The following is a 72,089-nucleotide window of genomic DNA, read 5'->3' on the forward strand; positions in this document are numbered from 1 at the left end:
TATACTGTAAATAAACTATCAAAATCTTCAGTAATTATATTTAATATACTGTACATAAAATATCAAAAATTACACCAAATGTATATTATACACTCTAAATAGAATATCAAAAACGACAGTAAATATATATTACACTCTATGTAAAATATCAAAACTACACCAAATATATATTATATAATTTTCATAAAATATCAAAAGTACACCAAATATATATTATATACTCTACATAAAATATCAAAAAGTACAGTAAATATATTTCATATGTTGTACATGTAATATTAACTAAAAGTACACCAAATACATTTTACATACTGTAAATAAAATACCAAAAATTTCAGTAAGTTTATATTATCTACTGTACATAAAATATCAAAAAGTACACCAAATATGTGTTATATATACTGTAAATAAACTATCAAAATCTTCAGTAATTATATTTAATATACTGTACATAAAATATCAAAAATTACACCAAATGTATATTATACACTCTAAATAGAATATCAAAAAGGACAGTAAATATATACTACACTCTACGTAAAATATCAAAACTACACCAAATATATATTATATAATTTATATAAAATATCAAAAGTACACCAAATATATATTATATACTCTACATAAAATATCAAAAAGTACAGTAAATATATTTCATATGTTGTACATATAATATTAACTAAAAGTACACCAAATACATTTTACATACTGTAAATAAAATACCAAAAATTACAGTAAGCATATATTATCTACTGTACATAAAATATCAAAAAGTACACCAAATATGTGTTATATATACTGTAAATAAACTATCAAAATCTTCAGTAATTATATTTAATATACTGTACATAAAATATCAAAAATTACACCAAATGTATATTATACACTCTAAATAAAATATCAAAAAGGACAGTAAATATATATTACACTCTATTTAAAATATCAAAAACTACACCAAATATATATTATATAATTTACATAAAATATCAAAAGTACACCAAATATATATTATATACTGTACATAAAATATCAAAAAGTACAGTAAATATATTTCATATGTTGTACATATAATATTAACTAAAAGTACACCAAATACATTATACATACTGTAAATAAAATATCAAAAATTACAGTAAGTATATATTATCTACTGTACATAAAATATCAAAAAGTACACCAAATATGTGTTATATATACTGTAAATAAACTATCAAAATCTTCAGTAATTATATTTAATATACTGTACATAAAATATCAAAAATTACACCAAATGTATATTATACACTCTAAATAGAATATCAAAAAGGACAGTAAATATATATTACACTCTATGTAAAATATCAAAACTACACCAAATATATATTATATAATTTACATAAAATATCAAAAGTACACCAAATATATATTATATACTCTACATAAAATATCAAAAAGTACAGTAAATATATTTCATATGTTGTACATATAATATTAACTAAAAGTACACCAAATACATTTTACATACTGTAAATAAAATACCAAAAATTACAGTAAGTATATATTATCTACTGTACATAAAATATCAAAAAGTACACCAAATATGTGTTATATATACTGTAAATAAACTATCAAAATCTTCAGTAATTATATTTAATATACTGTACATAAAATATCAAAAATTACACCAAATGTATATTATACACTCTAAATAGAATATCAAAAAGGACAGTAAATATATATTACACTCTATGTAAAATATCAAAAACTACACCAAATATATATTATATAATTTACATAAAATATCAAAAGTACACCAAATATATATTATATACTGTACATAAAATATCAAAAAGTACAGTAAATATATTTCATATATTGTACATATAATATTAACTAAAAGTACACCAAATACATTTTACATACTGTAAATAAAGTATCAAAAATTACAGTAAGTATATATTATCTACTGTACATAAAATATCAAAAAGTACACCAAATATGTGTTATATATACTGTAAATAAACTATCAAAATCTTCAGTAATTATATTTAATATACTGTACATAAAATATCAAAAATTACACCAAATGTATATTATACACTCTAAATAGAATATCAAAAAGGACAGTAAATATATATTACACTCTATGTAAAATATCAAAAACTACACCAAATATATATTATATAATTTACATAAAATATCAAAAGTACACCAAATATATATTATATACTGTACATAAAATATCAAAAAGTACAGTAAATATATTTCATATGTTGTACATATAATATTAACTAAAATACACCAAATACATTTTACATACTGTAAATAAAATATCAAAAATTACAGTAAGTATATATTATCTACTGTACATAAAATATCAAAAAGTACACCAAATATGTGTTATATATACTGTAAATAAACTATGAAAACCTTCAGTAATTATATTTAATATACTGTACACAAAATATCAAAAATTACACCAAATGTATATTATACACTCTGAATAGAATACCAAAAAGGACAGTAAATATATATTACACTCTATGTAAAATATCAAAACTACACCAAATATATATTATATAATTTAAATAAAATATCAAAAGTACACCAAATATATATTATATACTCTACATAAAATATCAAAAAGTACAGTAAATATATTTCATATTTTGCACATATAATATTAACTAAAAGTACACCAAATACATTTTACATACTGTAAATAAAATACCAAAAATTCCAGTAAGTATATATTATCTACTGTACATAAAATATCAAAAAGTACACCAAATATGTGTTATATATACTGTAAATAAACTATCAAAATCTTCAGTAATTATATTTAATATACTGTACATAAAATATCAAAAATTACACCAAATGTATATTATACACTCTAAATAGAATATCAAAAAGACAGTAAATATATACTACACTCTATGGAAAATAACAAAACTACACCAAATATATATTATATAATTTATATAAAATATCAAAAGTACACCAAATATATATTATATACTCTACATAAAATATCAAAAAGTACAGTAAATATATTTCATATGTTGTACATATAATATTAACTAAAAGTACACCAAATACATTTTACATACTGTAAATAAAATATCAAAAATTACAGTAAGTATATATTATCTACTGTACATAAAATATCAAAAAGTACACCAAATATGTTTTATATATACTGTAAATAAACTATCAAAATCTTCAGTAATTATATTTAATATACTGTACATAAAATATCAAAAATTACACCAAATGTATATTATACACTCTAAATAGAATATCAAAAACGACAGTAAATATATATTACACTCTATGTAAAATATCAAAACTACACCAAATATATATTATATAATTTACATAAAATATCAAAAGTACACCAAATATATATTATATACTCTACATAAAATATCAAAAAGTACAGTAAATATATTTCATATGTTGTACATGTAATATTAACTAAAAGTACACCAAATACATTTTACATACTGTAAATAAAATACCAAAAATTTCAGTAAGTATATATTATCTACTGTACATAAAATATCAAAAAGTACACCAAATATGTGTTATATATACTGTAAATAAACTATCAAAATCTTCAGTAATTATATTTAATATACTGTACATAAAATATCAAAAATTACACCAAATGTATATTATACACTCTAAATAGAATATCAAAAAGGACAGTAAATATATACTACACTCTATGTAAAATATCAAAACTACACCAAATATATATTATATAATTTACATAAAATATAAAAAGTACACCAAATATATATTATATACTCTACATAAAATATCAAAAAGTACAGTAAATATATTTCATATGTTGTACATATAATATTAACTAAAAGAACACCAAATACATTTTACATACTGTAAATAAAATACCAAAAATTACAGTAAGCATATATTATCTACTGTACATAAAATATCAAAAAGTACACCAAATATGTGTTATATATACTGTAAATAAACTATCAAAATCTTCAGTAATTATATTTAATATACTGTACATAAAATATCAAAAATTACACCAAATGTATATTATACACTCTAAATAAAATATCAAAAAGGACAGTAAATATATATTACACTCTATTTAAAATATCAAAAACTACACCAAATATATATTATATAATTTACATAAAATATCAAAAGTACACCAAATATATATTATATACTGTACATAAAATATCAAAAAGTACAGTAAATATATTTCATATGTTGTACATATAATATTAACTAAAAGTACACCAAATACATTATACATACTGTAAATAAAATATCAAAAATTACAGTAAGTATATATTATCTACTGTACATAAAATATGAAAAAGTACACCAAATATGTGTTATATATACTGTAAATAAACTATCAAAATCTTCAGTAATTATATTAAATATACTGTACATAAAATATCAAAAATTACACCAAATGTACATTATACACTCTAAATAAAATATCAAAAAGGACAGTAAATATATATTACACTCTATGTAAAATATCAAAACTACAACAAATATATATTATATAATTTAAATAAAATATCAAAAGTACACCAAATATATATTATATACTCTACATAAAATATCAAAAAGTACAGTAAATATATTTCATATGTTGTACATATAATATTAACTAAAAGTACACCAAATACATTTTACATACTGTATATAAAATACCAAAAATTACAGTAAGTATATATTATCTACTGTACATAAAATATCAAAAAGTACACCAAATATGTGTTATATATACTGTAAATAAACTATCAAAATCTTCAGTAATTATATTTAATATACTGTACATAAAATATCAAAAATTACACCAAATGTATATTATACACTCTAAATAGAATATCAAAAAGGACAGTAAATATATACTACACTCTATGTAAAACATCAAAACTACACCAAATATATATTATATAATTTACATAAAATATCAAAAGTACACCAAATATATATTATATACTCTACATAAAATATCAAAAAGTACAGTAAATATATTTCATATGTTGTACATATAATATTAACTAAAAGTACACCAAATACATTTTACATACTGTAAATAAAATATCAAAAATTACAGTAAGTATATATTATCTACTGTACATAAAATATCAAAAAGTACACCAAATATGTGTTATATATACTGTAAATAAACTATCAAAACCTTCAGTAATTATATTTAATATACTGTACATAAAACATCAAAAATTACACCAAATGTATATTATACACTCTAAATAGAATATCAAAAAGGACAGTAAATATATATTACACTCTATGTAAAATATCAAAAACTACACCAAATATATATTATATAATTTACATAAAATATCAAAAGTACACCAAATATATATTATATACTGTACATAAAATATCAAAAAGTACAGTAAATATATTTCATATATTGTACATATAATATTAACTAAAAGTACACCAAATACATTTTACATACTGTAAATAAAATATCAAAAATTACAGTAAGTATATATTATCTACTGCACATAAAATATCAAAAAGTACACCAAATATGTGTTATATATACTGTAAATAAACTATCAAAATCTTCAGTAATTATATTTAATATACTGTACATAAAACATCAAAAATTACACCAAATGTACATTATACACTCTAAATAGAATATCAAAAAGGACAGTAAATATATATTACACTCTATGTAAAATATCAAAACTACACCAAATATATATTATATAATTTACCTAAAATATCAAAAGTACACCAAATATATATTATATACTGTACATAAAATATCAAAAAGTACAGTAAATATATTTCATATGTTGTACATATAATACTAACTAAAGGTACACCATATACATTTTACATACTGTAAATAAAATACCAAAAATTACAGTAAGTATATATTATCTAATGTACATAAAATATCAAAAAGTACACCAAATATGTGTTATATATACTGTAAATAAACTATCAAAATCTTCAGTAATTATATTTAATATACTGTACATAAAATATCAAAAATTACACCAAATGTATATTATACACTCTAAATAGAATATCAAAAACGACAGTAAATATATATTACACTCTATGTAAAATATCAAAACTACACCAAATATATATTATATAATTTACATAAAATATCAAAAGTACACCAAATATATATTATATACTCTACATAAAATATCAAAAAGTACAGTAAATATATTTCATATGTTGTACATGTAATATTAACTAAAAGTACACCAAATACATTTTACATACTGTAAATAAAATACCAAAAATTTCAGTAAGTTTATATTATCTACTGTACATAAAATATCAAAAAGTACACCAAATATGTGTTATATATACTGTAAATAAACTATCAAAATCTTCAGTAATTATATTTAATATACTGTACATAAAATATCAAAAATTACACCAAATGTATATTATACACTCTAAATAGAATATCAAAAAGGACAGTAAATATATACTACACTCTACGTAAAATATCAAAACTACACCAAATATATATTATATAATTTATATAAAATATCAAAAGTACACCAAATATATATTATATACTCTACATAAAATATCAAAAAGTACAGTAAATATATTTCATATGTTGTACATATAATATTAACTAAAAGTACACCAAATACATTTTACATACTGTAAATAAAATACCAAAAATTACAGTAAGCATATATTATCTACTGTACATAAAATATCAAAAAGTACACCAAATATGTGTTATATATACTGTAAATAAACTATCAAAATCTTCAGTAATTATATTTAATATACTGTACATAAAATATCAAAAATTACACCAAATGTATATTATACACTCTAAATAAAATATCAAAAAGGACAGTAAATATATATTACACTCTATTTAAAATATCAAAAACTACACCAAATATATATTATATAATTTACATAAAATATCAAAAGTACACCAAATATATATTATATACTGTACATAAAATATCAAAAAGTACAGTAAATATATTTCATATGTTGTACATATAATATTAACTAAAAGTACACCAAATACATTATACATACTGTAAATAAAATATCAAAAATTACAGTAAGTATATATTATCTACTGTACATAAAATATCAAAAAGTACACCAAATATGTGTTATATATACTGTAAATAAACTATCAAAATCTTCAGTAATTATATTTAATATACTGTACATAAAATATCAAAAATTACACCAAATGTATATTATACACTCTAAATAGAATATCAAAAAGGACAGTAAATATATATTACACTCTATGTAAAATATCAAAACTACACCAAATATATATTATATAATTTACATAAAATATCAAAAGTACACCAAATATATATTATATACTCTACATAAAATATGAAAAAGTACAGTAAATATATTTCATATGTTGTACATATAATATTAACTAAAAGTACACCAAATACATTTTACATACTGTAAATAAAATACCAAAAATTACAGTAAGTATATATTATCTACTGTACATAAAATATCAAAAAGTACACCAAATATGTGTTATATATACTGTAAATAAACTATCAAAATCTTCAGTAATTATATTTAATATACTGTACATAAAATATCAAAAATTACACCAAATGTATATTATACACTCTAAATAGAATATCAAAAAGGACAGTAAATATATATTACACTCTATGTAAAATATCAAAAACTACACCAAATATATATTATATAATTTACATAAAATATCAAAAGTACACCAAATATATATTATATACTGTACATAAAATATCAAAAAGTACAGTAAATATATTTCATATATTGTACATATAATATTAACTAAAAGTACACCAAATACATTTTACATACTGTAAATAAAGTATCAAAAATTACAGTAAGTATATATTATCTACTGTACATAAAATATCAAAAAGTACACCAAATATGTGTTATATATACTGTAAATAAACTATCAAAATCTTCAGTAATTATATTTAATATACTGTACATAAAATATCAAAAATTACACCAAATGTATATTATACACTCTAAATAGAATATCAAAAAGGACAGTAAATATATATTACACTCTATGTAAAATATCAAAAACTACACCAAATATATATTATATAATTTACATAAAATATCAAAAGTACACCAAATATATATTATATACTGTACATAAAATATCAAAAAGTACAGTAAATATATTTCATATGTTGTACATATAATATTAACTAAAATACACCAAATACATTTTACATACTGTAAATAAAATATCAAAAATTACAGTAAGTATATATTATCTACTGTACATAAAATATCAAAAAGTACACCAAATATGTGTTATATATACTGTAAATAAACTATGAAAACCTTCAGTAATTATATTTAATATACTGTACACAAAATATCAAAAATTACACCAAATGTATATTATACACTCTGAATAGAATACCAAAAAGGACAGTAAATATATATTACACTCTATGTAAAATATCAAAACTACACCAAATATATATTATATAATTTAAATAAAATATCAAAAGTACACCAAATATATATTATATACTCTACATAAAATATCAAAAAGTACAGTAAATATATTTCATATTTTGCACATATAATATTAACTAAAAGTACACCAAATACATTTTACATACTGTAAATAAAATACCAAAAATTCCAGTAAGTATATATTATCTACTGTACATAAAATATCAAAAAGTACACCAAATATGTGTTATATATACTGTAAATAAACTATCAAAATCTTCAGTAATTATATTTAATATACTGTACATAAAATATCAAAAATTACACCAAATGTATATTATACACTCTAAATAGAATATCAAAAAGACAGTAAATATATACTACACTCTATGGAAAATAACAAAACTACACCAAATATATATTATATAATTTATATAAAATATCAAAAGTACACCAAATATATATTATATACTCTACATAAAATATCAAAAAGTACAGTAAATATATTTCATATGTTGTACATATAATATTAACTAAAAGTACACCAAATACATTTTACATACTGTAAATAAAATATCAAAAATTACAGTAAGTATATATTATCTACTGTACATAAAATATCAAAAAGTACACCAAATATGTTTTATATATACTGTAAATAAACTATCAAAATCTTCAGTAATTATATTTAATATACTGTACATAAAATATCAAAAATTACACCAAATGTATATTATACACTCTAAATAGAATATCAAAAACGACAGTAAATATATATTACACTCTATGTAAAATATCAAAACTACACCAAATATATATTATATAATTTACATAAAATATCAAAAGTACACCAAATATATATTATATACTCTACATAAAATATCAAAAAGTACAGTAAATATATTTCATATGTTGTACATGTAATATTAACTAAAAGAACACCAAATACATTTTACATACTGTAAATAAAATACCAAAAATTACAGTAAGCATATATTATCTACTGTACATAAAATATCAAAAAGTACACCAAATATGTGTTATATATACTGTAAATAAACTATCAAAATCTTCAGTAATTATATTTAATATACTGTACATAAAATATCAAAAATTACACCAAATGTATATTATACACTCTAAATAAAATATCAAAAAGGACAGTAAATATATATTACACTCTATTTAAAATATCAAAAACTACACCAAATATATATTATATAATTTACATAAAATATCAAAAGTACACCAAATATATATTATATACTGTACATAAAATATCAAAAAGTACAGTAAATATATTTCATATGTTGTACATATAATATTAACTAAAAGTACACCAAATACATTATACATACTGTAAATAAAATATCAAAAATTACAGTAAGTATATATTATCTACTGTACATAAAATATGAAAAAGTACACCAAATATGTGTTATATATACTGTAAATAAACTATCAAAATCTTCAGTAATTATATTAAATATACTGTACATAAAATATCAAAAATTACACCAAATGTACATTATACACTCTAAATAAAATATCAAAAAGGACAGTAAATATATATTACACTCTATGTAAAATATCAAAACTACAACAAATATATATTATATAATTTAAATAAAATATCAAAAGTACACCAAATATATATTATATACTCTACATAAAATATCAAAAAGTACAGTAAATATATGTCATATGTTGTACATATAATATTAACTAAAAGTACACCAAATACATTTTACATACTGTAAATAAAATACCAAAAATTACAGTAAGTATATATTATCTACTGTACATAAAATATCAAAAAGTACACCAAATATGTGTTATATATACTGTAAATAAACTATCAAAATCTTCAGTAATTATATTTAATATACTGTACATAAAATATCAAAAATTACACCAAATGTATATTATACACTCTAAATAGAATATCAAAAAGGACAGTAAATATATACTACACTCTATGTAAAACATCAAAACTACACCAAATATATATTATATAATTTACATAAAATATCAAAAGTACACCAAATATATATTATATACTCTACATAAAATATCAAAAAGTACAGTAAATATATTTCATATGTTGTACATATAATATTAACTAAAAGTACACCAAATACATTTTACATACTGTAAATAAAATATCAAAAATTACAGTAAGTATATATTATCTACTGTACATAAAATATCAAAAAGTACACCAAATATGTGTTATATATACTGTAAATAAACTATCAAAACCTTCAGTAATTATATTTAATATACTGTACATAAAACATCAAAAATTACACCAAATGTATATTATACACTCTAAATAGAATATCAAAAAGGACAGTAAATATATATTACACTCTATGTAAAATATCAAAAACTACACCAAATATATATTATATAATTTACATAAAATATCAAAAGTACACCAAATATATATTATATACTGTACATAAAATATCAAAAAGTACAGTAAATATATTTCATATATTGTACATATAATATTAACTAAAAGTACACCAAATACATTTTACATACTGTAAATAAAATATCAAAAATTACAGTAAGTATATATTATCTACTGCACATAAAATATCAAAAAGTACACCAAATATGTGTTATATATACTGTAAATAAACTATCAAAATCTTCAGTAATTATATTTAATATACTGTACATAAAACATCAAAAATTACACCAAATGTACATTATACACTCTAAATAGAATATCAAAAAGGACAGTAAATATATATTACACTCTATGTAAAATATCAAAACTACACCAAATATATATTATATAATTTACCTAAAATATCAAAAGTACACCAAATATATATTATATACTGTACATAAAATATCAAAAAGTACAGTAAATATATTTCATATGTTGTACATATAATATTAACTAAAGGTACACCATATACATTTTACATACTGTAAATAAAATACCAAAAATTACAGTAAGTATATATTATCTAATGTACATAAAATATCAAAAAGTACACCAAATATGTGTTATATATACTGTAAATAAACTATCAAAATCTTCAGTAATTATATTTAATATACTGTACATAAAATATCAAAAATTACACCAAATGAATATTATACACTCTAAATAAAATATCAAAAAGACAGTAAATATATATTACACTCTATTTAAAATATCAAAAACTACACCAAATATATATTATATAATTTACATAAAATATCAAAAGTACACCAAATATATATCATATACTGTACATAAAATATCAAAAAGTACAGTAAATATATTTCATATGTTGTACATATAATATTAACTAAAAGTACACCAAATACATTTTACATACTGTAAATAAAATATCAAAAATTACAGTAAGTATATATTATCTACTGTACATAAAATATCAAAAAGTACACAAAATATGTGCTATATATACTGTAAATAAACTATCAAAATCTTCAGTAATTATATTTAATATACTGTACATAAAATATCAAAAATTTCACCAAATGTATATTATACACTCTAAATAGAATATCAAATAGGACAGTAAATATATATTACACTCTATGTAAAATATCAAACCTACACCAAATATATATTATATAATTTACATAAAATATCAAAAGTACACCAAATATATATTATATACTCTACATAAAATATCAAAAAGTACAGTAAATATGTTTCATATGTTGTACATATAATATTAACTAAAAGTACACCAAATACATTTTACATACTGTAAATAAAATACCAAAAATTACAGTAAGCATATATTATCTACTGTACATAAAATATCAAAAAGTACACCAAATATGTGTTATATATACTGTAAATAAACTATCAAAAACTTCAGTAATTATATTTAATATACTGTACATAAAATATCAAAAATTACACCAAATGTATATTATACACTCTGAATAGAATATCAAAAAGGACAGTAAATATATATTACACTCTATGTAAAATATCAAAACTACACCAAATATATATTATATAATTTACATAAAATATCAAAAGTACACCAAATATATATTATATACTCTACATAAAATATCAAAAAGTACAGTAAATATATTTGACATGTTGCACATATAATATTAACTAAAAGTACACCAAATACATTTTACATACTGTAAATAAAATACCAAATATTACAGTAAGTATATATTATCTACTGTACATAAAATATCAAAAAGTACACCAAATATGTGTTATATATACTGTAAATAAACTATCAAAATCTGCAGTAATTATATTTAATATACTGTACATAAAATATCAAAAAATACACCAAATGTATATTATACACACTAAATAAAATATCAAAAAGGACAGTAAATATATATTACACTCTATTTAAAATATCAAAAACTACACCAAATATATATTATATAATTTACATAAAATATAAAAAGTACACCAAATATATATTATATACTCTACATAAAATATCAAAAAGTACAGTATATATATTTCACATGTTGTACATATAATATTAACTAAAAGTACACCAAATACATTTTACATACTGTAAATAAAATACCAAAAATTACAGTAAGTATATATTATCTACTGTACATAAAATATCAAAAAGTACACCAAATATGTGTTATATATACTGTAAATAAACTATCAAAATCTTCAGTAATTATATTTAATATACTGTACATAAAATATCAAAAATTACACCAAATGTATATTATACACTCTAAATAGAATATCAAAAAGGACAGTAAATATATACTACACTCTATGTAAAATATCAAAAACTACACCAAATATATATTACATAATTTACATAAAATATCAAAAGTACACCAAATATATATTATATACTGTACATAAAATATCAAAAAGTACAGTAAATATATTTCATATGTTGTAGATATAATATTAACTAAAAGTACACCAAATACATTTTACATACTGTAAAGAAAATATCAAAAATTACAGTAAGTATATATTATCTACTGTACATAAAATATCAAAAAGTACACCAAATATGTGTTATATATACTGTAAATAAACTATCAAAATCTTCAGTAATTATATTTAATATACTGTAAATAAAATATCAAAAATTACACCAAATGTATATTATACACTCTAAATAGAATATCAAAAAGGACAGTAAATATATATTACACTCTATGTAAAATATCAAAACTACACCAAATATATATTATATAACTTACATAAAATATCAAAAGTACACCAAATATATATTATATACTCTACATAAAATATCAAAAAGTACAGTAAATATATTTCATATGTTGTACATATAATATTAACTAAAAGTACACCAAATACATTTTACATACTGTAAATAAAATACCAAAAATTACAGTAAGTATATATTATCTACTGTACATAAAATATCAAAAAGTACACCAAATATGTGTTATATATACTGTAAATAAACTATCAAAATCTTCAGTAATTATATTTAATATACTGTACATAAAATATCAAAAATTACACCAAATGTATATTATACACTCTAAATAGAATATCAAAAAGGACAATAAATATATACTACACTCTATGTAAAATATCAAAAGTACACCAAATATATATTATATAATTTATATAAAATATCAAAAGTACACCAAATATATATTATATACTCTACATAAAATATGAAAAAGTACAGTAAATATATTTCATATGTTGTACATATAATATTAACTAAAAGTACACCAAATACATTTTACATACTGTAAATAAAATATCAAAAATTACAGTATGTATATATCTACTGTACATAAAATATCAAAAAGTACACCAAATATGTGTTATATATACTGTAAATAAACTATCAAAATCTTCAGTAATTATATTTAATATACTGTACATAAAATATCAAAAATTACACCAAATGTATATTATACACTCTAAATAGAATATCAAAAAGGACAGTAAATATATATTACACTCTATGTAAAATATCAAAACTACACCAAATATATATTATATAATTTACATAAAATATCAAAAGTACACCAAATATATATTATATACTCTACATAAAATATCAAAAAGTACAGTAAATATATTTCATATGTTGTACATATAATATTAACTAAAAGTACACCAAATACATTTTACATACTGTAAATAAAATACCAAAAATTGCAGTAAGTATATATTATCTACTGTACATAAAATATGAAAAAGTGCACCAAATATGTGTTATATATACTGTAAATAAACTATCAAAATCTTCAGTAATTATATTTAATATACTGTACATAAGATATCAAAAATTACACCAAATGTATATTATACACTCTAAATAGAATATCAAAAAGGACAGTAAATATATATTACACTCTATGTAAAATATCAAAACTACACCAAATATATATTATATAATTTACATAAAATATCAAAAGTACACCAAATATATATTATATACTCTACATAAAATATGAAAAAGTACAGTAAATATATTTCATATGTTGTACATATAATATTAACTAAAAGTATACCAAATACATTTTACATACTGTAAATAAAATACCAAAATTACAGTAAGTATATATTATCTACTGTACATAAAATATCAAAAAGTACACCAAATATGTGTTATATATAATGTAAATAAACTATCAAAATCTTCAGTAATTATATTTAATATACTGTACATTAAATATCAAAAATTACACCAAATGTATATTATACACTCTAAATAGAATATCAAAAAGGACAGTAAATATATACTACACTCTATGTAAAATATCAAAACTACACCAAATATATATTATATAATTTACATAAAATATCAAAAGTACACCAAATATATATTATATACTCTACATAAAATATCAAAAAGTACAGTAAATATATTTCATATGTTGTACATATAATATTAACTAAAAGTACACCAAATACATTTTACATACTGTAAATAAAATATCAAAAGTTACAGTAAGTATATATTATCTACTGTACATAAAATATCAAAAAGTACACCAAATATGTGTTATATATACTGTAAATAAACTATCAAAATCTTCAGTAATTATATTTAATATACTGTACATAAAATATCAAAAATTACACCAAATGTATATTATACACTCTAAATAGAATATCAAAAAGGACAGTAAATATATATTACACTCTATGTAAAATATCAAAACTACACCAAATATATATTATATAATTTACATAAAATATCAAAAGTACACCAAATATATATTATATACTCTACATAAAATATCAAAAAGTACAGTAAATATATTTCATATGTTGTACATATAATATTAACTAAAAGTACACCAAATACATTTTACATACTGTAAATAAAATACCAAAAATTACAGTAAGTATATATTATCTACTGTACATAAAATATCAAAAAGTACACCAAATATGTGTTATATATACTGTAAATAAACTATCAATATATTCAGTAATTATATTTAATATACTGTTCATAAAATATCAAAAATTACACCAAATGTATATTATACACTCTAAATAGAATATCAAAAAGGACAGTAAATATATATTACACTCTATTTAAAATATCAAAAACTACACCAAATATATATTATATAATTTACATAAAATATCAAAAGTACAACAAATATATATTATATACTCTACATAATATATCAAAAAGTACAGTAAATATATTTCACATGTTGTACATATAATATTAACTAAAAGTACACCAAATACATTTTACATACTGTAAATAAAATACCAAAACTTACAGTAAGTATATATTATCTACTGTACATAAAATATCAAAAAGTACACCAAATATGTGTTATATATACTGTAAATAAACTATCAAAATCTTCAGTAATTATATTTAATATACTGTACATAAAATATCAAAAATTACACCAAATGTATATTATACACTCTAAATAGAATATCAAAAAGGACAGTAAATATATATTACACTCTATTTAAAATATCAAAAACTACACCAAATATATATTATGTAATTTACATAAAATATCAAAAGTACACCAAATATATATTATATACTCTACATAAAATATGAAAAAGTACAGTAAATATATTTCATATGTTGTACATATAATATTAACTAAAAGTACACCAAATATATTTTACATACTGTAAATAAAATATCAAAAATTACAGTAAGTATATTTTATCTACTGTACATAAAATATCAAAAAGTACACCAAATATGAGTTATATATACTGTAAATAAACTATCAAAATCTTCAGTAATTATATTTAATATACTGTACATAAAATATCAAAAATTACACCAAATGTATATTATACACTCTAAATAGAATATCAAAAAGGACAGTAAATATATATTACACTCTATGTAAAATATCAAAACTACACCAAATATATATTATATAATTTAGATAAAATATCAAAAGTACACCAAATATATATTATATACTCTACATAAAATATCAAAAACTACAGGAAATATATTTCATATGTTGTACATATAATATTAACTAAAAGTACACCAAATACATTTTACATACTGTAAATAAAATACCAAAAATTACAGTAAGTATATATTATCTACTGTACATAAAATATCAAAAAGTACACCAAATATGTGTTATATATACTGTAAATAAACTATCAAAATCTTCAATAATTATATTTAATATACTGTACATAAAATATCAAAAATTACACCAAATGTATATTATACACTCTAAATAGAATATCAAAAAGGACAGTAAATATATACTACACTCTATGTAAAATATCAAAACTACACCAAATATATATTATATAATTTACATAAAATATCAAAAGTACACCAAATATATATTATATACTGTACATAAAATATCAAAAAGTACAGTAAATATATTTCATATGTTGTACATATAATATTAACTAAAAGTACACCAAATACATTTTACATACTGTAAATAAAATATCAAAAATTACAGTAAGTATATATTATCTACTGTACATAAAATATCAAAAAGTACACCAAATATGTGTTATATATACTGTAAATAAACTATCAAAATCTTCAGTAATTATATTTAATATACTGTACATAAAATATCAAAAATTACACCAAATGTATATTATACACTCTAAATAGAATATCAAAAAGGACAGTAAATATATATTACACTCTATGTAAAATATCAAAACTACACCAAATATATATTATATAATTTACATAAAATATCAAAAGTACACCAAATATATATTATATACTCTACATAAAATATCAAAAAGTACAGTAAATATATTTCATATGTTGTACATATAATATTAACTAAAAGTACACCAAATACATTTTACATACTGTAAATAAAATACCAAAAATTGCAGTAAGTATATATTATCCACTGTACATAAAATATGAAAAAGTGCACCAAATATGTGTTATATATACTGTAAATAAACTATCAAAATCTTCAGTAATTATATTTAATATACTGTACATAAGATATCAAAAATTACACCAAATGTATATTATACACTCTAAATAGAATATCAAAAAGGACAGTAAATATATATTACACTCTATGTAAAATATCAAAACTACACCAAATATATATTATATAATTTACATAAAATATCAAAAGTACACCAAATATATATTATATACTCTACATAAAATATGAAAAAGTACAGTAAATATATTTCATATGTTGTACATATAATATTAACTAAAAGTATACCAAATACATTTTACATACTGTAAATAAAATACCAAAATTACAGTAAGTATATATTATCTACTGTACATAAAATATCAAAAAGTACACCAAATATGTGTTATATATAATGTAAATAAACTATCAAAAACTTCAGTAATTATATTTAATATACTGTACATTAAATATCAAAAATTACACCAAATGTATATTATACACTCTAAATAGAATATCAAAAAGGACAGTAAATATATACTACACTCTATGTAAAATATCAAAACTACACCAAATATATATTATATAATTTACATAAAATATCAAAAGTACACCAAATATATATTATATACTCTACATAAAATATGAAAAAGTACAGTAAATATATTTCATATGTTGTACATATAATATTAACTAAAAGTACACCAAATACATTTTACATACTGTAAATAAAATATCAAAAATTACAGTATGTATATATCTACTGTACATAAAATATCAAAAAGTACACCAAATATGTGTTATATATACTGTAAATAAACTATCAAAATCTTCAGTAATTATATTTAATATACTGTACATAAAATATCAAAAATTACACCAAATGTATATTATACACTCTAAATAGAATATCAAAAAGGACAGTAAATATATATTACACTCTATGTAAAATATCAAAACTACACCAAATATATATTATATAATTTACATAAAATATCAAAAGTACACCAAATATATATTATATACTCTACATAAAATATCAAAAAGTACAGTAAATATATTTCATATGTTGTACATATAATATTATCTAAAAGTACACCAAATACATTTTACATACTGTAAATAAAATACCAAAAATTGCAGTAAGTATATATTATCTACTGTACATAAAATATGAAAAAGTGCACCAAATATGTGTTATATATACTGTAAATAAACTATCAAAATCTTCAGTAATTATATTTAATATACTGTACATAAGATATCAAAAATTACACCAAATGTATATTATACACTCTAAATAGAATATCAAAAAGGACAGTAAATATATATTACACTCTATGTAAAATATCAAAACTACACCAAATATATATTATATAATTTACATAAAATATCAAAAGTACACCAAATATATATTATATACTCTACATAAAATATGAAAAAGTACAGTAAATATATTTCATATGTTGTACATATAATATTAACTAAAAGTATACCAAATACATTTTACATACTGTAAATAAAATACCAAAATTACAGTAAGTATATATTATCTACTGTACATAAAATATCAAAAAGTACACCAAATATGTGTTATATATAATGTAAATAAACTATCAAAATCTTCAGTAATTATATTTAATATACTGTACATTAAATATCAAAAATTACACCAAATGTATATTATAGACTCTAAATAGAATATCAAAAAGGACAGTAAATATATACTACACTCTATGTAAAATATCAAAACTACACCAAATATATATTATATAATTTACATAAAATATCAAAAGTACACCAAATATATATTATATACTCTACATAAAATATCAAAAAGTACAGTAAATATATTTCATATGTTGTACATATAATATTAACTAAAAGTACACCAAATACATTTTACATACTGTAAATAAAATATCAAAAGTTACAGTAAGTATATATTATCTACTGTACATAAAATATCAAAAAGTACACCAAATATGTGTTATATATACTGTAAATAAACTATCAAAATCTTCAGTAATTATATTTAATATACTGTACATAAAATATCAAAAATTACACCAAATGTATATTATACACTCTAAATAGAATATCAAAAAGGACAGTAAATATATATTACACTCTATGTAAAATATCAAAACTACACCAAATATATATTATATAATTTACATAAAATATCAAAAGTACACCAAATATATATTATATACTCTACATAAAATATCAAAAAGTACAGTAAATATATTTCATATGTTGTACATATAATATTAACTAAAAGTACACCAAATACATTTTACATACTGTAAATAAAATACCAAAAATTACAGTAAGTATATATTATCTACTGTACATAAAATATCAAAAAGTACACCAAATATGTGTTATATATACTGTAAATAAACTATCAATATATTCAGTAATTATATTTAATATACTGTTCATAAAATATCAAAAATTACACCAAATGTATATTATACACTCTAAATAGAATATCAAAAAGGACAGTAAATATATATTACACTCTATTTAAAATATCAAAAACTACACCAAATATATATTATATAATTTACATAAAATATCAAAAGTACAACAAATATATATTATATACTCTACATAATATATCAAAAAGTACAGTAAATATATTTCACATGTTGTACATATAATATTAACTAAAAGTACACCAAATACATTTTACATACTGTAAATAAAATACCAAAACTTACAGTAAGTATATATTATCTACTGTACATAAAATATCAAAAAGTACACCAAATATGTGTTATATATACTGTAAATAAACTATCAAAATCTTCAGTAATTATATTTAATATACTGTACATAAAATATCAAAAATTACACCAAATGTATATTATACACTCTAAATAGAATATCAAAAAGGACAGTAAATATATATTACACTCTATTTAAAATATCAAAAACTACACCAAATATATATTATGTAATTTACATAAAATATCAAAAGTACACCAAATATATATTATATACTCTACATAAAATATCAAAAAGTACAGTAAATATATTTCATATGTTGTACATATAATATTAACTAAAAGTACACCAAATATATTTTACATACTGTAAATAAAATATCAAAAATTACAGTAAGTATATTTTATCTACTGTACATAAAATATCAAAAAGTACACCAAATATGTGTTATATATACTGTAAATAAACTATCAAAATCTTCAGTAATTATATTTAATATACTGTACATAAAATATCAAAAATTACACCAAATGTATATTATACACTCTAAGTAGAATATCAAAAAGGACAGTAAATATATATTACACTCTATGTAAAATATCAAAACTACACCAAATATATATTATATAATTTAGATAAAATATCAAAAGTACACCAAATATATATTATATACTCTACATAAAATATCAAAAACTACAGGAAATATGTTTCATATGTTGTACATATAATATTAACTAAAAGTACACCAAATACATTTTACATACTGTAAATAAAATACCAAAAATTACAGTAAGTATATATTATCTACTGTACATAAAATATCAAAAAGTACACCAAATATGTGTTATATATACTGTAAATAAACTATCAAAATCTTCAATAATTATATTTAATATACTGTACATAAAATATCAAAAATTACACCAAATGTATATTATACACTCTAAATAGAATATCAAAAAGGACAGTAAATATATACTACACTCTATGTAAAATATCAAAACTACACCAAATATATATTATATAATTTACATAAAATATCAAAAGTACACCAAATATATATTATATACTGTACATAAAATATCAAAAAGTACAGTAAATATATTTCATATGTTGTACATATAATATTAACTAAAAGTACACCACATACATTTTACATACTGTAAATAAAATATCAAAAATTACAGTAAGTATATATTATCTACTGTACATAAAATATCAAAAAGTACACCAAATATGTGTTATATATACTGTAAATAAACTATCAAAATCTTCAGTAATTATATTTAATATACTGTACATAAAATATCAAAAATTACACCAAATGTATATTATACACTCTAAATAGAATATCAAAAAGGACAGTAAATATATATTACACTCTATGTAAAATATCAAAACTACACCAAATATATATTATATAATTTACATAAAATATCAAAAGTACACCAAATATATATTATATACTCTACATAAAATATCAAAAAGTACAGTAAATATATTTCATATGTTGTACATATAATATTAACTAAAAGTACACCAAATACATTTTACATACTGTAAATAAAATACCAAAAATTGCAGTAAGTATATATTATCTACTGTACATAAAATATGAAAAAGTGCACCAAATATGTGTTATATATACTGTAAATAAACTATCAAAATCTTCAGTAATTATATTTAATATACTGTACATAAGATATCAAAAATTACACCAAATGTATATTATACACTCTAAATAGAATATCAAAAAGGACAGTAAATATATATTACACTCTATGTAAAATATCAAAACTACACCAAATATATATTATATAATTTACATAAAATATCAAAAGTACACCAAATATATATTATATACTCTACATAAAATATCAAAAAGTACAGTAAATATATTTCATATGTTGTACATATAATATTAACTAAAAGTATACCAAATACATTTTACATACTGTAAATAAAATACCAAAATTACAGTAAGTATATATTATCTACTGTACATAAAATATCAAAAAGTACACCAAATATGTGTTATATATAATGTAAATAAACTATCAAAACCTTCAGTAATTATATTTAATATACTGTACATTAAATATCAAAAATTACACCAAATGTATATTATACACTCTAAATAGAATATCAAAAAGGACAGTAAATATATACTACACTCTATGTAAAATATCAAAACTACACCAAATATATATTATATAATTTACATAAAATATCAAAAGTACACCAAATATATATTATATACTCTACATAAAATATCAAAAAGTACAGTAAATATATTTCATATGTTGTACATATAATATTAACTAAAAGTACACCAAATACATTTTACATACTGTAAATAAAATACCAAAAATTACAGTAAGTATATATTATCTACTGTACATAAAATATCAAAAAGTACACCAAATATGTGTTATATATACTGTAAATAAACTATCAAAATCTTCAATAATTATATTTAATATACTGTACATAAAATATCAAAAATTACACCAAATGTATATTATACACTCTAAATAGAATATCAAAAAGGACAGTAAATATATACTACACTCTATGTAAAATATCAAAACTACACCAAATATATATTATATAATTTACATAAAATATCAAAAGTACACCAAATATATATTATATACTGTACATAAAATATCAAAAAGTACAGTAAATATATTTCATATGTTGTACATATAATATTAACTAAAAGTACACCAAATACATTTTACATACTGTAAATAAAATATCAAAAATTACAGTAAGTATATATTATCTACTGTACATAAAATATCAAAAAGTACACCAAATATGTGTTATATATACTGTAAATAAACTATCAAAATCTTCAGTAATTATATTTAATATACTGTACATAAAATATCAAAAATTACACCAAATGTATATTATACACTCTAAATAGAATATCAAAAAGGACAGTAAATATATATTACACTCTATGTAAGATATCAAAACTACACCAAATATAGATTATATAATTTAAATAAAATATCAAAAGTACACCAAATATATATTATATACTGTACATAAAATATCAAAAAGTACAGTAAATATATTTCATATGTTGCACATATAATATTAACTAAAAGTACACCAAATACATTTTTCATACTGTAAATAAAATACCAAAAATTACAGTAAGTATATATTATCTACTGTACATAAAATATCAAAAAGTACACCAAATATGTGTTATATATACTGTAAATAAACTATCAAAATCTTCAGTAATTATATTTAATATACTGTACATAAAATATCAAAAATTACACCAAATGTATATTATACACTCTAAATAGAATATCAAAAAGACAGTAAATATATACTACACTCTATGGAAAATAACAAAACTACACCAAATATATATTATATAATTTATATAAAATATCAAAAGTACACCAAATATATATTATATACTCTACATAAAATATCAAAAAGTACAGTAAATATATTTCATATGTTGTACATATAATATTAACTAAAAGTACACCAAATACATTTTACATACTGTAAATAAAATATCAAAAATTACAGTAAGTATATATTATCTACTGTACATAAAATATCAAAAAGTACACCAAATATGTGTTATATATACTGTAAATAAACTATCAAAACCTTCAGTAATTATATTTAATATACTGTACATAAAATATCAAAAATTACACCAAATGTATATTATACACTCTAAATAGAATATCAAAAAGGACAGTAAATATATATTACACTCTATGTAAAATATCAAAACTACACCAAATATATATTATATAATTTACATAAAATATCAAAAGTACACCAAATATATATTATATACTCTACATAAAATATCAAAAAGTACAGTAAATATATTTCATATGTTGTACATATAATATTAACTAAAAGTACACCAAATACATTTTACATACTGTAAATAAAATACCAAAAATTTCAGTAAGTATATATTATCTACTGTACATAAAATATCAAAAAGTACACCAAATATGTGTTATATATACTGTAAATAAACTATCAAAATCTTCAGTAATTATATTTAATATACTGTACATAAAATATCAAAAATTACACCAAATGTATATTATACATTCTAATTAGAATATCAAAAAGGACAGTAAATATATACTACACTCTATGTAAAACATCAAAACTACACCAAATATATATTATATAATTTACATAAAATATAAAAAGTACACCATATATATTATATACTCTACATAAAATATCAAAAAGTACAGTAAATATATTTCATATGTTGTACATATAATATTAACTAAAAGTACAGCAAATACATTTAAATTACTGTAAATAAAATACCAAAAATTACTGTAAGCATATATTATCTACTGTACATAAAATATCAAAAAGTACACCAAATATGTGTTATATATACTGTAAATAAACTATCAAAATCTTCAGTAATTATATTTAATATACTGTACATAAAACATCAAAAATTACACCAAATGTACATTATACACTCTAAATAGAATATCAAAAAGGACAGTAAATATATATTACACTCTATGTAAAATATCAAAACTACACCAAATATATATTATATAATTTACCTAAAATATCAAAAGTACACCAAATATATATTATATACTGTACATAAAATATCAAACAGTACAGTAAATATATTTCATATGTTGTACATATAATATTAACTAAAGGTACACCAAATACATTTTACATACTGTAATAAAATACCAAAAATTACAGTCAGTATATATTATCTACTGTACATAAAATATCAAAAAGTACACCAAATATGTGTTATATATACTGTAAATAAACTATCAAAATCTTCAGTAATTATATTTAATATACTGTACATAAAATATCAAAAATTACACCAAATGAATATTATACACTCTAAATAAAATATCAAAAAGGACAGTAAATATATATTACACACTATTTAAAATATCAAAAACTACACCAAATATATATTATATAATTTACATAAAATATCAAAAGTACACCAAATATATATCATATACTGTACATAAAATATCAAAAAGTACAGTAAATATATTTCATATGTTGTACATATAATATTAACTAAAAGTACACCAAATACATTTTACATACTGTAAATAAAATATCAAAAATTACAGTAAGTATATATTATCTACTGTACATAAAATATCAAAAAGTACACAAAATATGTGTTATATATACTGTAAATAAACTACCAAAATCTTCAGTAATTATATTTAATATACTGTACATAAAATATCAAAAATTACACCAAATGTATATTATACACTCTAAATAGAATATCAAAAAGGACAGTAAATATATATTACACTCTATGTAAAATATCAAAACTACACCAAATATATATTATATAATTTACATAAAATATCAAAAGTACACCAAATATATATTATATACTCTACATAAAATATCAAAAAGTACAGTAAATATATTTCATATGTTGTACATATAATATTAACTAAAAGTACACCAAATACATTTTACATACTGTAAATAAAATACCAAAAATTACAGTAAGCATATATTATCTACTGTACATAAAATATCAAAAAGTACACCAAATATGTGTTATATATACTGTAAATAAACTATCAATATCTTCAGTAATTATATTTAATATACTGTACATAAAATATCAAAAATTACACCAAATGTATATTATACACTCTAAATAGAATATCAAAAAGGACAGTAAATATATATTACACTCTATTTAAAATATCAAAAACTACACCAAATATATATTATATAATTTACATAAAATATCAAAAGTACACCAAATATATATTATATACTCTACATAAAATATCAAAAAGTACAGTAAATATATTTGACATGTTGCACATATAATATTAACTAAAAGTACACCAAATACATTTTACATACTGTAAATAAAATATCAAAAATTACAGTAAGTATATATTATCTACTGTACATAAAATATCAAAAAGTACACCAAATATGTGTTATATATACTGTAAATAAACTATCAAAATTTGCAGTAATTATATTTAATATACTGTACATAAAATATCAAAAATTACACCAAATGTATATTATACACACTAAATAAAATATCAAAAAGGACAGTAAATATATATTACACTCTATTTAAAATATCAAAAACTACACCAAATATATATTATATAATTTACATAAAATATAAAAAATACACCAACTATATATTATATAATCTACATAAAATATCAAAAAGTACAGTAAATATATTTCATATGTTGTACATATAATATTAACTAAAAGTACACCAAATACATTTTACATACTGTAAATAAAATACCAAAAATTACAGTAAGCATATATTATCTACTGTACATAAAATATCAAAAAGTACACCAAATAAGTGTTATATATACTGTAAATAAACTATCAAAATCTTCAGTAATTATATTTAATATACTGTACATAAAATATCAAAAATTACACCAAATGTATATTATACACTCTAAATAGAATATCAAAAAGAACAGTAAATATATATTACACTCTATGTAAAATATCAAAACTACACCAAATATATATTATATAATTTACATAAAATATCAAAAGTACACCAAATATATATTATATACTCTACATAAAATATCAAAAAGTACAGTAAATATATTTCATATGTTGTACATATAATATTAACTGAAAGTACACCAAATACATTTTACATACTGTAAATAAAATACCAAAAATTTCAGTAAGTATATATTATCTACTGTACATAAAATATCAAAAAGTACACCAAATATGTGTTATATATACTGTAAATAAACTATCAAAATCTTCAGTAATTATATTTAATATACTGTACATAAAATATCAAAAATTACACCAAATGTATATTATACATTCTAATTAGAATATCAAAAAGGACAGTAAATATATACTACACTCTATGTAAAACATCAAAACTACACCAAATATATATTATATAATTTACATAAAATATAAAATGTACACCATATATATTATATACTCTACATAAAATATCAAAAAGTACAGTAAATATATTTCATATGTTGTACATATAATATTAACTAAAAGTACAGCAAATACATTTTACATACTGTAAATAAAATACCAAAAATTACTGTAAGCATATATTATCTACTGTACATAAAATATCAAAAAGTACACCAAATATGTGTTATATATACTGTAAATAAACTATCAAAATCTTCAGTAATTATATTTAATATACTGTACATAAAACATCAAAAATTACACCAAATGTACATTATACACTCTAAATAGAATATCAAAAAGGACAGTAAATATATATTACACTCTATGTAAAATATCAAAACTACACCAAATATATATTATATAATTTACCTAAAATATCAAAAGTACACCAAATATATATTATATACTGTACATAAAATATCAAACAGTACAGTAAATATATTTCATATGTTGTACATATAATATTAACTAAAGGTACACCAAATACATTTTACATACTGTAAATAAAATACCAAAAATTACAGTCAGTATATATTATCTACTGTACATAAAATATCAAAAAGTACACCAAATATGTGTTATATATACTGTAAATAAACTATCAAAATCTTCAGTAATTATATTTAATATACTGTACATAAAATATCAAAAATTACACCAAATGAATATTATACACTCTAAATAAAATATCAAAAAGGACAGTAAATATATATTACACACTATTTAAAATATCAAAAACTACACCAAATATATATTATATAATTTACATAAAATATCAAAAGTACACCAAATATATATCATATACTGTACATAAAATATCAAAAAGTACAGTAAATATATTTCATATGTTGTACATATAATATTAACTAAAAGTACACCAAATACATTTTACATACTGTAAATAAAATATCAAAAATTACAGTAAGTATATATTATCTACTGTACATAAAATATCAAAAAGTACACAAAATATGTGTTATATATACTGTAAATAAACTACCAAAATCTTCAGTAATTATATTTAATATACTGTACATAAAATATTAAAAATTACACCAAATGTATATTATACACTCTAAATAGAATATCAAAAAGGACAGTAAATATATATTACACTCTATGTAAAATATCAAAACTACACCAAATATATATTATATAATTTACATAAAATATCAAAAGTACACCAAATATATATTATATACTCTACATAAAATATCAAAAAGTACAGTAAATATATTTCATATGTTGTACATATAATATTAACTAAAAGTACACCAAATACATTTTACATACTGTAAATAAAATACCAAAAATTACAGTAAGCATATATTATCTACTGTACATAAAATATCAAAAAGTACACCAAATATGTGTTATATATACTGTAAATAAACTATCAATATCTTCAGTAATTATATTTAATATACTGTACATAAAATATCAAAAATTACACCAAATGTATATTATACACTCTAAATAGAATATCAAAAAGGACAGTAAATATATATTACACTCTATTTAAAATATCAAAAACTACACCAAATATATATTATATAATTTACATAAAATATCAAAAGTACACCAAATATATATTATATACTCTACATAAAATATCAAAAAGTACAGTAAATATATTTGACATGTTGCACATATAATATTAACTAAAAGTACACCAAATACATTTTACATACTGTAAATAAAATATCAAAAATTACAGTAAGTATATATTATCTACTGTACATAAAATATCAAAAAGTACACCAAATATGTGTTATATATACTGTAAATAAACTATCAAAATTTGCAGTAATTATATTTAATATACTGTACATAAAATATCAAAAATTACACCAAATGTATATTATACACACTAAATAAAATATCAAAAAGGACAGTAAATATATATTACACTCTATTTAAAATATCAAAAACTACACCAAATATATATTATATAATTTACATAAAATATAAAAAATACACCAACTATATATTATATAATCTACATAAAATATCAAAAAGTACAGTAAATATATTTCATATGTTGTACATATAATATTAACTAAAAGTACACCAAATACATTTTACATACTGTAAATAAAATACCAAAAATTACAGTAAGCATATATTATCTACTGTACATAAAATATCAAAAAGTACACCAAATAAGTGTTATATATACTGTAAATAAACTATCAAAATCTTCAGTAATTATATTTAATATACTGTACATAAAATATCAAAAATTACACCAAATGTATATTATACACTCTAAATAGAATATCAAAAAGGACAGTAAATATATATTACACTCTATGTAAAATATCAAAACTACACCAAATATATATTATATAATTTACATAAAATATCAAAAGTACACCAAATATATATTATATACTCTACATAAAATATCAAAAAGTACAGTAAATATATTTCATATGTTGTACATATAATATTAACTAAAAGTACACCAAATACATTTTACATACTGTAAATAAAATACCAAAAATTACAGTAAGTATATATTATCTACTGTACATAAAATATCAAAAAGTACACCAAATATGTGTTATATATACTGTAAATAAACTATCAAAATCTTCAGTAATTATATTTAATATACTGCACATAAAATATCAAAAATTACACCAAATGTATATTATACACTCTAAATAGAATATCAAAAAGGACAGTAAATATATACTACACTCTATGTAAAATATCAAAACTACAACAAATATATATTATATAATTTACATAAAATATCGAAAGTACACCAAATATATATTATATACTCTACATAAAATATCAAAAAGTACAGTAAATATATTTCATATGTTGTACATATAATATTAACTAAAAGTACACCAAATACATTTTACATACTGTAAATAAAATATCAAAATTACAGTAAGTATATATTATCTACTGTACATAAAATATCAAAAAGTACACCAAATATGTGTTATATATACCGTAAATAAACTATCAAAATCTTCAGTAATTATATTTAATATACTGTACATAAAATATCAAAAATTACACCAAATGTATATTATACACTCTAAATAGAATATCAAAAAGGACAGTAAATATATATTACACTCTATGTAAAATATCAAAACTACACCAAATATATATTATATAATTTACATAAAATATCAAAAGTACACCAAATATATATTATATACTCTACATAAAATATCAAAAAGTACGGTAAATATATTTCATATGTTGTACATATAATATTAACTAAAAGTACACCAAATACATTTTACATACTGTAAATAAAATACCAAAAATTACAGTAAGTATATATTATCTACTGTACATAAAATATCAAAAAGTACACCAAATATGTGTTATATATACCGTAAAAAAACTATCAAAATCTTCAGTAATTATATTTAATATACTGTACATAAAATATCAAAAATTACACCAAATGTATATTATACACTCTAAATAGAATATCAAAAAGACAGTAAATATATACTACACTCTATGTAAAATAACAAAACTACACCAAATATATATTATATAATTTATATAAAATATCAAAAGTACACCAAATATATATTATATACTCTACATAAAATATCAAAAAGTACAGTAAATATATTTCATATGTTGTACATATAATATTAACTAAAAGTACACCAAATACATTTTACATACTGTAAATAAAATATCAAAAATTACAATAAGTATATATTATCTACTGTACATAAAATATCAAAAAGTACACCAAATATGTGTTATATATACTGTAAATAAACTATCAAAATCTTCATTAATTATATTTAATATACTGTACATAAAATATCAAAAATTACACCAAATGTATATTATACACTCTAAATAGAATATCAAAAAGGACAGTAAATATATATTACACTCTATGTAAAATATCAAAACTACACCAAATATATCTTATATAATTTACATAAAATATCAAAAGTACACCAAATATATATTATATACTCTACATAAAATATCAAAAAGTACAGTAAATATATTTCATATGTTGTACATATAATATTAACTAAAAGTACACCAAATACATTTTATATACTGTAAATAAAATACCAAAAATTACAGTAAGTATATATTATCTACTGTACATAAAATATCAAAAAGTACACCAAATATGTGTTATATATACTGTAAATAAACTATCAAAATCTTCAGTAATTATATTTAATATACTGTACATAAAATATCAAAAATTACACCAAATGTATATTATACACTCTAAATAGAATATCAAAAAGGACAGTAAATATATATTACACTCTATGTAAAATATCAAAACTACACCAAATATATATTATATAATTTACATAAAATATCAAAAGTACACCAAATATATATTATATACTCTACATAAAATATCAAAAAGTACAGTAAATATATGTCATATGTTGTACATATAATATTAACTAAAAGTACACCAAATACATTTTACATACTGTAAATAAAATACCAAAAATTACAGTAAGTATATATTATCTACTGTACATAAAATATCAAAAAGTACACCAAATATGTGTTATATATACTGTAAATAAACTATCAAAATCTTCAGTAATTATATTTAATATACTGTTCATAAAATATCAAAAATTATACCAAATGTATATTATACTCTCTAAATAGGATATCAAAAAGGACAGTAAATATATATTACACTCTATGTAAAATATCAAAACTACACCAAATATATATTATATAATTTACATAAAATATCAAAAGTACACCAAATATATATTATATACTCTACATAAAATATGAAAAAGTACAGTAAATATATTTCATATGTTGTAAATATAATATTAACTAAAAGTATACCAAATACATTTTACATACTGTAAATAAAATACCAATATTTCAGTAAGTATATATTATCTACTGTACATAAAATATCAAAAAGTACACCAAATATGTGTTATATATAATGTAAATAAACTATCAAAACCTTCAGTAATTATATGTAATATACTGTACATTAAATATCAAAAATTACACCAAATGTATATTATACACTCTAAATAGAATATCAAAAAGGACAGTAAATATATACTACACTCTATGTAAAATATCAAAACTACACCAAACATATATTATATAATTTACATAAAATATCAAAAGTACACCAAATATATATTATATACTCTACATAAAATATCAAAAAGTACAGTAAATATATTTCATATGTTGTACATATAATATTAACTAAAAGTACACCAAATACATTTTACATACTGTAAATAAAATATCAAAAATTACAGTAAGTATATATTATCTACTGTACATAAAATATCAAAAAGTACACCAAATATGTGTTATATTTACTGTAAATAAACTATCAAAATCTTCACTAATTATATTTAATATACTGTACATAAAACATCAAAAATTACACCAAATGTATATTATACACTCTAAATAGAATATCAAAAAGGACAGTAAATATATATTACACTCTATGTAAAATATCAAAAACTACACCAAATATATATTATATAATTTACATAAAATATCAAAAGTACACCAAATATATATTATATACTGTACATAAAATATCAAAAAGTACAGTAAATATATTTCATATATTGTACATATAATATTAACTAAAAGTACACCAAATACATTTTACATTCTGTAAGTAAAATATCAAAAATTACAGTAAGTATATATTATCTACTGTACATAAAATATAAAAAGTACACCAAATATGTGTTATATATACTGTAAACAAACTATCAAAATCTTCAGTAATTATATTTAATATACTGTACATAAAATATCAAAAATTACACCAAATGTATATTATACACTCTAAATAGAATATCAAAAAGACAGTAAATATATACTACACTCTATGTAAAATAACAAAACTACACCAAATATATATTATATAATTTATATAAAATATCAAAAGTACACCAAATATATATTATATACTCTACATAAAATATCAAAAAGTACAGTAAATATATTTCATATGTTGTACATATAATATTAACTAAAAGTACACCAAATACATTTTACATACTGTAAATAAAATATCAAAAATTACAATAAGTATATATTATCTACTGTACATAAAATATCAAAAAGTACACCAAATATGTGTTATATATACTGTAAATAAACTATCAAAATCTTCATTAATTATATTTAATATACTGTACATAAAATATCAAAAATTACACCAAATGTATATTATACACTCTAAATAGAATATCAAAAAGGACAGTAAATATATATTACACTCTATGTAAAATATCAAAACTACACCAAATATATCTTATATAATTTACATAAAATATCAAAAGTACACCAAATATATATTATATACTCTACATAAAATATCAAAAAGTACAGTAAATATATTTCATATGTTGTACATATAATATTAACTAAAAGTACACCAAATACATTTTATATACTGTAAATAAAATACCAAAAATTACAGTAAGTATATATTATCTACTGTACATAAAATATCAAAAAGTACACCAAATATGTGTTATATATACTGTAAATAAACTATCAAAATCTTCAGTAATTATATTTAATATACTGTACATAAAATATCAAAAATTACACCAAATGTATATTATACACTCTAAATAGAATATCAAAAAGGACAGTAAATATATATTACACTCTATGTAAAATATCAAAACTACACCAAATATATATTATATAATTTACATAAAATATCAAAAGTACACCAAATATATATTATATACTCTACATAAAATATCAAAAAGTACAGTAAATATATGTCATATGTTGTACATATAATATTAACTAAAAGTACACCAAATACATTTTACATACTGTAAATAAAATACCAAAAATTACAGTAAGTATATATTATCTACTGTACATAAAATATCAAAAAGTACACCAAATATGTGTTATATATACTGTAAATAAACTATCAAAATCTTCAGTAATTATATTTAATATACTGTTCATAAAATATCAAAAATTATACCAAATGTATATTATACTCTCTAAATAGGATATCAAAAAGGACAGTAAATATATATTACACTCTATGTAAAATATCAAAACTACACCAAATATATATTATATAATTTACATAAAATATCAAAAGTACACCAAATATATATTATATACTCTACATAAAATATGAAAAAGTACAGTAAATATATTTCATATGTTGTAAATATAATATTAACTAAAAGTATACCAAATACATTTTACATACTGTAAATAAAATACCAATATTTCAGTAAGTATATATTATCTACTGTACATAAAATATCAAAAAGTACACCAAATATGTGTTATATATAATGTAAATAAACTATCAAAACCTTCAGTAATTATATGTAATATACTGTACATTAAATATCAAAAATTACACCAAATGTATATTATACACTCTAAATAGAATATCAAAAAGGACAGTAAATATATACTACACTCTATGTAAAATATCAAAACTACACCAAACATATATTATATAATTTACATAAAATATCAAAAGTACACCAAATATATATTATATACTCTACATAAAATATCAAAAAGTACAGTAAATATATTTCATATGTTGTACATATAATATTAACTAAAAGTACACCAAATACATTTTACATACTGTAAATAAAATATCAAAAATTACAGTAAGTATATATTATCTACTGTACATAAAATATCAAAAAGTACACCAAATATGTGTTATATTTACTGTAAATAAACTATCAAAATCTTCACTAATTATATTTAATATACTGTACATAAAACATCAAAAATTACACCAAATGTATATTATACACTCTAAATAGAATATCAAAAAGGACAGTAAATATATATTACACTCTATGTAAAATATCAAAAACTACACCAAATATATATTATATAATTTACATAAAATATCAAAAGTACACCAAATCTATATTATATACTGTACATAAAATATCAAAAAGTACAGTAAATATATTTCATATATTGTACATATAATATTAACTAAAAGTACACCAAATACATTTTACATTCTGTAAGTAAAATATCAAAAATTACAGTAAGTATATATTATCTACTGTACATAAAATATAAAAAGTACACCAAATATGTGTTATATATACTGTAAACAAACTATCAAAATCTTCAGTAATTATATTTAATATACTGTACATAAAATATCAAAAATTACACCAAATGTATATTATACACTCTAAATAGAATATCAAAAAGGACAGTAAATATATACTACACTCTATGTAAAATATCAAAACTACACCAAATATATATTCTATAATTTACATAAAATATCAAAAGTACACCAAATATATATTATATACTCTACATAAAATATCAAAAAGTACAGTAAATATATTTCATATGTTGTACATATAATATTAACTAAAAGTACACCAAATACATTTTACATACTGTAAATAAAATATCAAAAATTACAGTAAGTATATATTATCTACTGTACATAAAATATCAAAAAGTACACCAAATATGTGTTATATATACCGTAAATAAACTATCAAAAACTTCAGTAATTATATTTAATATACTGTACATAAAATATCAAAAATTACACCAAATGTATATTATACACTCTAAATAGAATATCAAAAAGGACAGTAAATATATATTACACTCTATGTAAAATATCAAAACTACACCAAATATATATTATATAATTTACATAAAATATCAAAAGTACACCAAATATATATTATATACTCTACATAAAATATCAAAAAGTACAGTAAATATATTTCATATGTTGTACATATAATATTAACTAAAAGTACACCAAATACATTTTACATACTGTAAATAAAATACCAAAAATTACAGTAAGTATATATTATCTACTGTACATAAAATATCAAAAAGTACACCAAATATGTGTTATATATACCGTAAATAAACTATCAAAATCTTCAGTAATTATATTTAATATACTGTACATAAAATATCAAAAATTACACCAAATGTATATTATACACTCTAAATAGAATATCAAAAAGGACAGTAAATATATACTACACTCTATGTAAAATAACAAAACTACACCAAATATATATTATATAATTTACATAAAATATCAAAAGAACACCAAATATATCTTATATACTGTACATAAAATATGAAAAAGTACAGTAAATATATTTCATATGTTGTACATATAATATTAACTAAAAGTACACCAAATACATTTTACATACTGTAAATAAAATATCAAAAATTACAGTAAGTATATATTATCTACTGTACATAAAATATCAAAAAGTACACCAAATATGTGTTATATATACTGTAAATAAACTATCAAAATCTTCATTAATTATATTTAATATACTGTACATAGTATATCAAAAATTACACCAAATGTATATTATACACTCTAAATAGAATATCAAAAAGGACAGTAAATATATATTACACTCTATGTAAAATATCAAAACTACACCAAATATATATTTATAATTTACATAAAATATCAAAAGTACACCAAATATATATTATATACTCTACATAAAATATCAAAAAGTACAGTAAATATATTTCATATGTTGTACATATAATATTAACTAAAAGTACACCAAATACATTTTATATACTGTAAATAAAATACCAAAAATTACAGTAAGTATATATTATCTACTGTACATAAAATATCAAAAAGTACACCAAATATGTGTTATATATACTGTAAATAAACTATCAAAATCTTCAGTAATTATATTTAATATACTGTACATAAAATATCAAAAATTACACCAAATGTATATTATACACTCTAAATAGAATATCAAAAAGGACAGTAAATATATATTACACTCTATGTAAAATATCAAAACTACACCAAATATATATTATATAATTTACATAAAATATCAAAAGTACACCAAATATATATTATATACTCTACATAAAATATAGAAAAGTACAGTAAATATATTTCATATGTTGTACATATAATATTAACTAAAAGTACACCAAATACATTTTACATACTGTAAATAAAATACCAAAAATTACAGTAAGTATATATTATCTACTGTACATAAAATATCAAAAAGTACACCAAATATGTGTTATATATACTGTAAATAAACTATCAAAATCTTCAGGAATTATAATTAATATACTGTACATAAAATATCAAAAATTACACCAAATGTATATTATACACTCTAAATAGAATATCAAAAAGGACAGTAAATATATACTACACTCTATGTAAAATATCAGAACTACACCAAATATATATTATATAATTTACATAAAATATCAAAAGTACACCAAATATATATTATATACTCTACATAAAATATCAAAAAGTACAGTAAATATATTTCATATGTTGTACATATAATATTAACTAAAAGTACACCAAATACATTTTACATACTGTAAATAAAATATCAAAAATTACAGTAAGTATATATTATCTACTGTACATAAAATATCAAAAAGTACACCAAATATGTGTTATATATACCGTAAATAAACTATCAAAATCTTCAGTAATTATATTTAATATACTGTACATAAAATATCAAAAATTACACCAAATGTATATTATACACTCTAAATAGAATATCAAAAAGGACAGTAAATATATATTACACTCTATGTAAAATATCAAAAACTACACCAAATATATATTGTATAATTTACATAAAATATCAAAAGTACACCAAATATATATTATATACTGTACATAAAATATCAAAAAGTACAGTAAATATATTTCATATATTGTACATATAATATTAACTAAAAGTACACCAAATACATTTTACATTCTGTAAGTAAAATATCAAAAATTACAGTAAGTATATATTATCTACTGTACATAAAATATAAAAAGTACACCAAATATGTGTTATATATACTGTAAATAAACTATCAAAATCTTCAGTAATTATATTTAATATACTGTACATAAAATATCAAAAATTACACCAAATGTATATTATACACTCTAAATAGAATATCAAAAAGGACAGTAAATATATACTACACTCTATGTAAAATATCAAAACTACACCAAATATATATTCTATAATTTACATAAAATATCAAAAGTACACCAAATATATATTATATACTCTACATAAAATATCAAAAAGTACAGTAAATATATTTCATATGTTGTACATATAATATTAACTAAAAGTACACCAAATACATTTTACATACTGTAAATAAAATATCAAAAATTACAGTAAGTATATATTATCTACTGTACATAAAATATCAAAAAGTACACCAAATATGTGTTATATATACCGTAAATAAACTATCAAAAACTTCAGTAATTATATTTAATATACTGTACATAAAATATCAAAAATTACACCAAATGTATATTATACACTCTAAATAGAATATCAAAAAGGACAGTAAATATATATTACACTCTATGTAAAATATCAAAACTACACCAAATATATATTATATAATTTACATAAAATATCAAAAGTACACCAAATATATATTATATACTCTACATAAAATATCAAAAAGTACAGTAAATATATTTCATATGTTGTACATATAATATTAACTAAAAGTACACCAAATACATTTTACATACTGTAAATAAAATACCAAAAATTACAGTAAGTATATATTATCTACTGTACATAAAATATCAAAAAGTACACCAAATATGTGTTATATATACCGTAAATAAACTATCAAAATCTTCAGTAATTATATTTAATATACTGTACATAAAATATCAAAAATTACACCAAATGTATATTATACACTCTAAATAGAATATCAAAAAGGACAGTAAATATATACTACACTCTATGTAAAATAACAAAACTACACCAAATATATATTATATAATTTACATAAAATATCAAAAGAACACCAAATATATCTTATATACTGTACATAAAATATGAAAAAGTACAGTAAATATATTTCATATGTTGTACATATAATATTAACTAAAAGTACACCAAATACATTTTACATACTGTAAATAAAATATCAAAAATTACAGTAAGTATATATTATCTACTGTACATAAAATATCAAAAAGTACACCAAATATGTGTTATATATACTGTAAATAAACTATCAAAATCTTCAGTAATTATATTTAATATACTGTACATAAAATATCAAAAATTACACCAAATGTATATTATACACTCTAAATAGAATATCAAAAAGGACAGTAAATATATATTACACTCTATGTAAAATATCAAAACTACACCAAATATATATTTATAATTTACATAAAATATCAAAAGTACACCAAATATATATTATATACTCTACATAAAATATCAAAAAGTACAGTAAATATATTTCATATGTTGTACATATAATATTAACTAAAAGTACACCAAATACATTTTATATACTGTAAATAAAATACCAAAAATTACAGTAAGTATATATTATCTACTGTACATAAAATATCAAAAAGTACACCAAATATGTGTTATATATACTGTAAATAAACTATCAAAATCTTCAGTAATTATATTTAATATACTGTACATAAAATATCAAAAATTACACCAAATGTATATTATACACTCTAAATAGAATATCAAAAAGGACAGTAAATATATATTACACTCTATGTAAAATATCAAAACTACACCAAATATATATTATATAATTTACATAAAATATCAAAAGTACACCAAATATATATTATATACTCTACATAAAATATCGAAAAGTACAGTAAATATATTTCATATGTTGTACATATAATATTAACTAAAAGTACACCAAATACATTTTACATACTGTAAATAAAATACCAAAAATTACAGTAAGTATATATTATCTACTGTACATAAAATATCAAAAAGTACACCAAATATGTGTTATATATACTGTAAATAAACTATCAAAATCTTCAGTAATTATAATTAATATACTGTACATAAAATATCAAAAATTACACCAAATGTATATTATACACTCTAAATAGAATATCAAAAAGGACAGTAAATATATACTACACTCTATGTAAAATATCAGAACTACACCAAATATATATTATATAATTTACATAAAATATCAAAAGTACACCAAATATATATTATATACTCTACATAAAATATCAAAAAGTACAGTAAATATATTTCATATGTTGTACATATAATATTAACTAAAAGTACACCAAATACATTTTACATACTGTAAATAAAATATCAAAAATTACAGTAAGTATATATTATCTACTGTACATAAAATATCAAAAAGTACACCAAATATGTGTTATATATACCGTAAATAAACTATCAAAATCTTCAGTAATTATATTTAATATACTGTACATAAAATATCAAAAATTACACCAAATGTATATTATACACTCTAAATAGAATATCAAAAAGGACAGTAAATATATATTACACTCTATGTAAAATATCAAAACTACACCAAATATATATTATATAATTTACATAAAATATCAAAAGTACTCCAAATATATATTATATACTCTACATAAAATATCAAAAAGTACAGTAAATATATTTCATATGTTGTACATATAATATTAACTAAAAGTACACCAAATACATTTTACATACTGTAAATAAAATACCAAAAATTACAGTAAGTATATATTATCTACTGTACATAAAATATCAAAAAGTACACCAAATATGTGTTATATATACCGTAAATAAACTATCAAAATCTTCAGTAATTATATTTAATATACTGTACATAAAATATCAAAAATTACACCAAATGTATATTATACACTCTAAATAGAATACCAAAAAGGACAGTAAATATATACTACACTCTATGTAAAATAACAAAACTACACCAAATATATATTATATAATTTACATAAAATATCAAAAGTACACCAAATATATACTATATACTCTACATAAAATATCAAAAAGTACAGTAAATATATTTCATATGTTGTACATATAATATTAACTAAAAGTACACCAAATACATTTTACATACTGTAAATAAAATATCAAAAATTACAGTAAGTATATATTATCTACTGTACATAAAATATCAAAAAGTACACCAAATATGTGTTATATATACTGTAAATAAACTATCAAAATCTTCAGTAATTATATTTAATATACTGTACATAAAATATCAAAAATTACACCAAATGTATATTATACACTCTAAATAGAATATCAAAAAGGACAGTAAATATATATTACACTCTATGTAAAATATCAAAACTACACCAAATATATATTATATAATTTACATAAAATATCAAAAGTACACCAAATATATATTATATACTCTACATAAAATATCAAAAAGTACAGTAAACATATTTCATATGTTGTACATATAATATTAACTAAAAGTACACCAAATACATTTTACATACTGTAAATAAAATATCAAAAATTACAGTAAGTATATATTATCTACTGTACATAAAATATCAAAAAGTACACCAAATATGTGTTATATATACCGTAAATAAACTATCAAAATCTTCAGTAATTATATTTAATATACTGTACATAAAATATCAAAAATTACACCAAATGTATATTATACACTCTAAATAGAATATCAAAAAGGACAGTAAATATATATTACACTCTATGTAAAATATCAAAACTACACCAAATATATATTATATAATTTACATAAAATATCAAAAGTACACCAAATATATATTATATACTCTACATAAAATATCAAAAAGTACAGTAAATATAATTCATATGTTGTACATATAATATTAACTAAAAGTACACCAAATACATTTTACATACTGTAAATAAAATACCAAAAATTACAGTAAGTATATATTATCTACTGTACATAAAATATCAAAAAGTACACCAAATATGTGTTATATATACCGTAAATAAACTATCAAAATCTTCAGTAATTATATTTAATATACTGTACATAAAATATCAAAAATTACACCAAATGTATATTATACACTCTAAATAGAATATCAAAAAGGACAGTAAATATATACTACACTCTATGTAAAATAACAAAACTACACCAAATATATATTATATAATTTACATAAAATATCAAAAGTACACCAAATATATATTATATACTCTACATAAAATATCAAAAAGTACAGTAAATATATTTCATATGTTGTACATATAATATTAACTAAAAGTACACCAAATACATTTTACATACTGTAAATAAAATATCAAAAATTACAGTAAGTATATATTATCTACTGTACATAAAATATCAAAAAGTACACCAAATATGTGTTATATATACTGTAAATAAACTATCAAAATCTTCATTAATTATGTTTAATATACTGTACATAAAATATCAAAAATTACACCAAATGTATATTATACACTCTAAATAGAATATCAAAAAGGACAGTAAATATATATTACACTCTATGTAAAATATCAAAACTACACCAAATATATATTATATAATTTACATAAAATATCAAAAGTACACCAAATATATATTATATACTCTACATAAAATATCAAAAAGTACAGGAAATATATTTCATATGTTGTACATATAATATTAACTAAAAGTACACCAAATACATTTTATATACTGTAAATAAAATACCAAAAATTACAGTAAGCATATATTATCTACTGTACATAAAATATCAAAAAGTACACCAAATATGTGTTATATATACTGTAAATAAACTATCAAAATCTTCAGTAATTATATTTAATATACTGTACATAAAATATCAAAAATTACACCAAATGTATATTATAGACTCTAAATAGAATATCAAAAAGGACAGTAAATATATACTACACTCTATGTAAAATATCAAAACTACACCAAATATATATTACATAATTTACATAAAATATCAAAAGTACACCAAATATATATTATATACTCTACATAAAATATCAAAAAGTACAGTAAATATATTTCATATGTTGTACATATAGTATTAACTAAAAGTACACCAAATACATTTTACATACTGTAAATAAAATACCAAAAATTACAGTAAGTATATATTATCTACTGTACATAAAATATCAAAAAGTACACCAAATATGTGTTATATATACCGTAAATAAACTATCAAAATCTTCAGTAATTATATTTAATATACTGTACATAAAATATCAAAAATTACACCAAATGTATATTATACACTCTAAATAGAATACCAAAAAGGACAGTAAATATATACTACACTCTATGTAAAATAACAAAACTACACCAAATATATATTATATAATTTACATAAAATATCAAAAGTACACCAAATATATACTATATACTCTACATAAAATATCAAAAAGTACAGTAAATATATTTCATATGTTGTACATATAATATTAACTAAAAGTACACCAAATACATTTTACATACTGTAAATAAAATATCAAAAATTACAGTAAGTATATATTATCTACTGTACATAAAATATCAAAAAGTACACCAAATATGTGTTATATATACTGTAAATAAACTATCAAAATCTTCAGTAATTATATTTAATATACTGTACATAAAATATCAAAAATTACACCAAATGTATATTATACACTCTAAATAGAATATCAAAAAGGACAGTAAATATATATTACACTCTATGTAAAATATCAAAACTACACCAAATATATATTATATAATTTACATAAAATATCAAAAGTACACCAAATATATATTATATACTCTACATAAAATATCAAAAAGTACAGTAAATATATTTCATATGTTGTACATATAATATTAACTAAAAGTACACCAAATACATTTTACATACTGTAAATAAAATATCAAAAATTACAGTAAGTATATATTATCTACTGTACATAAAATATCAAAAAGTACACCAAATATGTGTTATATATACCGTAAATAAACTATCAAAATCTTCAGTAATTATATTTAATATACTGTACATAAAATATCAAAAATTACACCAAATGTATATTATACACTCTAAATAGAATATCAAAAAGGACAGTAAATATATATTACACTCTATGTAAAATATCAAAACTACACCAAATATATATTATATAATTTACATAAAATATCAAAAGTACACCAAATATATATTATATACTCTACATAAAATATCAAAAAGTACAGTAAATATAATTCATATGTTGTACATATAATATTAACTAAAAGTACACCAAATACATTTTACATACTGTAAATAAAATACCAAAAATTACAGTAAGTATATATTATCTACTGTACATAAAATATCAAAAAGTACACCAAATATGTGTTATATATACCGTAAATAAACTATCAAAATCTTCAGTAATTATATTTAATATACTGTACATAAAATATCAAAAATTACACCAAATGTATATTATACACTCTAAATAGAATATCAAAAAGGACAGTAAATATATACTACACTCTATGTAAAATAACAAAACTACACCAAATATATATTATATAATTTACATAAAATATCAAAAGTACACCAAATATATATTATATACTCTACATAAAATATCAAAAAGTACAGTAAATATATTTCATATGTTGTACATATAATATTAACTAAAATACACCAAATACATTTTACATACTGTAAATAAAATATCAAAAATTACAGTAAGTATATATTATCTACTGTACATAAAATATCAAAAAGTACACCAAATATGTGTTATATATACTGTAAATAAACTATCAAAATCTTCATTAATTATGTTTAATATACTGTACATAAAATATCAAAAATTACACCAAATGTATATTATACACTCTAAATAGAATATCAAAAAGGACAGTAAATATATATTACACTCTATGTAAAATATCATAACTACACCAAATATATATTATATAATTTACATAAAATATCAAAAGTACACCAAATATATATTATATACTCTACATAAAATATCAAAAAGTACAGGAAATATATTTCATATGTTGTACATATAATATTAACTAAAAGTACACCAAATACATTTTATATACTGTAAATAAAATACCAAAAATTACAGTAAGCATATATTATCTACTGTACATAAAATATCAAAAAGTACACCAAATATGTGTTATATATACTGTAAATAAACTATCAAAATCTTCAGTAATTATATTTAATATACTGTACATAAAATATCAAAAATTACACCAAATGTATATTATACACTCTAAATAGAATATCAAAAAGGACAGTAAATATATACTACACTCTATGTAAAATATCAAAACTACACCAAATATATATTACATAATTTACATAAAATATCAAAAGTACACCAAATATATATTATATAATCTACATAAAATATCAAAAAGTACAGTAAATATATTTCATATGTTGTACATATAGTATTAACTAAAAGTACACCAAATACATTTTACATACTGTAAATATAATACCAAAAATTACAGTAAGTATATATTATCTACTGTACATAAAATATCAAAAAGTACACCAAATATGTGTTATATATACTGTAAATAAACTATCAAAATCTTCAGTAATTATATTTAATATACTGTACATAAAATATCAAAAATTATACCAAATGTATATTATACACTCTAAATAAAATATCAAAAAGGACAGTAAATATATATTACGCTCTATTTAAAATATCAAAAACTACACCAAATATATATTATATAATTTACATAAAATATCAAAATTACACCAAATATATATTATATAATGTACATAAAATATCAAAAAGTACAGTAAATATATTTCATATGTTGTACATATAATATTAACTAAAAGTACACCAAATACATTATACATACTGTAAATTAAATACCAAAAATTACAGTAAGTATATATTATCTACTGTACATAAAATATCAAAAAGTACACCAAATATGTGTTATATATACTGTAAATAAACTACCAAAAGCTTCAGTAATTATATTTAATATACTGTACATAAAATATCAAAAATTACACCAAATGTATATTATACACTCTAAATAGAATATCAAAAAGGACAGTAAATATATATTACACTCTATGTAAAATATCAAAACTACACCAAATATATATTATATAATTTACATAAAATATCAAAAGTACACCAAATATATATTATATACTGTACATAAAATATCAAAAAGTACAGTAAATATATGTCATATGTTGTACATATAATATTAACTAAAAGTACACCAAATACATTTTACATACTGTAAATAAAATACCAAAAATTACAGTAAGTATATATTATCTACTGTACATAAAATATCAAAAAGTACACCAAATATGTGTTATATATACTGTAAATAAACTATCAAAATCTTCAGTAATTATATTTAATATACTGTTCATAAAATATCAAAAATTATACCAAATGTATATTATACTCTCTAAATAGGATATCAAAAAGGACTGTAAATATATATTACACTCTATGTAAAATATCAAAACTACACCAAATATATATTATATAATTTACATAAAATATCAAAAGTACACCAAATATATATTATATACTCTACATAAAATATGAAAAAGTACAGTAAATATATTTCATATGTTGTAAATATAATATTAACTAAAAGTATACCAAATACATTTTACATACTGTAAATAAAATACCAATATTTCAGTAAGTATATATTATCTACTGTACATAAAATATCAAAGAGTACACCAAATATGTGTTATATATACCGTAAATAAACTATCAAAATCTTCAGTAATTATATTTAATATACTGTACATAAAATATCAAAAATTACACCAAATGTATATTATACACTCTAAATAGAATATCAAAAAGGACAGTAAATATATACTACACTCTATGTAAAATAACAAAACTACACCAAATATATATTATATAATTTACATAAAATATCAAAAGTACACCAAATATATACTATATACTCTACATAAAATATCAAAAAGTACAGTAAATATATTTCATATGTTGTACATATAATATTAACTAAAAGTACACCAAATACATTTTACATACTGTAAATAAAATATCAAAAATTACAGTAAGTATATATTATCTACTGTACATAAAATATCAAAAAGTACACCAAATATGTGTTATATATACTGTAAATAAACTATCAAAATCTTCATTAATTATATTTAATATACTGTACATAAAATATCAAAAATTACACCAAATGTATATTATACACTCTAAATAGAATATCAAAAAGGACAGTAAATATATATTACACTCTATGTAAAATATCAAAACTACACCAAATATTTATTTATAATTTACATAAAATATCAAATGTACACCAAATATATATTATATACTCTACATAAAATATCAAAAAGTACAGTAAATATATTTCATATGTTGTACATATAATATTAACTAAAAGTACACCAAATACATTTTATATACTGTAAATAAAATACCAAAAATTACAGTAAGTATATATTATCTACTGTACATAAAATATCAAAAAGTACACCAAATAAGTGTTGTATATACTGTAAATAAACTATCAAAACCTTCAGTAATTATATTTAATATACTGCTCATAATATATCAAAAATTACACCAAATATATATTATACACTCTAAATAGAATATCAAAAAGGACAGTAAATATATACTACACTCTATGTAAAATATCAAAACTACACCAAATATATATTATATAATTTACATAAAATATCAAAAGTACACCAAATATATATTATATACTCTACATAAAATATCAAAAAGTACAGTAAATATATTTCATATGTTGTACATATAATATTAACTAAAAGTACACCAAATACATTTTACATACTGTAAATAAAATACCAAAAATTACAGTAAGTATATATTATCTACTGTACATAAAATATCAAAAAGTACACCAAATATGTGTTATATATACTGTAAATAAACTATCAAAATCTTCAGTAATTATATTTAATATACTGTACATAAAATATCAAAAATTATACCAAATGTATATTATACACTCTAAATAAAATATCAAAAAGGACAGTAAATATATATTACACTCTATTTAAAATATCAAAAACTACACCAAATATATATTATATAATTTACATAAAATATCAAAATTACACCAAATATATATTATATAATGTACATAAAATATCAAAAAGTACAGTAAATATATTTCATATGTTGTACATATAATATTAACTAAAAGTACACCAAATACATTATACATACTGTAAATTAAATACCAAAAATTACAGTAAGTATATATTATCTACTGTACATAAAATATCAAAAAGTACACCAAATATGTGTTATATATACTGTAAATAAACTATCAAAAGCTTCAGTAATTATATTTAATATACTGTACATAAAAGATCAAAAATTACACCAAATGTATATTATACACTCTAAATAGAATATCAAAAAGGACAGTAAATATATATTACACTCTATGTAAAATATCAAAACTACACCAAATATATATTATATAATTTACATAAAATATCAAAAGTACACCAAATATATATTATATACTGTACATAAAATATCAAAAAGTACAGTAAATATATATCATATGTTGTACATATAATATTAACTAAAAGTACACCAAATACATTTTACATACTGTAAATAAAATACCAAAAATTACAGTAAGTATATATTATCTACTGTACATAAAATATCAAAAAGTACACCAAATATGTGTTATATATACTGTAAATAAACTATCAAAATCTTCAGTAATTATATTTAATATACTGTTCATAAAATATCAAAAATTATACCAAATGTATATTATACTCTCTAAATAGGATATCAAAAAGGACAGTAAATATATATTACACTCTATGTAAAATATCAAAACTACACCAAATATATATTATATAATTTACATAAAATATCAAAAGTACACCAAATATATATTATATACTCTACATAAAATATGAAAAAGTACAGTAAATATATTTCATATGTTGTAAATATAATATTAACTAAAAGTATACCAAATACATTTTACATACTGTAAATAAAATACCAATATTTCAGTAAGTATATATTATCTACTGTACATAAAATATCAAAAAGTACACCAAATATGTGTTATATATAATGTAAATAAACTATCAAAACCTTCAGTAATTATATGTAATATACTGTACATTAAATATCAAAAATTACACCAAATGTATATTATACACTCTAAATAGAATATCAAAAAGGACAGTAAATATATACTACACTCTATGTAAAATATCAAAACTACACCAAACATATATTATATAATTTACATAAAATATCAAAAGTACACCAAATATATATTATATACTCTACATAAAATATCAAAAAGTACAGTAAATATATTTCATATGTTGTACATATAATACTAACTAAAAGTACACCAAATACATTTTACATACTGTAAATAAAATATCAAAAATTTCAGTAAGTATATATTATCTACTGTACATAAAATATCAAAAAGTACACCAAATATGTGTTATATATACTGTAAATAAACTATCAAAATCTTCACTAATTATATTTAATATACTGTACATAAAACATCAAAAATTACACCAAATGTATATTATACACTCTAAATAGAATATCAAAAAGGACAGTAAATATATATTACACTCTATGTAAAATATCAAAAACTACACCAAATATATATTATATAATTTACATAAAATATCAAAAGTACACCAAATATATATTATATACTGTACATAAAATATCAAAAAGTACAGTAAATATATTTCATATATTGTACATATAATATTAACTAAAAGTACACCAAATACATTTTACATTCTGTAAGTAAAATATCAAAAATTACAGTAAGTATATATTATCTACTGTACATAAAATATAAAAAGTACACCAAATATGTGTTATATATACTGTAAATAAACTATCAAAATCTTCAGTAATTATATTTAATATACTGTACATAAAATATCAAAAATTACACCAAATGTATATTATACACTCTAAATAGAATATCAAAAAGGACAGTAAATATATATTACACTCTATGTAAAATATCAAAACTACACCAAATATATATTATATAATTTACATAAAATATCAAAAGTACACCAAATATATATTATATACTCTACATAAAATATCAAAAAGTACAGTAAATATATTTCATATGTTGTACATATAATATTAACTAAAAGTACACCAAATACATTTTACATACTGTAAATAAAATACCAAAATTTACAGTAAGTATATATTATCTACTGTACATAAAATATCAAAAAGTACACCAAATATGTGTTATATATACCGTAAATAAACTATCAAAATCTTCAGTAATTATATTTAATATACTGTACATAAAATATCAAAAATTACACCAAATGTATATTATACACTCTAAATAGAATATCAAAAAGGACAGTAAATATATACTACACTCTATGTAAAATAACAAAACTACACCAAATATATATTATATAATTTACATAAAATATCAAAAGAACACCAAATATATCTTATATACTGTACATAAAATATCAAAAAGTACAGTAAATATATTTCATATGTTGTACATATAATATTAACTAAAAGTACACCAAATACATTTTACATACTGTAAATAAAATATCAAAAATTACAGTAAGTATATATTATCTACTGTACATAAAATATCAAAAAGTACACCAAATATGTGTTATATATACTGTAAATAAACTATCAAAATCTTCATTAATTATATTTAATATACTGTATATAAAATATCAAAAATTACACCAAATGTATATTATACACTCTAAATAGAATATCAAAAAGGACAGTAAATATATATTACACTCTATGTAAAATATCAAAACAACACCAAATATATATTTATAATTTACATAAAATATCAAAAGTACACCAAATATATATTATATACTCTACATAAAATATCAAAAAGTACAGTAAATATATTTCATATGTTGTACATATAATATTAACTAAAAGTACACCAAATACATTTTATATACTGTAAATAAAATACCAAAAATTACAGTAAGTATATATTATCTACTGTACATAAAATATCAAAAAGTACACCAAATATGTGTTATATATACTGTAAATAAACTATCAAAATCTTCAGTAATTATATTTAATATACTGTACATAAAATATCAAAAATTACACCAAATGTATATTATACACTCTAAATAGAATATCAAAAAGGACAGTAAATATATATTACACTCTATGTAAAATATCAAAACTACACCAAATATATATTATATAATTTACATAAAATATCAAAAGTACACCAAATATATATTATATACTCTACATAAAATATCGAAAAGTACAGTAAATATATTTCCTATGTTGTACATATAATATTAACTAAAAGTACACCAAATACATTTTACATACTGTAAATAAAATACCAAAAATTACAGTAAGTATATATTATCTACTGTACATATAATATCAAAAAGTACACCAAATATGTGTTATATATACTGTAAATAAACTATCAAAATCTTCAGTAATTATAATTAATATACTGTACATAAAATATCAAAAATTACACCAAATGTATATTATACACTCTAAATAGAATATCAAAAAGGACAGTAAATATATACTACACTCTATGTAAAATATCAAAACTACACCAAATATATATTATATAATTTACATAAAATATCAAAAGTACACCAAATATATATTATATACTCTACATAAAATATCAAAAAGTACAGTAAATATATTTCATATGTTGTACATATAATATTAACTAAAAGTACACCAAATACATTTTACATACTGTAAATAAAATATCAAAAATTACAGTAAGTATATATTATCTACTGTACATAAAATATCAAAAAGTACACCAAATATGTGTTATATATACCGTAAATAAACTATCAAAATCTTCAGTAATTATATTTAATATACTGTACATAAAATATCAAAAATTACACCAAATGTATATTATACACTCTAAATAGAATATCAAAAAGGACAGTAAATATATATTACACTCTATGTAAAATATCAAAACTTCACCAAATATATATTATATAATTTACATAAAATATCAAAAGTACACCAAATATATATTATATACTCTACATAAAATATCAAAAAGTACAGTAAATATATTTCATATGTTGTACATATAATATTAACTAAAAGTACACCAAATACATTTTACATACTGTAAATAAAATACCAAAAATTACAGTAAGTATATATTATCTACTGTACATAAAATATCAAAGAGTACACCAAATATGTGTTATATATACCGTAAATAAACTATCAAAACCTTCAGTAATTATATTTAATATACTGTACATAAAATATCAAAAATTACACCAAATGTATATTATACACTCTAAATAGAATATCAAAAAGGACAGTAAATATATACTACACTCTATGTAAAATAACAAAACTACACCAAATATATATTATATAATTTACATAAAATATCAAAAGTACACCAAATATATACTATATACTCTACATAAAATATCAAAAAGTACAGTAAATATATTTCATATGTTGTACATATAATATTAACTAAAAGTACACCAAACACATTTTACATACTGTAAATAAAATATCAAAAATTACAGTAAGTATATATTATCTACTGTACATAAAATATCAAAAAGTACACCAAATATGTGTTATATATACCGTAAATAAACTATCAAAATCTTCAGTAATTATATTTAATATACTGTACATAAAATATCAAAAATTACACCAAATGTATATTATACACACTAAATAGAATATCAAAAAGGACAGTAAATATATACTACACTCTATGTAAAATAACAAAACTACACCAAATATATATTATATAATTTACATAAAATATCAAAAGAACACCAAATATATCTTATATAATGTACATAAAATATCAAAAAGTACAGTAAATATATTTCATATGTTGTACATATAATATTAACTAAAAGTACACCAACTACATTTTACATACGGTAAATAAAATGTAAAAAATTACAGTTAGTACATATTATCTACTGTACATAAAATATCAAAAAGTACACCAAATATGTGTTATATATACTGTAAATAAACTATCAAAATCTTCAGTAATTATAATTAATATACTGTTCATAAAATATCAAAAATTACACCAAATGTATATTATAAACTGTAAATAGAATATCAAAAAGTTCAGTAAATATATATTACACTCTATGTGATATATGAAAAACTACACCAAATATATATTATATAATTTACATAAAATCTCAAAAGTACACCAAATATATATTATATACCGTACATAAAATATCAAAAAGAACAGTAAATATATTTCATATGTTGTACATATAATATTAACTAAAAGTACACCAACTACCTTTTACATACAGTAAATAAAATATAAAAAATTACAGTAAGTATATATTATCTACTGTACATAAAATATCAAAAAGTACACCAAATATGTGTTATATATACTGTAAATAAACTATTAAAAGCTTCAGTAATTATATTTAATATACTGTACATAAAATATCAAAAATTACACCAAATGTATATTATACACTCTAAATAGAATATCAAAAAGGACAGTAAATATATATTACACTCTATGTAAAATATCAAAACTACACCAAATATATATTATATAATTTACATAAAATATCAAAAGTACACCACATATATATTATATACTCTACATAAAATATCGAAAAGTACAGTAAATATATTTCATATATTGTACATATAATATTAACTAAAAGTACACCACATACATTTTATATACTGTAAATAAGATATCAAAAATTACAGTAAGTATATATTATCTACTGTACATAAGCTATCAAAAAGTACACCAAATATGTGTTATATATACTGTAAATAAACTATCAAAATCTTCAGTAATTATATTTAATATACTGTACATGAAATATCAATAATTACACCAAATGTATATTATACACTCTAAATAAAATATCAAAAAGGACAGTAAATATATATTACACACTATGTAAAATATCAAAAACTACAACAAATATATATTATATAATTTACATAAAATATCAAAAGTACACCAAATATATATTATATACTGTACATAAAATATCAAAAAGTACAGTAAATATATTTCATATATTCTACATATAATATTAACTAAAAGTACACCAACTACATTTTACATACTGTAAATAAAATATAAAAAATTACAGTAAGTACTTATTATCTACTGTACATAAAATATCAAAAAGTACACCAAATATGTGTTATAGATACTGTAAATAAACTATCAAAATCTTCAGTAATTATAATTAATATACTGTTCATAAAATATCAAAAATTACACCAAATGTATATTATACACTGTAAATAAAATATCAAAAAGTTCAGTAAATATATATTACACTCTATGTAATATATGAAAAACTACACCAAATATATATTATATAATTTACATAAAATATCAAAAGTACACCAAATATATATTATATACAGTACATAAAATATCAAAAAGTACAGTAAATATATTTCATATATTGTACATATAATATTAACTAAAAGTACACCAACTACGTTTTACAAACTGTAAATAAAATATAAAAAATTACAGTAACTATATATTATCTACTGTACATAAAATATCAAAAAGTACACCAAATATGTGTTATATATACTGAAAATAAACTACCAAAATCTTCAGTAATTATATTTAATATACTGTACATAAAATATCAAAAATTACACCAAATGTATATTATACACTCTAAATAAAATATCAAAAAGGACAGTAAATATATATTACACTCTATGTAAAATATCAAAAACTACACCAAATATATATTATATAATTTACATAAAATATCAAAAGTACAACAAATATATATTATATACTGGACATAAAATATCAAAAAGTACAGTAAATATATTTCGTATATTGTACATATAATATTAACTAAAAGTACACCAAATACATTTTATATACGGTAAATAAAATATCAAAAATTACAGTAAGTATATATTATCTACAGTACATAAAATATCAAAAAGTACACCAAATATGTGTTATACATACTGTAAATAAACTATCAAAATCTTCAGAAATTATATTTAATATACTGTACATAAAATATCAATAATTACACCAAATGTATATTATACACTCTAAATAAAATATCAAAATGTACAGTAAATATATATTAAACACTATGTAAAATATCAAAAACTACACCAAATATATATTATATAATTTACATAAAATATCAAAAGTACACCAAATATATATTATATACTGTACATAAAATATCAAAAACTACAGTAAATATATTTCATATATTGTACATATAATATTAACTAAAAGTACACCAAATACATTTTACATACTGTAAATAAAGTATCAAAAATTACAGTAAGTATATATTATCTACAGTACATAAAATATGAAAAAGTACACCAAATATGTGTTATATATACTGTAAATAAACTATCAAAATCTTCAGTAATTATATTTAATATACTGTACATAAAATATCAAAAAGTACACCAAATGTATATTATACAATCTAAATAAAATATCAAAAAGGACAGTAAATATATATTACACTCTATGTAAAACATCAAACACTACACAAAATATATATTATATAATTTACATAAAATATCAAAAGTACCCCAAATATATATTATATACTGTACATAAAATATCAAAAAGTACAGTAAATATATTTCATATATTGTACATATAATATTAACTAAAACTACACCAAATACATTTTATATACTGTAAATAAAATATCAAAAATTACAGTAAGTATATATTATCTACTGTACATAAGCTATCAAAAAGTACACCAAATATGTGTTATATATACTGTAAATAAACTATCAAAACCTTCAGTAATTATATTTAATATACTGTACATAAAATATCAATAATTACACCAAATGTATATTATACACTCTAAATAAAATATCAAAAACGACAGTAAATATATATTACACTCTATGTAAAATATCAAAATCTACACCAAATATATATTATATAATTTACATAAAATATCAAAAGTACACCAAATATATATTATAAACTGTACATAAAATATCAAAAAGAACAGTAAATATATTTCATATATTGTACATATATTAACTAAAAGTACACCAAATACATTTTACATACTGTAAATAAAATATAAAATATTACAGTAAGTATATATTATCTACTCTACATAAAATATCAAAAAGTACACCAGATATGTGTTATATATACTGAAAATCAACTATCACTATCTTCAGTAATTATATTTAATATACTGTACATAAAATATCAAAAATTACACCAAATGTATATTATACACTCTAAATAAAATATCAAAAAGTACAGTAAATATATATTACACTCTAAAATATCAAAAACTACACCAAATATATATTATATAATTTACATAAAATATCAAAAGTACACCAAATATATATTATATACTGTACATAAATATCAAAAAGTAAAGTAAATATATTTCATATATTCTACATATAATATTAACTAAAAGTACACCAAATACATTTTATATACTGTAAATAAAATATCAAACATTACAGTAAGTTTATATTATCTACTGTACATAAAATATCAGAAAGTACACCAAATATGTGTTATATATACTGTAAATAAACTATCAAAATATTCAGTAATTATATTTAATATACTGTACATAAAATATCAATAATTACACCAAATGTATATTATGCACTCTAAATAAAATATCAAAAAGGACAGTAAATATATATTACACTCTGTAAAATATCAAAAACTACACCAAATATATATTATATAATTTACATAAAATATCAAAAGTACACCAAATATATATTATATACTGTACATAAAATATCAAAAAGTACAGTAAATATATTTCATATATTGTACATATATTATTAACTAAAAGTACACCAAATACATTTTACATACTGTAAATAAAATATAAAAAATTTCAGTAAATATATATTATCTACTGTACATAAAATATCAAAAAGTACACCAAATATGTGTTATATATACTGTAAATAAACTATCAAAATCTTCAGTAATTATATTTAATATACTGTACATAAAATATCAAAAATTACACCAAATGTATATTATACACTCTAAATAAAATATCAAAAAGGACAGTAAATATATATTACACTCTATGTAAAATATCAAAAACTACACCAAATATATATTATATAATTTACATAAAATATCAAAAGTACCCCAAATATATATTATATACTGTACACAAAATATCAAAAAGTACAGTAAATATATTTCATATATTGTACATATAATATTAACTAAAAGTACACCAACTACATTTTACATACGGTAAATAATATGTAAAAAATTACAGTAAGTACATATTATCTACTGTACATAAAATATCAAAAAGTACACCAAATATGTGTTATATATACTGTAAATAAACTATCGAAATCTTCAGTAATTATAATTAATATACTGTTCATAAAATATCAAAAATTACACCAAATGTATATTATAAACTGTAAATAAAATGTCAAAAAGTTCAGTAAATATATATTACACTCTATGTGATATATGAAGAACTACACCAAATATATATTATATAATTTACATAAAATCTCAAAAGTACACCAAATATATATTATATATCGTACATAAAATATCAAAAAGAACAGTAAATATATTTCATATATTGTACATATAATATTAACTAAAAGTACACCAACTACGTTTTACATACTTTAAATAAAATATAAAAAATTACAGTAAGTATATATTATCTACTGTACATAAAATATCAAAAAGTACACCAAATATGTGTTATATATACTGTAAATAAACTATCAAAATCTTCAGTAATTATATTTAATATACTGTTCATAAAATATCAAAAAATACAACAAATGTATATTATACACTCTAAATAAAATATCAAAAAGGACAGTAAATATATATTACACTCTATGTAAAATATCAAAAACTACACCAAATATATACTTTATAATTTACATAAAATATCAAAAGTAAACCAAATATATATTCTATACTGTACATAAAATATCAAAAAGTACAGTAAATATATTTCATATATTGTACATATAATATTAACTAAAACTACACCAAATACATTTTATATACTGTAAATAAGATATCAAAAATTACAGTAAGTATATATTATCTACTGTACATAAGCTATCAAAAAGTACACCAAATATGTGTTATACATACTGTAAATAAACTATCAAAATCTTCAGTAATTATATTTAATATACTGTACATGAAATATCAATAATTACACCAAATGTATATTATACACTCTAAATAAAATATCAAAAAGGACAGTAAATATATATTACACACTATGTAAAATATCAAAAACTACACCAAATATATATTATATAATTTACATAAAATATCAAAAGTACACCAAATATATATTATATACTGTACATGAAATATCAAAAAGTACAGTAAATATATTTCATATATTGTACATATAATATTAACTAAAAGTTCACCAAATACATTTTACATACTGTAAATAAAATATCAAAAATTACAGTAAGTGTATATTATCTACTGTACATAAAATATCAAAAAGTACACCAAATATGTGTTCTATATACTGTAAATAAACTATCAAAACCTTCAGTAATTATATTTAATATACTGTACGTAAAATATCAAAAATTACACCAAATGTATATAATACACTCTAAATAAAATATCAAAAAGGACAGTAAATATATATTACACTCTATGTAAAATATCAAAAACTACACCAAATATATATTACATAATTTACATAAAATATCAAAAGTACACCAAATATATATTATATACTGTACAGAATATATCAAAAAGTACAGTAAATATATTTCATATATTCTACATATAATATTAACTAAAAGTACACCAACTACATTTTACATACTGTAAATAAAATATAAAAAATTACAGTAAGTACTTATTATATACTGTACATAAAATATCAAAAAGTACACCAAATATGTGTTATATATACTGTAAATAAACTATCAAAATCTTCAGTAATTATAATTAATATACTGTTCATAAAATATCAAAAATTACACCAAATGTATATTATACACTGTAAATAAAATATCAAAAAGTTCAGTAAATATATATTACACTCTATGTAATATATGAAAAACTACACCAAATATATATTATATAATTTACATAAAATATCAAAAGTACACCAAATATATATTATATACACTACATAAAATATCAAAAAGTACAGTAAATATATTTCATATATTGTACATATAATATTAACTAAAAGTACACCAACTACGTTTTACAAACTGTAAATAAAATATAAAAAATTACAGTAAGTATATATTATCTACTGTACGTAAAATATCAAAAAGTACACCAAATATGTGTTCTATATACTGTAATAAACTATGAAAAACTTCAGTAATTATATTTAATATACTGTACATATAATATCAAAAATTACACCAAATGTATATTATACACACTAAATAAAATATCAAAAAGGACAGTAAATGTATATTACACTCTATGTAAAATATCAAATACTACACCAAATATATATTATATAATTTACATAAAATATCTAAAGTACACCAAATATATATTATATACTCTACAGAAAATATCAAAAAGTACAGTAAATATATTTCATATATTGTACATATAATATTAACTAAAAGTACACCAACTACATTTTACATAATGTAAACAAAATATAAAAAATTACAGAAAGTACATATTATCTGCTGTACATAAAATATCAAAAAGTACACCAAATATGTGTTATATATACTGTAAATAAACTATCAAAATCTTCAGTAATTATATTTAATATACTGTTCATAAAATATCAAAAAATACAACAAATGTATATTATACACTCTAAATAAAATATCAAAAAGGACAGTAAATATATATTACACTCTATGTAAAATATCAAAAACTACAGCAAATATATACTTTATAATTTACATAAAATATCAAAAGTACACCAAATATATGTTATATACTGTACATAAAATATCAAAAAGTACAGTAAATATATTTCATATATTGTACATATAATATTAACTAAAATTACACCAAATACATTTTACATACTGTAAATAAAATATAAAAAATTACAGTAAGTGTATTATCTACTGTACATAAAATATCAAAAAGTACAGTAAATATGCGTTATATATACTGAAAATAAACTATCAAAATCTTCAGTAATTATATTTAATATGCTGTACATAAAATATCAAAAATTACACCAAATGTATATTATAAACTCTAAATAAAATATCAAAAAGGACAGTAAATATATATTACACTCTATGTAAAATATCAAAAACTACACGAAATATATATTATATAATTTACATAAAATATCAAAAGTACACCAATTATATATTATATACTGTACATAAAATATCAAAAAGTAAAGTAAATATATTTCATATATTCTACATATAATATTAACTAAAAGTACACCAAATATATTTTATATACCATAAATAAAATATCAAAAATTACAGTAAGTATATATTATCTACTGTACATAAAATATCAAAAAGTACACCAAATATGTGTTATATATACTCTAAATAAACTATCAAAAACTTCAGTAATTATATTTTATATACTGTACATAAAATATCAATAATTACACCAAATGTATATTATACACCCTAAATAAAATATCAAAAATGACAGTAAATATATATTACACTCTATGTAAAATATCAAAAACTACACCAAATATATATTATATAATTTACATAAAATATCAAAAGTACACCAAATATATATTATATACTGTACATAAAATATCAAAAAGTACAGTAAATATATTTCATATATTGTAGATATAATATTAACTAAAAGTACACCAAATACATTTTACATACTGTAAATAGAATATAAAAAATTATAGTAAGTATATATTATCTACTGTACATAAATTATCAAATAGTACAGTAAATATATTTCATATATTGTACATATAATATTAACTGAAAGTACACCAAATACATTTTACATACTGTAAATAAAATATAAAAAATTACAGTAAGTATATATTATCTACTGTACATAAAATATCAAAAAGTACACCAAATATGTGTTATATATACTGTAAATAAACTATCAAAATCTTCTGTAATTATATTTAATATACTGTTCATAAAATATCAAAAATTACTCCAAATGTATATTATACACTCTGAATAAAATATCAAAAAGGACAGTAAATATATATTACACTCTATGTAAAATATCAAAAACTACACCAAATATATATTATATAATTTACATAAAATATCAAAAGTACCCCAAATATATATTATATACTGTACATAAAATATCAAAAAGTACAGTAAATATATTTCATATATTGTACATATAATATTAACTAAAACTACACCAAATACATTTTATATACTGTAAATAAGATATCAAAAATTTCAGTAAGTATATATTATCTACTGTACATAAGCTATCAAAAAGTACACCAAATATGTGTTATATATACTGTAAATAAACTATCAAAATCTTCAGTAATTATATTTAATATACTGTACATGAAATATCAATAATTACACCAAATGTATATTATGCACTCTAAATAAAATATCAAAAAGGACAGTAAATATATATTACACACTATGTAAAATATCAAAAACTACACCAAATATATATTATATAATTTACATAAAATATCAAAAGTACACCAAATATATATTATATACTGTACATAAAATATCAAAAAGTACAGTAAATATATTTCATATATTGTACATATAATATTAACTAAAAGTACACCAAATACATTTTACATACTGTAAATAAAATATCAAAAATTACAGTAAGTGTATATTATCTACTGTACATAAAATATCAAAAAGTACACCAAATATGTGTTATATATACTGTAAATAAACTATCAAAACCTTCAGTAATTATATATAATATACTGTACGTAAAATATCAAAAATTACACCAAATGTATATAATACACTCTAAATAAAATATCAAAAAGGACAGTAAATATATATTACACTCTAAAATATCAAAAACTACACCAAATATATATTTTATAATTTACATAAAATATCAAAAGTACACCAAATATATATTATATACTGTACATAAAATATCAAAAAGTAAAGTAAATATATTTCATATATTCTACATATAATATTAACTAAAAGTACACCAAATACATTTTATATACTGTAAATAAAATATCAAACATTACAGTAAGTTTATATTATCTACTGTACATAAAATATCAGAAAGTACACCAAATATGTGTTATATATACTGTAAATAAACTATCAAAATATTCAGTAATTATATTTAATATACTGTACATAAAATATCAATAATTACACCAAATGTATATTATGCACTCTAAATAAAATATCAAAAAGGACAGTAAATATATATTACACTCTGTAAAATATCAAAAACTACACCAAATATATATTATATAATTTACATAAAATCTCAAAAGTACACCAAATATATATTATATATCGTACATAAAATATCAAAAAGAACAGTAAATATATTTCATATATTGTACATATATTATTAACTAAAAGTACACCAACTACGTTTTACATACTTTAAATAAAATATAAAAAATTACAGTAAGTATATATTATCTACTGTACATAAAATATCAAAAAGTACACCAAATATGTGTTATATATACTGTAAATAAACTATCAAAATCTTCAGTAATTATATTTAATATACTGTTCATAAAATATCAAAAAATACATCAAATGTATATTATACACTCTAAATAAAATATCAAAAAGGACAGTAAATATATATTACACTCTATGTAAAATATCAAAAACTACACCAAATATATACTTTATAATTTACATAAAATATCAAAAGTAAACCAAATATATATTCTATACTGTACATAAAATATCAAAAAGTACAGTAAATATATTTCATATATTGTACATATAATATTAACTAAAACTACAACAAATACATTTTATATACTGTAAATAAGATATCAAAAATTACAGTAAGTATATATTATCTACTGTACATAAGCTATCAAAAAGTACAGTAAATATATTTCATATATTCTACATATAATATTAACTAAAAGTACACCAACTACATTTTACATACTGTAAATAAAATATAAAAAATTACAGTAAGTACTTATTATATACTGTACATAAAATATCAAAAAGTACACCAAATATGTGTTATATATACTGTAAATAAACTATCAAAATCTTCAGTAATTATAATTAATATACTGTTCATAAAATATCAAAAATTACACCAAATGTATATTATACACTATAAATAAAATATCAAAAAGTTCAGTAAATATATATTACACTCTATGTAATATATGAAAAACTACACCAAATATATATTATATAATTTACATAAAATATCAAAAGTACACCAAATATATATTATATACACTACATAAAATATCAAAAAGTACAGTAAATATATTTCATATATTGTACATATAATATTAACTAAAAGTACACCAACTACGTTTTACAAACTGTAAATAAAATATAAAAAATTACAGTAAGTATATATTATCTACTGTAAGTAAAATATCAAAAAGTACACCAAATATGTGTTCTATATACTGTAATAAACTATCAAAACCTTCAGTAATTATATTTAATATACTGTACATATAATATCAAAAATTACACCAAATGTATATTATACACTCTAAATAAAATATCAAAAAGGACAGTAAATGTATATTACACTCTATGTAAAATATCAAATACTACACCAAATATATATTATATAGTTTACATAAAATATCTAAAGTACACCAAATATATATTATATACTCTACAGAAAATATCAAAAAGTACAGTAAATATATTTCATATGTTGTACATATAATATTAACTAAAGATACACCATATACATTTTACATACTGTAAATAAAATACCAAAAATTACAGTAAGTATATATTATCTACTGTACATAAAATATCAAAGAGTACACCAAATATGTGTTATATATACCGTAAATAAACTATCAAAATCTTCAGTAATTATATTTAATATACTGTACATAAAATATCAAAAATTACACCAAATGTATATTATACACTCTAAATAGAATATCAAAAAGGACAGTAAATATATATTACACTCTATGTAAAATATCAAAACTACACCAAATATTTATTTATAATTTACATAAAATATCAAAAGTACACCAAATATATATTATATACTCTACATAAAATATCAAAAAGTACAGTAAATATATTTCATATGTTGTACATATAATATTAACTAAAAGTACACCAAATACATTTTATATACTGTAAATAAAATACCAAAAATTACAGTAAGTATATATTATCTACTGTACATAAAATATCAAAAAGTACACCAAATAAGTGTTGTATATACTGTAAATAAACTATCAAAACCTTCAGTAATTATATTTAATATACTGCTCATAATATATCAAAAATTACACCAAATATATATTATACACTCTAAATAGAATATCAAAAAGGACAGTAAATATATACTACACTCTATGTAAAATATCAAAACTACACCAAATATATATTATATAATTTACATAAAATATCAAAATTACACCAAATATATATTATATAATGTACATAAAATATCAAAAAGTACAGTAAATATATTTCATATGTTGTACATATAATATTAACTAAAAGTACACCAAATACATTATACATACTGTAAATTAAATACCAAAAATTACAGTAAGTATATATTATCTACTGTACATAAAATATCAAAAAGTACACCAAATATGTGTTATATATACTGTAAATAAACTATCAAAAGCTTCAGTAATTATATTTAATATACTGTACATAAAATATCAAAAATTACACCAAATGTATATTATACACTCTAAATAGAATATCAAAAAGGACAGTAAATATATATTACACTCTATGTAAAATATCAAAACTACACCAAATATATATTATATAATTTACATAAAATATCAAAAGTACACCAAATATATATTATATACTGTACATAAAATATCAAAAAGTACAGTAAATATATGTCATATGTTGTACATATAATATTAACTAAAAGTACACCAAATACATTTTACATACTGTAAATAAAATACCAAAAACTACAGTAAGTATATATTATCTACTGTACATAAAATATCAAAAAGTACACCAAATATGTGTTATATATACTGTAAATAAACTATCAAAATCTTCAGTAATTATATTTAATATACTGTTCATAAAATATCAAAAATTATACCAAATGTATATTATACTCTCTAAATAGGATATCAAAAAGGACAGTAAATATATATTACACTCTATGTAAAATATCAAAACTACACCAAATATATATTATATAATTTACATAAAATATCAAAAGTACACCAAATATATATTATATACTCTACATAAAATATGAAAAAGTACAGTAAATATATTTCATATGTTGTAAATATAATATTAACTAAAAGTATACCAAATACATTTTACATACTGTAAATAAAATACCAATATTTCAGTAAGTATATATTATCTACTGTACATAAAATATCAAAAAGTACACCAAATATGTGTTATATATAATGTAAATAAACTATCAAAACCTTCAGTAATTATATGTAATATACTGTACATTAAATATCAAAAATTACACCAAATGTATATTATACACTCTAAATAGAATATCAAAAAGGACAGTAAATATATACTACACTCTATGTAAAATATCAAAACTACACCAAACATATATTATATAATTTACATAAAATATCAAAAGTACACCAAATATATATTATATACTCTACATAAAATATCAAAAAGTACAGTAAATATATTTCATATGTTGTACATATAATATTAACTAAAAGTACACCAAATACATTTTACATACTGTAAATAAAATATCAAAAATTACAGTAAGTATATATTATCTACTGTACATAAAATATCAAAAAGTACACCAAATATGTGTTATATATACTGTAAATAAACTATCAAAATCTTCACTAATTATATTTAATATACTGTACAAAAAACATCAAAAATTACACCAAATGTATATTATACACTCTAAATAGAATATCAAAAAGGACAGTAAATATATATTACACTCTATGTAAAATATCAAAAACTACACCAAATATATATTATATAATTTACATAAAATATCAAAAGTACACCAAATATATATTATATACTGTACATAAAATATCAAAAAGTACAGTAAATATATTTCATATATTGTACATATAATATTAACTAAAAGTACACCAAATACATTTTACATTCTGTAAGTAAAATATCAAAAATTACAGTAAGTATATATTATCTACTGTACATAAAATATAAAAAGTACACCAAATATGTGTTATATATACTGTAAATAAACTATCAAAATCTTCAGTAATTATATTTAATATACTGTACATAAAATATCAAAAATTACACCAAATGTATATTATACACTCTAAATAGAATATCAAAAAGGACAGTAAATATATACTACACTCTATGTAAAATATCAAAACTACACCAAATATATATTATATAATTTACATAAAATATCAAAAGTACACCAAATATATATTATATACTCTACATAAAATATCAAAAAGTACAGTAAATATATTTCATATGTTGTACATATAATATTAACTAAAAGTACACCAAATACATTTTACATACTGTAAATAAAATATCAAAAATTACAGTAAGTATATATTATCTACTGTACATAAAATATCAAAAAGTACACCAAATATGTGTTATATATACCGTAAATAAACTATCAAAAACTTCAGTAATTATATTTAATATACTGTACATAAAATATCAAAAATTACACCAAATGTATATTATACACTCTAAATAGAATATCAAAAAGGACAGTAAATATATATTACACTCTATGTAAAATATGAAAACTACACCAAATATATATTATATAATTTACATAAAATATCAAAAGTACACCAAATATATATTATATACTCTACATAAAATATCAAAAAGTACAGTAAATATATTTCATATGTTGTACATATAATATTAACTAAAAGTACACCAAATACATTTTACATACTGTAAATAAAATACCAAAATTTACAGTAAGTATATATTATCTACTGTACATAAAATATCAAAAAGTACACCAAATATGTGTTATATATACCGTAAATAAACTATCAAAATCTTCAGTAATTATATTTAATATACTGTACATAAAATATCAAAAATTACACCAAATGTATATTATACACTCTAAATAGAATATCAAAAAGGACAGTAAATATATACTACACTCTATGTAAAATAACAAAACTACACCAAATATATATTATATAATTTACATAAAATATCAAAAGAACACCAAATATATCTTATATACTGTACATAAAATATCAAAAAGTACAGTAAATATATTTCATATGTTGTACATATAATATTAACTAAAAGTACACCAAATACATTTTACATACTGTAAATAAAATATCAAAAATTACAGTAAGTATATATTATCTACTGTACATAAAATATCAAAAAGTACACCAAATATGTGTTATATATACTGTAAATAAACTATCAAAATCTTCATTAATTATATTTAATATACTGTACATAAAATATCAAAAATTACACCAAATGTATATTATACACTCTAAATAGAATATCAAAAAGGACAGTAAATATATATTACACTCTATGTAAAATATCAAAACAACACCAAATATATATTTATAATTTACATAAAATATCAAAAGTACACCAAATATATATTATATACTCTACATAAAATATCAAAAAGTACAGTAAATATATTTCATATGTTGTACATATAATATTAACTAAAAGTACACCAAATACATTTTATATACTGTAAATAAAATACCAAAAATTACAGTAAGTATATATTATCTACTGTACATAAAATATCAAAAAGTACACCAACTATGTGTTATATATACTGTAAAAAAACTATCAAAATCTTCAGTAATTATATTTAATATACTGTACATAAAATATCAAAAATTACACCAAATGTATATTATACACTCTAAATAGAATATCAAAAAGGACAGTAAATATATATTACACTCTATGTAAAATATCAAAACTACACCAAATATATATTATATAATTTACATAAAATATCAAAAGTACACCAAATATATATTATATACTCTACATAAAATATCGAAAAGTACAGTAAATATATTTCATATGTTGTACATATAATATTAACTAAAAGTACACCAAATACATTTTACATACTGTAAATAAAATACCAAAAATTACAGTAAGTATATATTATCTACTGTACATAAAATATCAAAAAGTACACCAAATATGTGTTATATATACTGTAAATAAACTATCAAAATCTTCAGTAATTATAATTAATATACTGTACATAAAATATCAAAAATTACACCAAATGTATATTATACACTCTAAATAGAATATCAAAAAGGACAGTAAATATATACTACACTCTATGTAAAATATCAAAACTACACCAAATATATATTATATAATTTACATAAAATATCAAAAGTACACCAAATATATATTATATACTCTACATAAAATATCAAAAAGTACAGTAAATATATTTCATATGTTGTACATATAATATTAACTAAAAGTACACCAAATACATTTTACATACTGTAAATAAAATATCAAAAATTACAGTAAGTATATATTATCTACTGTACATAAAATATCAAAAAGTACACCAAATATGTGTTATATATACCGTAAATAAACTATCAAAATCTTCAGTAATTATATTTAATATACTGTACATAAAATATCAAAAATTACACCAAATGTATATTATACACTCTAAATAGAATATCAAAAAGGACAGTAAATATATATTACACTCTATGTAAAATATCAAAACTTCACCAAATATATATTATATAATTTACATAAAATATCAAAAGTACACCATATATATATTATATACTCTACATAAAATATCAAAAAGTACAGTAAATATATTTCATATGTTGTACATATAATATTAACTAAAAGTACACCAAATACATTTTACATACTGTAAATAAAATACCAAAAATTTCAGTAAGTATATATTATCTACTGTACATAAAATATCAAAGAGTACACCAAATATGTGTTATATATACCGTAAATAAACTATCAAAATCTTCAGTAATTATATTTAATATACTGTACATAAAATATCAAAAATTACACCAAATGTATATTATACACTCTAAATAGAATATCAAAAAGGACAGTAAATATATACTACACTCTATGTAAAATAACAAAACTACACCAAATATATATTATATAATTTACATAAAATATCAAAAGTACACCAAATATATACTATATACTGTACATAAAATATCAAAAAGTACAGTAAATATATTTCATATGTTGTACATATAATATTAACTAAAAGTACACCAAATACATTTTACATACTGTAAATAAAATATCAAAAATTACAGTAAGTATATATTATCTACTGTACATAAAATATCAAAAAGTACACCAAATATGTGTTATATATACTGTAAATAAACTATCAAAATCTTCATTAATTATATTTAATATACTGTACATAAAATATCAAAAATTACACCAAATGTATATTATACACTCTAAATAGAATATCAAAAAGGACAGTAAATATATATTACACTCTATGTAAAATATCAAAACTACACCAAATATATATTTATAATTTACATAAAATATCAAAAGTACACCAAATATATATTATATACTCTACATAAAATATCAAAAAGTACAGTAAATATATTTCATATGTTGTACATATAATATTAACTAAAAGTACACCAAATACATTTTATATACTGTAAATAAAATACCAAAAATTACAGTAAGTATATATTATCTACTGTACATAAAATATCAAAAAGTACACCAAATAAGTGTTGTATATACTGTAAATAAACTATCAAAACCTTCAGTAATTATATTTAATATACTGCTCATAATATATCAAAAATTACACCAAATATATATTATACACTCTAAATAGAATATCAAAAAGGACAGTAAATATATACTACACTCTATGTAAAATATCAAAACTACACCAAATATATATTATATAATTTACATAAAATATCAAAAGTACACCAAATATATATTATATACTCTACATAAAATATCAAAAAGTACAGTAAATATATTTCATATGTTGTACATATAATATTAACTAAAAGTACACCAAATACATTTTACATACTGTAAATAAAATACCAAATATTACAGTAAGTATATATTATCTACTGTACATAAATATCAAAAAGTACACCAAATATGTGTTATATATACTGTAAATAAACTATCAAAATCTTCAGTAATTATATTTAATATACTGTACATAAAATATCAAAAATTATACCAAATGTATATTATACACTCTAAATAAAATATCAAAAAGGACAGTAAATATATATTACACTCTATTTAAAATATCAAAAACTACACCAAATATATATTGTATAATTTACATAAAATATCAAAATTACACCAAATATATATTATATAATGTACATAAAATATCAAAAAGTACAGTAAATATATTTCATATGTTGTACATATAATATTAACTAAAAGTACACCAAATACATTATACATACTGTAAATAAAATACCAAAATTTACAGTAAGTATATATTATCTACTGTACATAAAATATCAAAAAGTACACCAAATATGTGTTATATATACTGTAAATAAACTATCAAAATCTTCAGTAATTATATTTAATATACTGTACATAAAATATCAAAAATTACACCAAATGTATATTATACACTCTAAATAGAATATCAAAAAGGACAGTAAATATATATTACACTCTATGTAAAATACCAAAACTACACCAAATATATATTATATAATTTACATAAAATATCAAAAGTACACCAAATATATACTATATACTCTAAATAAAATATCAAAAAGTACAGTAAATATATTTCATATGTTGTACATATAATATTAACTAAAAGTACACCAAATACATTTTACATACTGTAAATAAAATACCAAAAATTACAGTAAGTATATATTATCTAATGTACATAAAATATCAAAAAGTACACCAAATATGTGTTATATATACTGTCAATAAACTATCAAAATCTTCAGTAATTATATTTAATATACTGTACATGAAATATCAAAAATTACACCAAATGTATATTATACACTCTAAATAAAATATCAAAAAGTACAGTAAATATATATTACACTCTATGTAAAATATCAAAAACTACACCAAATATATATTATATAATTTACATAAAATATCAAAAGTACACCAAATATATATTATATACTGTACATAAAATACCAAAAAGTACAGTAAATATATTTCATATGTTGTACATATAATATTAACTAAAAGTACACCAAATACATTTTACATACTGTAAATAAAATACCAAAAATTACAGTAAGTATATATTATCTACTGTACATA

This window comes from Pan paniscus, chromosome 17, assembly GCF_029289425.2.
Source record: "Pan paniscus chromosome 17, NHGRI_mPanPan1-v2.0_pri, whole genome shotgun sequence".
Taxonomy (NCBI): domain Eukaryota; kingdom Metazoa; phylum Chordata; class Mammalia; order Primates; family Hominidae; genus Pan; species Pan paniscus.